The sequence below is a fragment of the Anguilla anguilla genome, chromosome 2 (assembly GCF_013347855.1).
Source record: "Anguilla anguilla isolate fAngAng1 chromosome 2, fAngAng1.pri, whole genome shotgun sequence".
Taxonomy (NCBI): domain Eukaryota; kingdom Metazoa; phylum Chordata; class Actinopteri; order Anguilliformes; family Anguillidae; genus Anguilla; species Anguilla anguilla.
Window position 1 is genome coordinate 3,676,201 of NC_049202.1, and position 65,636 is coordinate 3,741,836.

Consider the following 65,636-nt stretch of genomic DNA (forward strand, 5'->3'; position numbering starts at 1 on the left):
TTCCTTTCCGTTTGTCCCAGTGAGCACTGTAACGCTCATTATATTGCATGTGTTGAGACAGCCTAGTTATTACTTATATGAAATACCAAACAATGGTGGCATATCCTTAAGACACTTGGCATATCACAATAAGGCATTTTGCAAAGATATTCTGACGTTTTTCTCAGCACAGGTTGTTTCACACAAATTAAATTAATCTTCCCGCGATTGTCCAATTATATAAGACTGACAAATGTATGACTTGTTACACTGCACTTCACGGTTATATTGCTGTGTCACAGGGTAACCAAAGGTATGACACGTGACACGGTCATATGCCATCAACACTGACAGTCATGAGGTCCAGGCTCTAACCAGTCAAGCAAGAAACTTAAGAATAGCAATACACACGCATGTCTGCGCTTAAAGAGCAAGCTAGTAATAAACACAGGTACATTCTGCTGATAACAGTAAGAATTAAATGCAGTCTTCTGAGTTCCCCCCAAAAAGCACAACCTGTCAGTTTCACGTCCTGTCAGCTGATCTGTGCAAGCGAAGGGTTTTAACATTTTTTGGTTCTAACATTAATGCTGATTCGGCACTGATCCATACAGCTTAATACCTCATATGTGAATGGACACAGGCGACTCACTGCTTTGTCTTGTATATGATACAAACACTTCAACTTTTCAGGAGAAAACTTCACACAGTCTGATCCACGGCGGCGAAACAGAAACACAACAAGCGCAAACAAATACCACACAATCAAGGTATTAGCTAATGCAGTCATTAGCCATCCAACGAGCTGAACTGTTTTCAAGAAAATCATACTCAGATCAATGTCTTATGGAATGTCTTAGGTTTCGGACGGATAATTGCCGAAGAAACATTGCTGACAAACAAACAGGGTAGCAATAATCTTTTGCACACTAACGAGCTCACCTTTTTCAACTTTGGTGCTATCCTGCTGGTTCAACAAAGGGTGTTGATAATCGTCAGTCTCGGTATCCGATGCCGAAAAATCAGCCATTTCGCACAAGCAGAGTCTCTCTAAAACTGATATAAAGTATACTATGTCAATCCATTTATAATGGCAACAGCTAGCTCTTTATTAGTCAGTTACCCAGTGGGCAACATTAACTACAGAGACAAACTCGCTCAACTTCTGTCGGCACAAGCGACGCCCGCTAGAAATGTTTGTCAAATCTTAAACCGGAAGTAGGCGCGCAGGCGCAGTGACCGTGCGGCCGCCACAAGACAAATCCAGGTTTAATGAACGAACTGCTCCCTGATTTGGTAACCCGTGTATTTTGGGGCTGTTTGGGCCTATCGTAGTTGAATGCGTTGAGTCAGTTTGGATGCAAGCTGTCTTTTCTGCCTTTGGCGGTAAGTTGGCAGTTTGTTTGTTAGCGTAACAGATAGTTTTGTTGAAACTGTTATTTCATAGAAAACTAAGTCTAACAATTCTATTTTGTTAAAATAATCAGAATAATTTAACTTTGGTTATTAAGGCAAATGCTTTAATAGAAGCGCCACACAATTATATTTAAAACAATATTTTAAAATATTATGTATGTTCTCTGTAGGACAGTAGGCCTGTACACAAAAAAAGTCTCCGGGTTTAAATGAGATCATTTTGAATTTCGCCCCTGGGAAACGCGTGAGAGTGTGAATATTTGCAGTTTCAATCACAGATGACCACTGACAATGTATATGTATTCCTTGCAGTGATATAGCTTCTGCGTGTTCGAGCATCAAACTGCATTTTTCATCAATAATGAACGAAAGTATTTCCCCAGGTTTTTTAGTCTTTCATATGAATGCATAAATCGTATTTATTATATATGTCAGTTCCTACTGTTTTCTAATATTTTGCCATTGTCAACAGAAGACCTCAGCTGAGATAAATCTTAATGCTTGATTACAATATTATTGGAAAATCATTCAAATAAGGTGTTTTAAACCTACTCACCACCCACTCTGGCTATTGTTTCAAGGACATGTTCCATTGAGGTTTGCTTGTTCTGGATAAAACTGTTCTGAATGCAGGTAGGCACATGTGTTAAGTAAATAAATTCAAACAGAAATTGAATTGTCTCGCATGTAGGCGTACAGTAGGCCTAAACCAGGGTGAGCATACCATTTACAAGTTCTAAAATATATAATGGAAAATGTTCTGTAATAATTCACTAAGACATATATTTGTCACGTAATTTATACAAAAGTGTATCAAACTATCTATTATCTCTCAATTTCTTAAACGTAAAAAGCATCGTCATGGTGGTTACTCCATGCAGACTGAAATACAAAAGTTATCCACAAGATGACACTGTAGTATACATTTTGTTTTTGCTCAGTAAAACACAGTCCAGTCCTGAGTAGAAGTCGTACCACATACACAGTATTACCCAGGACTCGCATTGAACAATGAGCAAAGTTATCCTGGAGCTCAGTGATATTAATTCATTTTAACGCAAATACTGAATTCGAGAATGTACTGACCATACTGACCTCTGGCATATGCATTCAAACTCAGTGCATTGAAGGATCTCGGGTGGACGCACGTTCTGTCAAGACCAGCTCCTGCAGCAGGGATGGGATCCCCACTTTGGAACCATCTTCACGGTGGCGTCTCAGGCCAGTAAATTTTCTCCACGGTTTCCGCGGTGATTGTTAGCGTCTCTCTTACGTCCTTCGCACGCGGGAGGCTCCCGGCTCATCCTCGAAGCTGATGCGAAGCTGATGAACGGCCGCAGCAGCGCGTGCAGCCTCCTGAGATTGGCAGGGCTCCACTTGATCGTCAAACTCGCGCGCGGGGGGGGGGGGGGGGGGGGGGGCGGGGGGAGGATGTGGCGTTCGTCACGGCGCCCCGTGACTAACTGACTCTGCCATTGCGACCCAGGCGTAGCTAAGCTATTCAAACAGAAGCCCTGCCATATAATCTCTGGGATGAGAAGCTCTGTTGGCACTGCTCCGATGACTAACCCTCCAGTCTGGTCTCTTGTGTACACTGCAGATGGTGGACCATTGTAAACGATGATCATAATGCAAACAGTACAAAGGTCTCTGAATCATCAGGCTCTCTAATCAGTCTCTGAAAAGGCACGGGGAAGCTCCTGGATTCGTGTGTGAAATCTATTGGGTCAAAATAATTGCGTGCGGAAGTTCTGATTCTTCATGCGTGAGTTTTAATATTGGATTACCGGTGATGGATGCTGCTTGGACGAGGAAGGAAATTGCTTGGATGGCACATCCACCACTGATGAATAAATAAAGCACTCCCCCTTTATGCACACAGTCACGCAAACACACTCACGCGCACATGTACACGCATGTAGCCCACACGCAGGCAGACAGACAAACAAACGCACTTTACCCCACACTTGACTAGGAGCCAAAGGCTTCTTAGGGTCAGACATTGTTAAGGGAGGGTTCAAAACTACCTCAGATGAGCTCCTCCGTAAGTCCCGGGCATTGACAGGAAGTTCCTGCGAGCGTCCAGGCCTCACAGCTCCACAGTCTGATCCAGTGATTGTTGTGGCGTGGCGGGGGGGGGGGGGGGGGGGGGGCACGGCTCTCCTTATGGCTATTGTTGCACGCAACCGTTTTCAATGATTACACACTTGGCTGTGTGGTGTGGTGTGACGGTTAGGGAAATGGACATGTGACTTGAAGGTCGTAGGCACGAATCGCAGTTAGGGCGCTGCCATTGCGCCCTTGAGTGAGGTGCTTAACCTGAACTGCTTCAGTGAAAATTTCCCGCTGTGTAAACGGATACGATGTACAAAATAGAAAGTTGTGTAAGTCTCCCTGGTAGGAGCGTCTGCTAAATGCATGTACTGAAAATAAGCTTGTATATGGTGTAGATAGATAGACAGACAGACAGACAGACAGATATAGATAGATAAGCCGCGTTTCCACCGCAGGAACTATACCCCGGAACTAGGAACCTTTTGAGGAACTCAGTGCGTTTCCACCGCAGGAACTAGGGTCTAAATTTAGTTCTGGGGGCTTTGTTTTACCCCCCAAAACGTTCCTGCTCGGGGGGTAGTACTTTCCGAAAGTACAGGAACCTTTTGGGTGGAGCTTGCAGCGCTGAACATTTCTGATTGGTCGAGTACTCGTAGCGTTTGTGTTGTATTTATTTTCCGCCATTACCCGCCATGTTTGAAAATATGCAGCGGCAAACCAATTTATTTTCATAATAACTTCAAATCAAACTTGTATGTTATGCGGCCCAGTAGCCTACTTTTGGTTATAACCTGTCAACGTCTTGGAATTATAACGTGTGCTCTTCTGTTCTTTTCTTGCTTTAGTATTCGTTTTATAAAATGCTAAGCATTCGTGCTGGGACAGCATATTACGTAGGCTACCAAAACATTCAAACGGATTAATTCGGTTGCTGAATATTTTCTTCCGGATTTTCTTTGTTAGCCCGTTGTAATTGACTCAAAACGTTTGATACAGTTATGTGAGGTATGCGGTAGTTCTGCATAATTAACATTGGTGATACAGTACAAGCAAACTGGAAATCACCTTCCGCACTTTTTATCCGGGTAAAATAACAGGTTAATTCTAGTAATCTTCGCTTTAGCTTTTTCAGACTGCCGTAATTTTACTCAATTTTACTGCCATTTTTCAATTCCACGAAAAGACCAGGAAGACTATGGACTCATTTATCGTGCATGGTTCGCATCTGGAGGGCACACTTCGCTGCTCGGCTAGCAGTAACTTCGAAGGAAAGCAAACGGTGGCTGTACCACTACTAATTTACATTTTCACGCAAGTCCGAGTTTTCGTTCTATTCTTGTCATTTTGCGATTAGCCTATATGGAATTGACAACGAGAAAGTAATAAAACAGCAAATTGTTTACAACGTGTGCATGTTTTCTGCTGTTAATGAATGTGTTTGAGAGGATATATGAAAATCAATAAACACAAAAGTAACCATATATAGTCATTGTTGGTAACCCGTTGTGTATAAGTAGAATAAACCCCTCCGGGCTGTCCCGGTTATTAGAAAATAATGTAGGCTACTTCGGTGGTATTATAGGGTTACAGAAGAAATCATATGACAGATGGACCGACGACAACGTCAGTGGGCTAATTTGCCTAATCTTCGCGGTACTTTAGACCCCGGTGGAAACACAGACAACCATTGGCTGAAGGAACCTTTTAGTTCCTGGTAAAGTAGTTCCTGGGACTGAAAGTTCCGGGTAATTTTGGTGGAAACGCGGCTATAGACAGACTTGAGTGTCTGGGGTTTAAAAGGCAAATTATATTTTTTTTAAAAACACACCTGGGGAGAATGAGGGAGAAGGAAAATACAAAGCAGTTTACTACACAGGTGTGGCTCTTCCATTAATGCACAGATAACATCCCAGCATGCATAGGGTTGTGCATAAAAGGAGACCTCGGTGGCTTCTGAAAGAGGAGAGATTACTGGGGCATGTTTGGCAGGAGCTTCGGCGATCCTAGACATCGCAACTCGCCGACGTTTCGCAGGCACCTGTGTCCAAGGTGGGATATTTGCTCGTGAAGTGCTGAGACGGCGTTTTTTCCGTGCAAATACCGAGAAGACGGTTTCCACAGCTCGCGCCCAAGTGAGAGCTGGAAAGAGCTTCTCGAGGCAGAGTAAGCCGTCATCTTCCCGCAGAATTCCCGACTTTTCCGTGGCACATACACTATAAGACCAAAAGTATCTTGGACATCCCTTGGTCTGGGGCTGTTTTTTTATGGTTTGGGCTAGGCCCCTTAGTACGGTGGCCCTGAGGGTCAAAACATAACAACATTTCAGAAAACACAACAACATTGTGCCCACACTCAGTTAATTGCTCAATGCCCTTCGAAGGTGAAAGGAATCAGTTTTGTTTCGTGTTTCTTCACTGAGGAAATATGCAGCAGTGATTCACTTCATTGGAGTGCCCCCCCCCCGCGAAAGCAAACCGCACTGAGAAGAACGCCTAATATCACAAAACACAAGGAGGACCTGTCATGGGAAAGAGTAGCGAAATGGTTTGTGTTTACTACGGTTCAGCAAGGTGTCATAAACCAATTACAGACAGGAAGTCAGATACGTCGCCACAATTTATTTATTGTGTGCAAAATGAAATCATTGAAGGATTACACAATAACACAGGAGATGATCTACGTAGTAAAAACAAGTACATGGCTTGTGATTTTGGAAATCAAAATTTTTTAAAAAGTATACTACACTCAGGTGTAAAAAGTAAAACAATTACAAAGTGATCTGTGAAAATCCCTGCACAGACTACATAAATACATTTCTTTTTTAACAGATATAATTTCATTTTATTAAAATGACAGTTACATACAGTACTAAAAATCTAAATAATAATAATAATAATGCATTCAAAATGTTGACATATTTTTGATATTTATATCAAAACTTAACGGGTGCCCCAACACTGCAAAAACCAAAAAAAAAAGACAATGTTAACAAGTATTTTAGTCATATTTCGACTAAAAAATTGCATTTCTATTCTTGTATTTTTTTCTCTAAATAAGATGAAAACATGAGGTGAGACAGTTTGACTCCTATCTGAATTTGCCAATGGGGTACGACAATTTCACTTGACAAGCAAATAGTAATATTTCTATTTGAGAGAGAAAGAAAAATATATTTTCAGTCTCACTACAAGACTAAAACACTTGTTAAGACGGACGTTTCTGCAGTGAACACAATTAAAATAAAAATAAGGGTAGTGCCCCCTGTTGTGGCTCTCATTGTGTTTCCCTTTGTCTCTCCGTTTCAAACATTCATCTCAAAACGCGTTTTCCGTATCTTTCCTCTCCGTCACGATCAGCAAGCTTTCCAGGACCAAACGTACATTTAACCAGTGCCTGCAGCTAAAATACAGATTTGGCTTTATTTTAGTGTTTTAAATCATTGTTCCACAGAGCTATACACCAGACTTTTTGTCTCACACGAACAATATTATTATTGCTATAAAATGAATATTTAAGTGCTGTCTAAATTGGCAGCCCTGCGCTACTCGTTTTAATGAAGACGTTCCACCAACACGTAAAACTTCAACCAGGAAATGGAGGTAAGTTGTACAACGCTTTTGGCAGACAAAACAGTGGAGCAACTTCGGTAGCTGAGCCGTTATTACAGTCTGTGACAAACGTATGGCTGCGTTTAAAATACATTGCTAAATACTGCACTTCACGCGTCAAAATTCCCTTCTCTTCCACCAGACACTTGACGGAACCTTCTCGCACTTGGCAACGCCATAATGGAATTCCAGAACCTTTCGGAAATTCCATCACATGGCCCAGGGCTACAGTCACAGAATTCATACAAACGTACTGGAAAAAAAACATGGTCATATCAATTTAATTTCGCTATGCAATCTTTCTACAGTTTCCCCATTGACAAACAATTCGTTTTGATTTCAGGATAGAAAAAAAAGATGATTTTATGGCCTCTTGGACTGTTCTAGTATTTCTATATCTTAGTGTAAAACATCCTGAGGATGAGAATGAATGTGTGCCCTTCTGGAGAGTGAATGTGTCAACCTGTCCATTTTAAGACCAGCAAAAAAGTGGACCATAACCCTACAGAAGCCAGGTCTGCCGGTTAAAGAAGCACTTGTGTTTTCTCAGTAGTTTAATTCCATTTCTCGGCTTTGATTGGCTAAACACACTATGAAACCTCTGACCACCAAGTCATTTTTTAACACATGCTTTTCCTCCCTATAAACATGTGAGGACTGATCGAGATTGTCCGGATTAAGGAACCAGAATATGACGTAAGTGTGACTTCTCAGTTCAATAGTAATTCTGAAGAACATAACCCTGGGATAGAGTAACTGGCATGAAGTCACACGCCAAGGACTTCTGAATAAGAGTCAGCAGCGCCTGGCTCCTTAGGGGTTTTCCAAACAAAGAATTTATAGAAATATTGAACTTACTCATATATAATAATATAAAAAAAAGACTTTACACCATCAACAACCCGCAGTTAGCCAGCAACTGCAACACAGGAAATATTATTTTTAAAAATCGGCTAGATAAAAATATTTACTGTTAATATGTACAGCATATATATTTGACATGTCTGTAAGCCTGTGGGTGCGTATTGAGGGGAAGACTACGTCAGTCTGATGAGCATGGAGTGAGACGTGGACAGGAGGGGCGGGGGGGGGGGGGGGCAGGGGTCTAAACCAAGTCCCATCATGCTCCTTGATCTGTGCTCTTAGCGTAGCGGAACATTCCGGAATTCCTGCTTCTGTCAGGTCAGCAGTCGTTTAAGAGTCCAGTCGTCTGGGAAACAGGAGGCAGAATTTATGAAGGGAGAGCAGAGGCCAGTTCAAGAGGGACAGACCCCCCCTTCACTGCACACACAAACGCATGCACACACACATACAAACACACACACACACACACACATGCACGCACACACCCACACACACGCAAACACACAAGCCCTACATGGTTCCCATTTAACACCTGAGATCGGTAAGGTAAACCTATGGCTGGAGATAGCTGTGGAGGGCTGGTCTTTCTCTTTCTGCTCTGTAATGGAAAAGCCTTTATCCGCCATATGGCATAATGTGCCCAAGCTCACTTCCTCCTACAGCGACCTCCTGTGCAACATCCGAGGAGTCAAAAATGAAGACACGCTCAAAAAAAAAAAAGAAAAAAAAAGAGGGGTCAGTTCCTGGATGCTTCCTTCCTCCTCCTCGTCATCGTCTTGACAACCAAACGTACTTTTCAGTTTCTGGATGAAGCTCACAGAAATAAAAAACAATGCAAAATATGGCAAGTGTAATTATGGAAAGGAGTGACTTGGCCAAGTGTGGTTCTGTGAGCATGGGGGGGGGGGAATGGGACCAGCCCTCAGAGTCCCCCCCCCCCGCCCCCGGTTTAGGGACCGCAGCCCCCCCCCCCCCCCCCCACCCCCCCGCGGAGCTTCAGTTGGGCAGCAGGTTTCCGTTCTGCTGGTCGGCGGACGCCTGCAGGTTGAGGTTGGGCACGCGACGGTACACGAAGTGGAAGGGCTGGGTGTGCGGCCGGCTGTGGATCTCCGCCTTGATCTTCTGCGGGTGCGTGTCCGGCGCCAGCTGCTGGCCGGTCTCCTCCGTCAGGAGGAACAGGGCGTGGTTCTCGGGGTCGGGCACCTTGAACTTGTGGGCGCAGAGCAGGCACACCTCCTCGGTGGTGGAGTAGGGCTGCACCAGCAGCGTCTTAGCTGTGCAGCCGCTGTCCACTTCCTGTAGGGCCACGCGCAGGTAGTTCTGTGCGCACACGCACACACACACACACAGGCACACACACACACACACAGGCACACACACACGCACGCACACACAGACACACACGCGCATGCACGCAAACACACACACACACACGCATGCACAGACACACATGCAAACAAAACACACGCATGCAGAAGAAGAGGAAGACCAAAGCTGTGTTGAGTGTCATATATGAGCACACAAACACATTTACATCCTCATCATTAGGCACTGTATACATTGCCAGTTATCTTTTATCTTTACACACTGTGACTGTGACTCTGTATCTGTGCCTCTGTATCTGTGACTCTGTATCTGTGACTCTGTGCCTCTGTATCTGTGACTCTGTACCTGTGTGACTCATCTGTGACTCTGTATCTGTGACTCTGTGCCTCTGTATCTGTGACTCAGTGACTCTGTATCTGTGACTCTGTGCCTCTGTATCTGTGACTCTGTGCCTCTGTATCTGTGACTCAGTGACTCAGTGACTCTGTATCTGTGACTCTGTGCCTCTGTGACTCAGAGGGGTTGTGTATCGTGACTGTGCCTCTGTATCAGTGACTCAGTATCTGTGACTCAGTGACTCTGTATCTGTGACTCTGTGACTCTGTGCCTCTGTGACTCAGAGGGGTTGTGTATCGTGACTCTGTGCCTCTGTATCTGTGACTCTGTATCTGTGACTCAGTGACTCTGTATCTGTGACTCTGTGACTCAGTGACTCAGTGACTCTGTATCTGTGACTCTGTGACTCAGTGACTCTGTATCTGTGACTCTGTGACTCAGTGACTGTGTATCTGTGACTCTGTGACTCTGTATCTGTGACTCAGTGACTCTGTGCCTCTGTATCTGTGACTCAGTGACGCAGTGACTCTGTGACTCTGTGCCTCTGTATCTGTGACTCAGTGCCTCTGTATCTGTGACTCAGTGACTCTGTGCCTCTGTATCTGTGACTCAGTGACTCTGTGACTCAGAGGGGTCGTGACCCCGGCGGGCGGGCGGGTACCTGGAAGTCGTCCACGGAGGGGATGGTGCGCTGCGCGGTGCGGCGGCGGTGCCACTGGTGCAGCGTGTCCCGGGTCTCTGAGCTCAGCACGCGGGCCGCCTGCTCCTCCTGGAAGTTCCGGATCAGCGACATGGCGCCGTATGCGCTGGTCAGGTAGTACCCGCCTGGGGAGGAGAGGGAGGGGAGCGCACGCTTAGGCCAGAGAGCTTCCCAACGCACCGCCATTACGGGTCAACTGCGCCTGCTCTTTCACATAAGCCTGACTGGACCCCTGTCTAGGAATGGCTCACGGTGTCCATGTGTACGGTTGTGTGCGTGCGTGTGTGGGTGTGCATCCGTGTGTGTGTATATACAGTATAGGTGTGTGTGTGCGTGCATGTGTGTGTGTGTGTGGGTGGGTGTGTGTGTGTGCGTGCGTGCGTGTGTGTGCATCCGTGTGTGTGTATATACAGTATAGGTGTGTGTGTGTGTGTGTGTGTGTGTGGTGTGTGGGCGTGCCTGTGTGTGTGTGTGTGTGTGTGTGTGTGTGTGTGCTCAGCAGCACTTCCCCTCTGGAATACAGGCCTGTTTGTGCAGAACCTGGCAGTGCCCACCCACCAACATCCTGGTGACCCCTTGTGACCCTGAAAACAAGACATCACACACCCCAGAGGAAATGCTTCCGTGGGATTATGGGAAGGCCCGTCTGTCGGGACAATGGGCTGCACGGCTCCTCTGAGCCAAGGACCTCTCTGTTCCTTGACAAAATTCCAATCAAATCAAATTGATCCGCTTCCTCGAGGAACAAACCAGCCAGTTTCCTGTCGGGCCTCCTGCTAGGCTGCAGACTGGAGGGTTTTTTCCCAGTAATATGAGGTCTGTGATCCTCAGCAGCATATAACAAATCCCCTTCACTGAAACGAAGAGCTATTTTCCCTGCAGTGAGGTCACTTCAGAGATAAGAGGCTATTGGCTGACAGCTGTGATGAACTGCACATTATGACATCACAGAGCTGTCTCACTGAAAAGCTCCATGGTGCCTGCACAGGATAGGGTGGAGAGGGAGAGAGGGTGGAGGAGAGAGAGAGAAATAGAAAGAGGAAAAGGAGTAGAGAGAGGGAGGGAGATAAAGAGATGGAGAGAAAAGGAGTGAGGGGTGGAGAGAGGGAGGGAGATAAAGAGATGGATAGACAGAGAGACAGGGTTTGAGGGAGAGAGAGATAAAGAGATAGAAAGAAAAGAAGAGAAGTGGAGAGGGATGGAGAGAGGGATGGAGAGAAAAGGAGAGAGGTGGAGAGGGATGGAGAGGGATGGAGAGAAAAGGAGAGAGGTGGAGAGGGATGGAGAGAGGGATGGAGAGAGCGGGATGGAGAGAGAGGGAGAGACTCGCCTTCTCCGTGCAGCAGAGACGGATCCAGCAGCTCCATCATGTACTGGATCTCAGCGTCCAGCTGGGGCATGTCGCACTGCGCCAGGACGTAGGTCAGCATGGGCAGGAAGTCATCCGCCCCGTACATCCTCCCTGCCGCACGCACAGACACAGACACACACACACACACGCACACACACACACACACACACACACACGACACACACACACACAGACACACACACACACACACACACACGCACGCACGCACACAGAGGAAAAACCATGTCAAGCATGTGCACTCTATTAGGGTGGACTTAGGACAACTCTCCGCATGATTTGTAGAAGAGCTTATGGATATTCTGGCTTTTCTAGGACCTGCCCTCTTTTAATCCAAGTAAAAAAGATCCTCCACCGAGGTCAAGATGGACAGGAAGCCAGATCCCCCGCACATCCTCCCTGGTAGAGGGAGAGCGGACGCCTCGCTTCTGGGGTCGTCTTCGTGCGCTAGCGTGCGTTTACGCTCGCAGGTCTTTCCAGGAATTTCAATCAGCGCACACTGACCTGCGCCAGACACACCCTCTCCATCACAACACAATGGAAGCTTCCCTGCCAAAGGAACTCCACTCCAAAAAATCCGCCTGAAGTTCTCATCGTACACACTCATTAAAAATAGCCCCAATTCTTTCTGAGCCCCCCCCCACCAAAAAAAACATCTGTCTCTGAAGAGCCTCAGCCACCACAGTCCCCCCTTGCCCCAGCGCGCTGAGGTACCTGAGTTGTCCTCCATGATGGTGTAGATGAGCTTGCAGACCCGGAGCAGCAGCGTGACCTTCTTCTCGGGCGAGTACATCTTGCACATGTTGTGGAACTTGTGGCGGATCTTCTCGATGGCGACGGGGTCGGGCGGGAGGGCGCCGTCCACGCCCAGCTCCTGCGGCCGCTTGGCCTTGGCCAGCGCCAGGTTCTCCCGCAGCTGCTGCCACGCCCCGCTGCTCACCTGGAAGTCCCGCAGAGCCGCGTCCACCACGCCCTTCAGCGGCTTCAGCACGCACTTGTGCATGGCCTTCTCCAGCACCTGGTCTGGGGGGAGGAGGGAGGGAGAGAGGAAGAGGAATGTTAGTCTTCCTCTACAGGACCTGACCTCTACATGAGATAGAGCAAAGAACACCAGCCATCTCCAGGACCTGGTCTGGGGGGGGGGGAGGGAGGGAGAGAGGAAGAGGAATGTTAGTCTTCCTCTACAAGACCTGACCTTTATATCAGACAGGGTGAGGAACACCAGCCTTCTCCAGCACCTGGTCTGGGGGGGGGGGGGGGGGTAAGAAGGGGGTGGAGAGGAATGTTAGTCTTCCTCTCCAGGACCTGACCTTTAGATCAAACAAGGTGAAGAATTCCAGCCTTATCCAGGATGTGGTCTGGGGAGGAGGAAGAGAGGGAGGGAGGGAGGGAGGGAGGGGGAGAGAGAGGATGGAAAAACTCTGCCTCTGACAGAAGACTGGGTTGTGGATTGGGGAGGGGCTTGGAAAAAAATGGCCAATAAGCAATAAGCTTTACTTGCTGTATGCCCGCGGCCATTGTCAAGCTGGAACATTAACGGGCCTTCCTCAAACTGTTGGGGAAGCACAGAATCATCTAGAATGTCACTGTAGGCTGTAGCATTAAGATTTACCTTCACTGAAACTAAGGGGCCAAGCCCAAACCATGAAAAACAGCCCCAGACCAAAGTGTGTCCAGATACTTTTGGTCGTACAGTGCATCTGTGCGCGCTTCTCTCATCGCACCTGCTCACCAAGCAGCACATTTTCCCTTAGCTGAGTGCAACCAGAGGTCTGTTTGCAATGACGACCGCACACTTGTCTCTCTCTCTCTTTCTCTGAACACCAACGTCCCAGTATGTCCTATCCAACAATCACACTCTTCCTCACGGCTAATCGTTTTCCTCTAAGGCTGTTGTTTTTTTTCAATGTCATTCTTGATAGTGAGTGCCGTTGTTAGCCATTTGAACAACCACAGTTCCTTATCTGTGTACGCTCTATTGCTCCGCCTGAATACACAGATACACTTCAGGTTACGGTTCGTTCGCGGACAAAAATAACTAACCTTTACCCAGCGCTCAGTTTAGCAAAGCACAGCAGACGAATATAAACAATGACACACCGCGATCGAATATTTTTAGCTCACCAGACATCATTTCTGCACTATTTGGATCATGAGTACCACTTGACTTATACCTGAACATCGTACCACAGTTAATTCGCACCGATGGTCTTACTAGTTAACCTTGAGGAGGGTTTAACGTACGAGCAGGGGACAAAACGCGTCACATTTTCCAGGAAGACGTCTGGGCCTAACCTGAGCAACAAGCACCCAGCTGAATATTAACCATCCGCTGTGCCTCTCTGGGCCAAACCCTGTGGGCATTCCCCCCTGCATAAATCTGACGGATGCTCGGTACTGCAGCTGCCCTGGCCTGAAGCCGTGCCAGGCCTTTGTTCATAACCTCATGAACAGGTGGGTACAGAGCAAGGCTACCACACATCAGCTTAATTTACTCACACCAGACAGGGCGTGAAACGCAAAGACCCTGCCCTCCGTCTGAGCGGTGCAGAAAATGCAAAGAGTGCGTTTGCGGACTCAGATTTCCAAACGAGTGTAAATAACAGAGCCGTGTCGTAAAAGGAGGCCAAACACACGAGGAAATTATGCGAGTCTGACTGGGAGTTTCTGACTCATACTCAAGGACACGAGAAAATGGCGGATTAAAGGGCGCGGCCTACACAGCGGCGGTCAGAATGTACGTCGAATATCACACCGTAAAACGCACTTTAAATGCCCTTGCGCACAAATGTGCCCAGCGCCTCATTCCAAAGTCTTTTTGCAGCGCACACACAACTTCCTCACTGAAGCGCACAGAGGAAGTCAGTGAAGGGCATCCAGACCTTTATTTTCTTTTCCTGCTGAAGTGAAGGAGCGCCAGTGTCACATGTCTGGTTCGCTGGTGTCAGCAGTCTGCGTTTAGCTGGCCGGGCCTCGCTCGGCCGTGATTGGTCAGCCGCCGGCAGAGCGGTCGCTCTTCCTCTCTGAATCAGCCGCGCGCGCGCGCAGTAAAACCCGTCCCCCTCTGCAAACACGCGAATGTGCGGCTGCTCACGCGACCGTAACCGCGGTGAGACGGCTGAGCCGGGATCGCACTCGCTGCCGCAATACGAGCCGCTCTTCAAGCGAAATTCAGCACTGAAATATTTCCAGCTACGGGTGAAATGCATCATCAGTAAAAACAGTAAGATGAGTTGTCACGTTTCCACGAAAACCTGGGTAGAGAGTCTCTCTTACTGGATCAGTGGCTTTAACCCCCCCCCCCCCGCACCTGCACCCCCCCCCCCCCCCCGCCCCCGCACCACCCCCCCAAGCACAAGCGGCCCCCGCATCACCTGACTGACACGATTCCTTGAGCAACACAAGAGCTCTTGAGGAAAACAAGGGGGTGAAAGAACCGGAAAAAACACACACACGCACAAGTCCTGACATATCGGAGTCTTCCCCCCAGCGGGGAGAGAGATGACGAAATCACGCCTGGTTTTAATGGAAAGGCCCCCCAGAGGAGCAAAAACACCCCCCACCCCCCGCCCCCCACCCCCCCTACGCAGATGCAGTCAGGCCTTTAGCGGGAGCACAGCCAGTGCGCTTTCTGAGGCCTTTCCAGGAATCCCGTCCTGGGGAGGGTGGGGTGGGGTGGGGTGGGACGGGCGGGGGGGGGGCGCATAAGTTTCCACTCAGACGGGTTGGGCGGTGTTCGCTCGGCTCCTTGCCGCCGTGTATTTACGCATTCCTGGCCTGGCGAGTGCGCTAGCCTCCACGCAGCGGGGTCAGCCCAGGAGAAGCATCCACTGTTTATCAGGGGAGGGGCAGCATAAACACTGTCTCCTGAAGCCACCGGGACATCCGCAAACATGGAAGTTTTAATAAACACCACCATCCCCTCGCACCCCTCCTCACCCACCCCACCCCCAGACGCCTACCGTCCACTTCCTGTCTTTATTGGCGGGGGGGGGGGGGGGCATGCCCTTGTCTGTTCATCGGCGATCACTTGTCACGCAGGCCTGGCCTTATCGTGAACCGCTTCAGTGTCACCGCACACGTGACTATGGTTTACTCAGAGCAATGCAAACCTTTACAGATACTCCCCCCTCCCCCCCCCCTACTTAACCCTTTGAACACTAGATTTTTTGGTATGTTTTCTTTCAAAATTCCAAGTGTTCTAGAACTCCATTTTGCTTTCAGTCACCAGCAGTGATTGTGACATCAGCATTAGAATGTTCAATTAAGAGCGTTCTAATCGCACGTTTGTGACCTCACACCTTTAAAGGGTTCATCTGCAGGGAATGGTGACGGCTGACAGTGGATCTGGGACAGAGACAAGTAAGGGCCACAGGACCCTCCTTGTTATTTCTGGGCACGGTATGGTACACATTGTGACTTGGATGAGGACAGAGGCACTTCCTCATTTTCACATAAAAGAATGATTTCATTTCCTCTTTCCCCGACCACAGTTCTACAGGAAACTAACGCTGAACGTCAATCAGACGGGAGCGCATGGTGAAACCGCTCCCAGTGCAGATTCTTCTTCGCTTCTAACGCGCTTTTTTTGCCAAGGTTTCTGTAAAAACCCACACATACGCACAGAGACCAGTCCGGCCTGCTGGCCACAGAGCACGCTGCGCACACCGCCTGGCGTTGGGATGTGCTTGAGGAGCGGGAGGTCAGCGCTGTTCAGTTTATAACCCGCAATCACAAAACGGCTGAAAGTCCACTTTTAACGACTTTTTACAAAGGGTGACACCAAGATCACATTCTGCGGTATCCAGCCCTCCCTTTCAGGGAAAAACAGCTCATAAAACAAGGTGGACATGCAGACAGGACAAAAAGAGCCCCCAGTAAACCTGAGCTGTCAGCCAGACATGATTTACCCGTCCCTTCCCGTCCCTTTTCTCTCTCTCTCTCTCTCCCTCCCCCCTTCTCTCTCTCTCTCTCTCTCTCTCATATCCCCCATTACCTCTCTTTCTCTCCCTGAGCTCGGCCCCCTCCACGTCCACAGATTTTGCTGACGGTCACACTTTTCCGCCTGCGTGCCCTCCCTGAGTAAACCCTCTCAGACATCGGCACCTAAAATGACCTCCTTCTGCGTCTCTTCCAGTCCAGTGCTCTCATTGGCTAGCAAAGGCGCCGCAATCCTTAACCCTTTAACGTGTGACATCACAAGTGTGCGATTAGAACACTGTTCTCAACTGAACATTCTAATGCTGATGTAACAGTCGCTATCGGAGTTCTAGAACACGTACATTTCATTACATCATATTACAGGTATTTAGCAGACTTACAGAACATTTTCTACATAGCATTTACATCACATCCATTTATACAGCTGGATATATACTGAAGCACTGCAGGTTAGGTACCTTGCTCAAAGGGCACAACGGCAGTGTCTCACCCGGGAATCGAACCTGTGACCTTTAGGACCAGTTTTGTTTCTTTCCACATTATACTACACAGCCGCCTCCAACCAAACACTGACTTAGAATTTTAAAGAAACAAAATCATTCCTGCCCTTCAAAAGGGTTAAGCAGCGTCAGAAGCAGCGTTTCTCCCAGCCTGCCCCCCTGCTGTCCACAAACAGTGCTGTCGCCGTGTGCTACGGCCTGCCCCCCCCACCCCCCCGCCTGCCGTAGGAACGCACAAACAGCGACAGAGAACAGCCAGGGCCTGAGCCAATCGGACGTGACCGCACAGCGGCGGCCGAAAACACAGCGGCCAGCTGGCCAAACTCGGCACAAAGGAGTTCATTCTGTTCTCGCGTATTTTTTTTCGCCCATTCCACCCACGCGGGGGAGAAATCAACATCAGCCAATTATCCGGCCTGACGCCAGGAGTCCGCAGCAGAGTAAACCGTTTGGAGAACGCTCACGCGCGGTTTGTTTGGTGAAATGGCAAGATGGACCTCAGCCATTGCGCCTGGGTTAGTACCCCTCAAAATGCACCTGAATTGCTTCAATAAACTTCAAGTCAAAAAAAGAAACTTTTTTGAAAAGCCAGATTAAGCCAGATTAACTGACAGTGTATTCTTGAGAGCATGTAGACTCTCCTGAACGTCTGAGAGGGGTAAACCGATTCCATATTTCCATCGATAACTTTAACCACATGCCGTGGGAGAGAGGAATCTTGACTCAGGTTGCTCAAATCGTCATAAGTGAGATACCTGTGGCAAGTGGCTTTGACCAAATACTCAGAGAACTCGCAGAGATAAACAGAAAGACAGGTGCGTTCGAATAATGCCCCTTATCTACAAGCTCGATTGACCAACCACGCTTTCACATTTGAGCCACTTAGCGGACGTTCGCTTATCCCAGACAGATTTCAACAGCTTGCGTTCTTTTTATAGAAATTCACTGAAGAAATTCCGGCTAGGTATCTTTGTCAATGGCACAACGGCAGTGCCCACGACCCTGGACTCACAAGCGCAGTTCCCTAAACCGTATGCTACGCTGTCGCCCTTTCAGAACCAAAAATGTCGACTGCAGCCCTGCGTACAATTGCACGGCAAACCTTCACAAAAGCTCAGCTTGTTAGCCGGGAAGAAAAGATCTCAGAATATGTCACATCACAATGGAGCACCTTGTTGTCCGAATGGCAACCTTACACACCCCAGGGTTTGCATTATGGTGATATGGGGACACCTCCGGACTGCAGTGCAATAACTCACTACAAGCAGGAGGCCGCTGCCGTCTGAAACGGAGCTTTGTTGACGTTTACAAAGAACAAGAGGCAAGCGACGGACGCACGCACGTTAACGCGCATACCTACATGTGCTTATGCTAACGGCGCGCCAACAAAAGCCGGTCTTGGTGTTGGTGTTGTGGATCTCACCGAGCTCCACTGCCACAGCTTGTTAGCGCTAAAATATGGCCCATGTGCGGGGCGCTTTCAAACAGTTACCGCGCGCGAGTCCGTTAGGCTGCGGTGCGAAAACAATCGCAGACAGACACAGTTACAACAACGCTATTTTTGACTTCACTCAGAGCTGCTCCTCTTCCTCTCTGCCGAAACCCACATGGGTTGGGAAAATGATGCTACGTGCTAGATGCTAACAACAATGGCCTGAGGAAAAATCAATGGGCGAAAGAAGTCCCCCCTCTTTGGCCGAAAAAACCTCTCGCTGGCAGCTCCCTGAAGCACGTGAGATTTAGGGACACGTGATGTGGGGACCCAGGGACCCACTGTAGAGACCCACCATAGGGACCCACCGTAGGGACCCACCTTAGGGACCCAGGAAGTTACTCAGCTGGGATCCCTGAGGGAGAGATTCTGCCAAACGACTGAGTCCAAGAATAACACATCTGCACAGAACAGCCCTGTGTGCATGAGTGTGTGTGCGTGTGTGTGCGTGTGAGAGAGAGTGTGAGTGAGTGTGTGTGCGTGTGTGTGTGTGAGATAGAGTGTGTGTGTGTGTGTGTGTGCTACTTACTAGGCAGTGCTGTAACCAAACACTCCCCTCACCCCATCACACCACCCCCCCCCCCCAAAAAAAAAACAGTCGGAGGCGAATTCCAAACATCAGCCCTGTTTGTGGACGGCCCCCCCGCTCTAGCAGGGCTCGTTTTCAGGGTGAGCGAGTGACCCCCACCTGTGCCTCTACCCTGCTCCGGCCAGGATGACTTTAAAATATCAGCCTCTGGGTTCGCGAGGAACCACCCCTCCCGTCCACGGCTGCCAGGAGGAACCACCCCTCCACCCCTCCACCGCTCCACCCCTCCACCCCTCCCGCCCACAGCTGCCAGGAGGCCAGACTCTCTCTCAGAAACAGAGCGCGCTCGCCAGGAAAGTTTCCACACGCTAATTGCAAAAGAATGTATTAATAAGACCTTTTGCATGTGCAAACAAATCCCTGTGCTCCTGATATGCACTGCTGACTACTCTGTGACTGGCGCTACTCAGGCGCTTGGGCACTCTGAAGATGCAGGTTTTATTTGTGAAAACACATGGACAGCGGGCCGCCAGCTGGAAAACACAACTCTGAAGAGTTTTTTTTATTTTTAAAAAAGACGGGGGGCGCTCCTACCGATCTGGTCCTCGGGGATGAGGGACTCGATGGGCGGGTCCAGCTCGGAGCTCTGGCACAGGTAGGCCTTCATCTGCGTGACGAACTGGCGCAGCGTCTGCAGCAGGTCCAGGCCGGAGGTGTGGCAGCCCGCGTTCTCCTGCAGGAAGCCCACGTAGTCCCGCACCAGGCAGCCGAAGTAGGAGCCCTTGTCCCGGGACAGCTCGGCGATGCGGCGCACCGCCCGCCTCTCCGGCGTCATGAAGGAGTTGAAGACGCCGCTCATCTTGCGCAGGTGGCCCTTCAGCGCCTGGGGCAGGATGAAGGCGGGGCTGCCGCCGACTCCGCCCCCACCGCCGCCGCCGCCGCCGCCGCGCCGCTTCCTGAAGGACTTGTTGAAGGGGGGGTGGGGGTGGAGCCCCTCCTGGTCGCTCTCCACGCTCACGCCGTAGTCCTCCTCCTCTTCCTCGTCCTCTTCCTCGCTGCTGTCGCGGCGGCCGGCCGGGTCGGGTTCCGGCAGGGAGAAGCCGTGGGTGAAGTCCAGCGAGTCGGAGGAGGAGGTGGAGATGCTCATGTCGCTCAGCCTCTGGCCCCGGCCCCCGCCCCGGCCCTCCTCCTCCTCCTCCCCCTCCCCCTCCCCGCCCGCTCTCCGCAGCTCCGTCCCGCCCCCCCCGGGGGGGCTGGGGCTGCCGTGGTCCACGGCGGGGACCCTGAGGAGCACCTTGGCCCGGCTGCGGGACAGGGCCTGCTCGATGGTCTGGTCCTCCAGGGCGATCTGGCAGCGGTGCCCGTCCAGGTCGGGGGCGCTCACCTGCTTCTTCATGCGGGGCGGGGGCACCGGGATGGGCGCGCTGACCTTTTTGGGCGGGGAGGACGAGGCGGAGGATGAGGAAGAGGAGCGGCCGCTGAGCTTGGAGCCCATGAAGCTTCGGCGTGTTTGTAGGGGCTGCTGCTGCTGCTCCTGATTTTGTGGCTGTTGCTGCTGCTGCTGATTTTGTGGCTGCTGCTCTTGTTGCTGGTGATTTTCGGGCTGGTGCCTGGCCCAGCCGGTCGCTTCAGGCATGCTCCTCTGCTTGGGCGGGGGGGGCGGCCGGCGGGGTAGCGTGCGGGGGGGCGGCGGGCGGGGTGGAGGGGGGCGCAGCTTCCTGACGGTTTGGCTCCCGCCGCTGCTGGCGCTGCTGTTGCCGGGGGTGACGGCGACTGCGCCGGGCGGCCCCGCCGGTCTGGGGTCCCCCTCGCCGCGGTGGGCCTGCAGGAAGAGGGGGTTGACGAAGCAGAGAGCCCCGCTGGACTGGGACGGGGTGCGGGGCCGCGGGGCCGTGGGGGGGGGATGGGGGGGCGTCTGTCCCTCCGGCGGGCGTCTCAGCTGTACGTTGCCCTGGACCGCCGTGCGGGGCAGGGACCCTGAGCTCCTCCTCCGGCTGCACAGGGGGGAGTCCCAAAACACTGTCAGAGACAAGGGGGGGGGGGAAGAGTCAGCCAAACGCCAGAACTAACACCAGCACAGACTGCAGCACAAACTCTAGCACAGACACCAACACAGACATCAGCACTAACGCCAGCACAGACACCAGCACAGACTGCAGCACAAACTCTAGCACAGACACCAACACAGACATCAGCACTAACGCCAGCACAGACTGCAGCACAAACTCTAGCACAGACACCAACACAGACACCAGCACTAATGCCAACACAGACTCCAGCACAGATACAACCTAGCCACAGCCAGCATCTCAAACACATCTATTCACATTCCATTCACCTCTTAAAGACACACATCTGTCTGCACTGCAGGCATTACAAAATGTTAAACAGGTTGCTCAGTTCATTTCTGTATAGTTTATAACTCTGTGCCACCTGTAAAACAAGCTACTCTCACACCAGAATAGCTTGTTTATCTATAAAATGCCTTAAAATTGCTTCCAAAAAAGGCAAGTCACCACAAAATGCACTCTGGTGTATTTTTTCCAGTCCCTCCCTAATATAGCACATCTAGCACAACCGCGTCAGGAACTTCACCAACACTGCACGAGGCGCTCTGAGCTGAACTGCCCATCCAGCAGCGTGCGGTTGGTGGACAGTGTATAGAATAAAACGCAATTGTGTGTATGAGTACAAGTTGAATTCAAGATATTGAAATTGATCGTCTGCAAAGCAAATAAGTAATGTAACGTTAAAATAACGTGAAATAACAGGTGTTCTACTCACGTTAGCCTCCCACAGATCAGAAATGATCGGGCGGGGACGAGGAAGCTTCTTTTTTTAATTCTTTTTTTTTTTTTTAAAGCTTTTTGTGCTACCCGAGCCGTTCTGAAGCAGAGTGGCCAGCGCGAGAGAGGAGAGAGAGCGGAGCAGTGCTTTCCCCTGGACTGAGTCACACGAATGTCGACACACACCCATACACTCCAGAGTGAGTCACGCACGCAAATGCGGAGGGGCGGGGGGCGGACTTTAAACACTGGACACCTCCCCCTCTGCCCACTCCCTCCCTCCCGCTCACTCTCTCTCCTTCAGAAACAGTTCATTATTTCCCCTCTTCTTAACAGTCCTTCTCCTCCCATCATTGAGTTCTTCTACAGCGACTCATTGGCTCGACCCAACAAAAAGCTGACCCCCCCCCCCCCCCCCCCAACAGAAACAGCGACTGCCACAGAGCCGCTGACTGAATCATTCACAGAGACGCTTAAAAAAAACCCGTATGAATCAGTGCAGATGATCTATTTCAGGCTCAGAGAAGTAGCTGCACTGTTGTCAAAGAGGTATCGGAAACAAAAACAAAAAACCCCCCAAAACCTTCCTCTTCTGACTACACAATGGCCTCAAATAAAGGTGTGTCTCAGTAGCTTAGTGAGACAGTGTAAAAGCACAGACGCTGCACTTTAACGCACCTGAGGCTGGGTAAGGGGAGGGGCTGGGGGGGGGGGGATTTCCAGCTTTAGATCTTCCCAGTGACAGCAGCCCTGGGAGAACTCGGCTCCCGCGGGAAAGGGAGGGGGGGGTGAAACCTGGCAGCACTCGCGGCAGACCCCCCCCCCCCCCCAGGACAGGGTGTGAAGGGGAGGCATTCCCTGTGTAGTGCAGGTTTAGGCTGGATTTAGTACCAGGGTGGGAGGGGGGGGGGGGGGGCTAGGCTCTCAGGAGCTCTTCTGCTGTCTGAACCACACCCCCCCCCCCACACTGAAACACTTTCTTTTGGGCTCAGTTAAGTTTAGCTGGGACTTCGTTCCATGTCTCACAGGTTTGTGCGAAACACCGTTTAAGTGCACATTTCTGTCGTGTATCTCTGCCCACCACTAGGGGGTGATACCCACGCGTCCAGATCAGAGTGGTTCTGCGGTTCTGCGGTACTCCTCCAGTCTCGTCTGTACTGGCTGCGCGGACGAAGCCCTGCTTCCTCCTGACCGCTCCTCGGCAGGAACAGAGGACGCGCCAGGCCGCGCACGCGTACGTCAGGCTCTCTCTCTCTCTCTCTCTCTCTCTCTCTCTCTCTCTCTGGCCCGGGCCCCGTTCTGGCAGAGGGAGAGAAACGCTGCGCACGGCTGCGGACGTTAGTGGAGGAAGACCACACCCGGCTGCTCCTCCTCCTCCTCCACTTCCTCCTCCTCCATGAGAACCCGCGATATTTCCGTCCGCCTCGCCCTGCTGGTGCGATAAGACCCGCCTCCGACCTCCCTGACTCACCCAAATTCAGGCTGAACTCGTTTTATCCTGGGACGTTAGGAAACCGTGACCCCGGCCTGGACGTTCACCAAGAGAAAACCCCCCGCTCCAGTCGAGTGCCTAAATCGTGCCGCCTCGTCCTCCCAAAAGCGAAATCTGACTGCGGAAAGGCCTTGTGAAACCACTGTGGACGCACTGTAAGAATGTGTAATGTGTTGCCGTGGACGCACTGTAAGACTAAACCCAGTGACTGCAGTGCAGAGGCGTGGCTCACCTGCGCCCAGCTGGGCCACCTCCTCCAGGTCCGCCTGGGTCTTGGCCGCAGCGATGGCTTCCGGAATCCTCAAGGTGAAAGGCAGGACGTCCCTGGGGGGGGGGGAGGCGGAGGTTACCATGGTTACTGTGGACCACGGCCAGACACAGAGTTCCGGCCTACAACCTCGGTCCCGGAGAGACACAGGGTCTGCTGGTCTTCCTCATTACTCAGGATTAATTCATACGTTTCACCAGGTTATTACACAGCTCAGCCACTCCACCACCTTTATTTGATCGGAACTGGTTCCCAAATTGTAAAACAAAAAAAAATCAGGAACTTGTGACTCTCCAGAGCCAGATCCCTGGCCTGTGTTGAGTGGGAGGGGACAAGCATCTGTGACTGACATGTGGGGGGGGTGACCCACACAGTTTGGTGTGTGACAGAGGTGGACACACAGGGCAAACTGCATCGACCTCAGCCGGGGTTCACAAACTAGACCAGTGAACCCCATTACTCCATAACCAGCTGTTCCGAATCCGTTCTGGTTTGGGCTCAGTGGAGTTCAGCTAATTCAGCAGTGATGCTCGTTTGCCAAAAAAAAAGAAAACATCTTCTGCACTATTAATAATAACTACTGCTAAGACCGCTTTACCACAAGCGTGTAAGCATATTCATTTCACTCAGCTCCATGTTGCATGTACACACCAGGAAGACATGGTTTCGAGGGAAGTTGGTCATCATTATTATTATTTTTTTTAAACGAGAGATCATTAAGAATCTTGTTTCATTTTTCGGCTCCCACGGACACACATTTTGTTGTATCTATGGCAGTCACTTTTATAAACCCGCTTGACAAGCGATGGGCTTTTGCAATATCAGGAGTGGGTGGTCTCTGGCAAGTGCTGGTGATGAATGAAAAGGACGAAAAACAGCAAGAGCAAGAGCACCGGTCCCAGCTGTAACCAGCGCTGGCACGATCGGGATTTGGGACGGGTCCGGGGGACGGAACACCGCGCCGAGAGCCAGCCTTAGTCATGGCGCTGGAAGCCCTTCGCCGCGGATCTTCCCCCCCACCCCCGAGCGTAACCCAATACAGACGGGTTCGTTTAAGTTTACACGCGCGGCTCACGCAGCAGAGAGACAGAAGAGGCTTTCATCGTTCCCGAGTCTTTTCCCGTTCGACCCGGTTTCTCCTGTTTCTCCCGCGCCCTTCGGGTCTGGCGCCGAACGCAGGAGCGAGTGTTTTCAATCAGACCCCCCCCCCCACCTCCCCCCCCCTTGCATCACAGACCCCTCAATTTCTGCCCGCACGCCTGCACTGATTTACATCAGGACGCACTTTAAATACGGCTACGCTACCAAAGCAGCACAGGCTATGAGAGCGTGTACTGACTCACCGAGCCTGAAGCTGTTCAGAGACAGAATGAGAACGTCTGTTGTGCAGTCACTCAGTGGCCAGCACTCGCTGTGCTCCGCATACCGTCATATTCATTTTAAAATGAAATACGTTTCGATTTATCTCTATCCGAGTCGGGAACAAACAGAAGTATAAACCTGCTCCCTGTTTCCGTTATTAAATCCCCAGCAGGTTCGTCCTCAACCTGCCTGATCGCTGCACATAACAGCTATGACAACGGCAAGCGTGGAACCCACAAGATCAGCGCAAGAGAGACAACATGTGTAAGGTAAGTATATGAAGGTGAAGGTGTGACCATTTATACTGTGACTCACAAACGAGTGACACCATCGTGAGCCAATCCCGTGCACCCCAGGGGTTCAGCGATCGCACCCATCGGCTCCGATGAGAGGGGAAGGGGAGGGGATTTTACCTGCTGATGCAGTAGAAGGCCACCAGGCGAAAGAGGTCCGCGAAGCTGATGCCAGAACCCTCCAGAGAAAATGCTGGAAGACAAAAAGCAAACGAAAACGTCAGCGTTACGAAAAGAGAAGAACGTCGAATGCGCGCGTCCAACGGGCGTGGCCAGGTGCGGTAGAAAAGAGTGAGGCTTCGGGAAAGTGAAGATTACCTGCACACACCAGCTCCCTAGCGCTTTATTCACAGTGAAACGATTCGACCCGAGGATGCCTGATGAAGACCTCTCAGGCCCTAACGCTGCACTGCGACTGAACCACAAGGGGGCGCTCGCTGTGCTCTGTGTGGGTATTTCTTATTTCTCAATGTTATGAAAGAGAGCGTGAAGTGAGAAACGTAACAGCTCTTTTCATTCAGTCTGAACCTGCGTGAAAGCTCTTAGAAACACACACCTAGGGTGGACCGGTGAGAAAAAAGAAAAACCCCAGGGAATATGCTTGTTTGGACATACCAAAAGCAGCCACGTGAGAGTCATTTCACACAGACGACTGAACTGTAGTTTTCAAACAGTCAGATTTAAAACATTACAGGTGTGAGAACCAGCACGTTCTGATTAATCGTGAAGTTTCAGGAAAGGTTACGGTTTAAGAACTAAAAGCCCAAAATCTGAATTCCCCCACAGCCAGGCCCCCCCCCCACCCGCCCCACCGCTGTGTCCTGTCCCACTGGCAGGGCAGATGTGACCCAGTTTCGGGAGCAGACGGTTGGCTGTGTGTTGATATTCGAGGAGCGAGGGGGCCTAGAACTGGGCTAACCCCCCCCCCATAGGGGCCGGTCGCTGGCCGGGCGGGACCGCAGGAGGAGGCGACGTCACCGTTCTGCAAACATCGGCGCCGCGTAACTCAAGCCTCCGCGGACACGACCGCAAGCGTGACTAAATAAGACAGCGAGTGCTCAGCAGCGCACTCCCCCGGCACCAGCGCCAGATACGCTGGCCCGCGTCCCGTCCACATCTGCACCCACATCTGTCCTCAACCATGACTCACAAGAAAACACAAGTGTGACAGAGGTTAGTTTTTATTTTAATTTTTTTCTCTCTTTTTTTTTTACAAACTGAGTTCAGCGAGTTCTTCCTTTGAGGAATGTGATTTGGGCTGCTGTTCTTATTGTGCCTGGCCAACTCTGCATCGCCCTGAGGGGGGGTTGCTGGCCACAGTCAGCACTGGCATGCCGTGATGTGCACCAGTGAAGTAATCGGAGCAAATGCCCCCCCCCCCCCACCCCCAGCGCTGTGACAGCAAAGTTCAGGCATTAACCTTTTGAAGAGTAGGTCTTTTTCTTTTTTTGCTTATAATTCTTGGAAAGAAAAAAAAACCTTCTAAGGCAGCGTTCTAGAACTCCACTGCCTTCAGTCACCAGCAGCGATTGTGACATCAGCATTAGCATGTTCAGTTAAGAACATTCCAATCACGCATTTGTGACCTCACACGTTAGAAGGCGAGTGAGTGGCAGTGGATGTGAGCTCTGAACAGCTCACAGAGTAAGCAGGCTGGGGAACTGGGCCCATTCCAAAGAGCTGGAGGCTATAGCTAAAGTCAAACATTGACACAGAACATTGACATTTTACATTTGGCAGACGCTTCTATCCAAAGCAACATAAAATATGTGCATATGTGAAGGTCACTGGAACCACTACAGAAGACAGGTCCGATAAGATGCAATTCTCACTAGGTATCAGTTATCCATAGCCATGAACAGTGTCTAATTCACGCAGTAAACATAGTCAGTGAAGTTATGACAAGAGATACGATAAACAGCTACAACATCAAGATGACAGTACAAGTGGACGAAACACACTCTACAGAGCTCAAGGCTATACTGTAGCTACAGGCTATAGCTGGAGGCTATAGAACACTGAGGAAACGGAGGGGTAAACTGAAGCCGCCACAACAGGGGCACTGTGTGACGGCTAGCAAGGAGGGGGAAGGAGGGGGGGAGGGGGCAGTACGCATGCGGGCTCAATCTCACTCTTTGTGAGGGATCTTCAGCACCGTCACAGTTTAGTTAAGGACAGAAGTAAAGTGCAGCTGCGGTGGGCATTACAGGAGGTGGGAGGGGAATTCAGTGCCAACAGGGCAACCTGCCCCCCCGAGATCAGGGTCAGCTGCTACCGGATGGTTCCATTGGTGGGATTCTACTGGTTGATTCCAAATCCAGTCAATTTCAAGACATTAAATTAATTTTTTTATTAACTTACTGAAAATGTTTTTTACAGAATATTACGGCCAATTTCTCGGCTTACGAACTGAAAAATCAATTCTTGAACTGAACTGAAACTGAGCTGACACCAGTTCCTGGTCCTGACAGAGATGATGAGCCTTGACGGGCAGCCAGGAATCAGTGCGCCAACACGTGACTGAGCGGTGACCCAAAAATAGCAACGAAACTCAACCCCCGAGCATCGCCAGGATTCGGTAAGACGTGAAAGAAAGAGAGAGAGAGAGATGACGTACTGTACTGGCTCTCCTTCATGGGGAAGTCGCAGACTGGAGGCCCAGACGCATCGTCGACGCGCAGGGAAAGCACCTTCCTCTGAAGCGTGGACGACTTCCTCACCAAAAACATCTAAAAAAAATTAAAATTTTAAAAAGAGTTCAGTCAGTTCAGTTTTCACATGCTCTTCATCAATGTTACCTTTTGCCTGGGGCAAAGATGGGACAAACACAGCAAAAAAACAAGAAATAAGTCAATCTTAAGTGTTTTTTTTAGTCTTACATTTAGACTTAAAATCTTATTTTTTAATTTTTTAAAACAAGCTAATATTTTCTACTTGGAAAAATAAGATATTCTATAAAATATATACTAATATCTTATAAAATAAGATCGAAGTCTCATTGCAAGACAAACACTTTTTGGAGTGTAAATATTGTACATAAACATTCAGAAATGCGAGTCTTTCCATGAAGTACTGACGAAGGTGTTTTGAAGGTAATCTCTCGTCTCAACAAAGTCTGTGCACCTGGAACAGGCGAATAAGATCAGACTGTACGTACGCAGAAAGATCGTCTACGCTAGCAGCCCAAACGATCGCGTGTTTGCACCGAATCAAACCCGAGAACTTTACGCCTCGGGCAGTGACTACGCGAGCGTGAGGAGGACCGGAGCGGAACACTACTGACTGTGTAACCGACACCCCAATCGCCATGACGACACCGTTTCCCACGGTGACGTGGGACACTCGACCAGCGGCATCCCCAAAAGTGCGTCGCCGCCCCCCCTTTCATGGCCGACGGGATGGAAAGGGACACCGGAGCGGCGCGGCGCGGGCGCCCCCCTGTCCCATGAGACAGGCGGAGCTCAGTTTAGTCACCTTAAAGCGACAACTAATCAGCCCAATAAACTCTCAGCCGGCAGAGACCTGTTACCATGGGAACACTCCCAAAGACATTGACTCCAAGTCAGACTAGGATCTTTTATAAATCACTTTTAGAGATCTGACAGGTCTGCACTCCACAATTTTAGATTCGTAATCAAACTATTCTCATGTGGTTAAAGTGCCGATTCTCAGCTTTTATTTAAGGGTATTTTTTATACATTTTGGTTTCACCGTGTAGTAACTGCTGCACTTTCTATGCATAGCTACCCCCTATTTCTTCGGCAGTGCAAATCTAAAATTGTAGAGTACAGGGCTAAATCAGGGGAAAAAAAAAACATGCCATTGTCTGAAACCTTATGGAGCTCATTATGTATCATTATGATTATGACATCATCATCATCGTCACAACGGCTCCAGTGTTGGGCGTGGCGGGCTCACCCCCGGCGGCTGCCGCAGCAGTATCCGGGCAGCCTCCTCGTCGCTTAGCGACAGCAGCAGCCAGACGGGGTGCGTCTGCGTCAGTCGGTCCAGCACGCTCATGCGTCTGCGCAGGGAGTCGTACCCGGAGTCCCGCACCCCCACCGAGCCGGTGCAGGGGGGGGGACTGCAGGTACACCCCGCTCACCTCCCCCTCCAACCTGCAGAGAGAGAGAGAGGGGGGGAGAGGAGGGTGGGAACAGGGGACAGAGAGAGGGAAAGAGGGAGAGGGGAGAAGAGGGACAGAGAGGGGGAAGAAAGGGAGGGGGAGAAAGGGAGGGAGAGGTAGAGATGGGGGAGAGAGGGAGAGAGGGAGGGAGAGGTAGAGATGGGGGAGAGAGGGAGAGAGGGAGGGAGAGGTAGAGATGGGGGAGAGAGGGGGAGGAGGAGAGAGAGGGAGGGAGAGGTAGAGATGGGGGAGAGAGGGGGAGAAGGAGAGAGATGGGGTGAGAAGGAGAGAGAGAGAGAATGAGAGAGGACAGACAGAGAAAGTTAGGGATACTCACATCATGGTCTCCACAGCGGGGATATGAAGGGATTTCAGATTACAGCTGTGAGGCACTAAACAGGCTGATCTGAGAAATCCTCAGTCTGAGAATTTGTACAAATGTACAATGGCTCCCTCTGCTGGCCCAAAAAGGAGGTGCGGTCATGAGGAAGCAAAAACCAGCATGTAAGCATGAATTTCAGAATCTCGCTGAGCTATGTCGGTGGTATGGACAACGTGTTCGACAGTGAAATGCTGCGGTTTACCAAGGAATTCAACAATAACATCAATAAAAAATGAATTAAGTTCATAGCTCTGAATAGAGAAAACAAGCATCACTTTTTTTTTTTCTTTGTTGGGAAAGGCTCTCTTATTTCCTGGATGGGGGGGGGGGGTTTCCATCCACACAGCCCACAAGCAAGTTACTGTAAATTATCATGCATGCCATCAATTCCTGTGAATAGTGAACGCTAAGGTACATATTCGGAAAATGTCGTTTTGAAAAAATCGCGTCACATCGCTTAGTGGGTATAGGAACAGGCTCAGCAGCCGTTTTGGGGGGCGGCCCTGTAGGCCAGTCTTCAGCAGAACGGACAGAACGGACTTTGGCTCTGAGCCATCAGCTGCGTCTCTCACCCTCTCAGCTCTGAGCTGACAGAACCAGCGCTGGGAAGTGTGACCAACCGCCATTTTTACACCTCATCAACTCCCAGTCCCAACTAGTAGAGTTAGAACTTGAATACGTATGTTCGTACGCACACGCACGCACGCACACGTGCACACATACGCGCACGCTCACAAGCGCGCACACATGCGCACACACACACACACACAAACAAGCACGAGGGCGCACATGGGCACACGCACACACACACACACGCACACATACGTGCACACACACACAAGCGCGCACACATACGCACACACACACACACACACAAACAAGCACGGGGGCGCACACGGGCACACGCACACACACACTTTCCACATTTTTGCAGAAAAGGGGAAGCGCATGAGATTTAATTTCAAGACACTCAGCATGACATTCCACACAGAACGGGTTTCTGGACCGATGCAGTTCTGCAGTTCTAGTTCAGTCGCATTCTGTCATCGGTCAGTAAGCAGAAGAAAGAGGCGGAGCTTCCCAAGCCTCAGCCAGTAAGAGGCGGAGCCACTCTAGTCTGTTTGGAGATCTGCAATGTGGCTCCCTGGGGGAATACGTCCGAGCGCCAGACGGTACAAAACCACTGACCTCAAAGAAACGTCTCCACTGACTCTCTGGACGATAACAGGAAGTAGCCTCTGTTAACAGATAAATGAAACTAAAACAGAAAGATAAACTTTGTCTACTAACTCTGTACTCTTGTCTGGGTCACTCCAGATGTTGATGCTGCTTTATTTTAAAGTACCTACGGTATAAACGGCAGTCAAAATGAAGAACCATATAGTGCAGAAGAAACACAGACCTTATATATACACACAATACACATCTTATTTCTGTACTGTCCCGATTTGGCAGTTTTACAGCAGAATGTGCTTTCACAGGGCCAAAACTGCCAAAATGGCTCATCCTCTCTAAGTAAACACGCTGCAATTTACAGCTCTACCTATGTCAGACGACATGTTAGCAGAGTTATTTAGCCCAGAAGACCGAGGAGAAACGACATAAAAAATCAGTTAAGAAATCCGTTATCCATTCCAAGGCTCACTGAGGACCAAAAATAACACGTTAATATGAGAATTAACCCAACAATATAGGGGAAAAACACTATATAAAGCCCATATTCTTAAAAAAAAAAATTCTATAATCAATGAGTTACTCTGGTTAAATTATCCCAGTAATACGACTGATACGTATTACCTTCTCTGACTATGACGTGTACTTAAACGACCGGACTGTAAAACTAACCGGTCACACTGAAAGAACCCGCTGCAGCTCTGCGCGTGTTCCAGCATCTGAGTGTTTAGGAAACGTTGGGAACGTAACGTCCCTCGAGGGGAAGCTCTCAAAACAAACAGAACCCCCCCCCCCCCCACAAAGAGGAAGACGCCCTGACTCAGGGGCACCAAAACACAGTTTACAAACTGCTGCCGTCTCCACCCCCCCAGACATCCTGGCTGTGCACAGGGACGGGAGGACTGGAGGATGGGGGGACTTGGGGGATGGGGTGACGGGGGGTGCCTTTTTAAATGCACAGGATAGCCACGAGGACACAAATCTAAAATATAAATCTGGGCCACTGTTCAAACAGTGCCCACAAAACACCTCCAAAAGGCATCTTTCGGAAGGAAAGCTTTTGTAAACACCATACAAAATGAAATGTCCGTCTTTCAGTGCGATTCCTGTTTATGTCTACGTGAGTGCCTTGCGCATATCTGACCTTTCTGAGTGTTTCCAAGAAATGCAGAAATACAGATTCCAAACATAACAGACCTTTCGCACGGTTTCCCCCCTTGTTGTTTACGGAGGATGGAGGAAGAGGGTGAGTTCCAGTATCAGAGGAAAGAGGAAAGAGAAAGAGAGAGAAACAGAAAGGACGATCCCATGCGTACCATTCAACATCGCAGTAGCCGTGTCGAAAGAAGTTCCTCCAGCGCTGATACACAACCACGTCACTAATGAGTTCCACGAAAGTGACGAAACTCACTTATGACTTCTCAGTTTCAGCGTAGGTGCAAAGCCTGGGTACCCGTGGAAATGAGTCACTCTGACCTTCTTCTCTCTGTGGGTAACCGTGACGATGGACACGCATCGGGGCTGAAACTTCGCTCAAAAGGCTGCGTGACCGTTTGCGCGTTTGTGAGTCTCACCTCAGCTCACCAACTGGCAGCCATTACAGACCCTTCAGTTCAGTCTGTAAATCTGTTTGCTTTAGCTGCTCCACACCGCAGAAACACTTCAGTTTTTACTGTCCCTCTATAAAAAACAAATACTGCCAAGCAAACTGCAAATTGGCATCAATTAGCACCCGGCGCTAACCGCAAGAAGCAGGCCGTGTGGTGACTTCGGCTTTGAAGGCAAGGAAAGAGTCTCAGTGCCAAGAAAAAAGTAGCTGTAGTAGCAGGGTTAGCCATCACTTTCACTCAGCGCTAAATCTGTGAGGGCTGGGCAGGGTACAGGGCCGCCATTTTGTCTGCCTCAGACGCACCTCTCAAGGTTTTAGGAGAGGAGGGCACTGGGCGCGGAACGGGTCGGGGGGGCCGAAGACTTACCCCTGCAGGACCTCGGCGTCCGGGCCCCGGTCCGAGGGCGCGGCCGTCTGCACCATCTCCTGCTTCAGCTCCCCGATCTCCAAGGCGAACGAGTCGATCAGCTTCAGGACGAGAGAAACGACGGGGACAGACAGGGAGGGAGAGAGAGAAAATAACGACAGGCGTGAATACCAGGCACACAGAAAACAAAAGTGGAGGGGAGGGAGGGAGGGAGCGAGGGAGGGAAACAAACCCGGACGCGCTTCGATGCATCCGTTGAGACTCAGGGAGCCAGGGGGGGGGGGGGGGGGGGGGGGGGGGAGGAAACCGTTTGTCACCCTCCTGTTCTCTCTCCCTCCGTCACCCACAGGAACGACTTCCCGTTTCCAGGAAAAGAAAAGAAAAGAGAAGAGAAGAGAAGAAAAGGAAAGAGGAGGCAGAGAAACGGAAAGAATCGCGGGCGGCGACGTTCACGCACACACGGGCCCTAGTTCCTCGCTTTCCGAAACGAAGATGGCGGCCTAAAAAACCCGCCCGCTTAATCGCAGATAGCACCATGATCACCCCCCACCCCACCCCACCCCACCCCCCGCCAGCGTAAACATCCTCTGTGGCGAAGCTGAGGCTGATACCAGGCCTGATCCAGCTTTGATCTCCCCACCGCGAGGCTTCGGTCTGGACATTCCTCAGCATCATTATAAGATCATTAACTGCCCCCCACATCCCCCTACCCCCCCCCCCACAAAAATATGATGTCCTGGATAAAGTCCTGCAGTTTACAGACTAAGAAGTCGCTCCCATTAACAGAAGCATGAGCGAACACACACTCTTTGTCTTAAACACTGCTTTTAAAAATGGGAGTGACTGTTATTAGCTGACTCTACGCAGGCACGCCACAGAAAATTGGCGTTTGTGAAGCTCAGGGTTAGTCGCCAAGGCATTGCATTTAGTCAGCGATCAGACACATCCCAATGCCTTTTTCAAAGAAAAATGCAAAGATTCAAAAACAGAAACTAAGAAAGAGAGCAGAACGTCCGTCTCTGTGGGTTAAACGTAGCGCTCTGTACATAAATCTCTCTAACTCTAAACACAAGCAGACGCACGCGAGAGCAGACTTCAGGCTAACGCGGAGAAGCTCCAAACTTCTGAGCTCCGTCTGCCCAGCAGCCCTGCATGCCGGTTCAGTTTGCATAATTTGCATGCAAAGGGAGAATTTAACAAATGACTCTGGCCTGGTGGGTCACGCATTCTTTGGAAACTTCACGAAAAGCGTGACAGAGTAGATCACAGGGGACCCCAAACAAGTCGACACAAACACGCACGCACGCACACACACACAAACACGCACGCACGCACGCACACACACACAAACACGCACACAATGCACACACGCACACACGCACACACACGCACGCACGCACACACACATGCACACACACATGCGCACACACGCACGCACACACACGCACACACGCGCACACACGCGCACACACACACACACACACACGCACACACCCGGCCTGCGGCAGGATCTCTCGGCCCGACGGCCGTTATCTGCAATGACCGCAGCAGCCAGCAGAGGGCGACCATTCACACACCGAAAACAGGCTCCCGTCCGGCCGAGTTCCACCGCAGTGTTTACTACGGGAGTTTGGTGTGGACACCCAGCCCGTTCCACAAAATGAAAACAACAGAAAGAGGAGCGCCCCAAAATCAGCACTTAGCCCCGCCCAACATCCTTTAAAAGGGGGGGGAACATATTTACACACAATGGAGACCCTCTTCTGTCCAGTCCAGCAAGAAAGCTCCTCGCAGTACTGAATGGCTTGGAACAGCACAGGAGCTCAGGGAGTCATTCAGACGGTCCTGTAACGTGTTTTCAAGTGATAAAAACACTAAAGCGGCCCCTGTCAGCCGTGCAAACCCTGAGCAGCTGCAGTCAGTAAAGACACTGTTCCTGTTAAGGCCCAAATATTTTAATGAACAGCTGATTAAACCTGATTATTTGGCTAGTCTCTGTGAAGTATCCGGGTAAGGAGTGCCTACTCTGGCTGACTGAACCTGCGTGAACTGCTTTCCCCTCATAAAACCACTAGACTTATGATGATGAAACAGTTGCAACGCTCAGCCTGACACCGTCTGAAGCCCAAGTGGACTGTGGGTCTAATTACGAAGGCAGCGCCCCAAAGTTCTGCAGCAGCTACGCGCTTGTTGTACGTCGCTTTGGGTAAACGCGTGCGCCAAATAGCTGCGATGTGACGGAAGGAAAGAAGGAAGGGAAATGGAACCCTGCTGTGTTTCTCCTGAGTCAGGGCTTTTCCCAAGCCAGCCTCCGAGGGCCGCTTATTTACCTAACCCCCGTCCCAACGAGCCCCAACGAACCCAAACGACCCCGCAGACCCCCCTGAGCCCCCCTGCACCCCCCGCCGCCCCCCTCCCCCTCCCGCTCACCGCCAGATACACCATCCAGTGCAAAAAAGGCAGGGAAACCGCGCGGATACCGCGACGCAGCGCCCCCTAAAGGCCTATCGAGACATTGCGTCTCTATGGGGCTACCACAACACAGCGTCCCCTACAGGCCTATCGAGACATTGCGTCTCTATGAGGCTACTGAGATGCAGAAAAAGAAAGGAAGGGAAGGAGGGAGGGAAATGGAGAGAGAGAGAGAGAGAGAGATAAAATGACAGGAAATGAACACATTTAATTTGGAGTGAGGGACGGGTATCACAGACCACTGTAGGCGGTCAGCCCGGAACCCAAATTTCAGACGGGGAAATAAACGACGGGCCCCTTTTCCACACGAATGATCTCAACCCGGAGAGCCGGACGCTCGCTAGGCTGGCAGGCCCCAAAAACACGTCCCATCTGAAGGCCCCTTTTCCTGAGGTGGGACGGTTCCAAAACAAGCGGCGTCGCCGACGGGTGTAACGAGAGGAGAGGTGAGGCGAGGCTTTTGGGCCACGGAGGGACGGCAGAGGCTGTGGTCAGCAGGAAAGTATGCGTGCTGTCACAGAGAACGCTTTCACTGCACTACGGAGGAGAGGAAGAGGGGGAGAGGGAGAGGGAGAGAGAGAGAGAGAGGGAGAGAGGGGGAGGGGGGAGAGAGGGGGAGAGGGAGTGAGGGGGTGAGGGGGAGAGGGGGAGAGAGGGAGAGAGGGGGAGAGGGGGAGAGAGGGAGAGGGAGAGAGAGGGAGAGGGAGAGAGGAGGAGAGTGGGAGAGAAAGATGGAGAGAGAGTGAGAGAGAGAGACAGGGAGAGAGAGTGAGAGAGATGGACAGGGGAGACACAGATGGGGAGAGAGAGAGTGAGAGAGAGACAGGGAGAGAAAGGCAGAGAGACACACAAACCCACACTGGCACTGTTCACACCAACAGAGGAGGTGCCCAGAGTGCCTGAGTGCTGTGCTCTCAATCGCTGCCTTTGTCCTCCAGTGAAGCGCTAAACATCACATCCCACAGTCATGTGCGTGTGTACAGTATGTGTGTGTGTGTGTCTGTGCATGTGTGTGTGTATACAGTATGAGTGAGCAGGAAGTCTGAGTTAACTATCCAAATAGCAAACACAGACTGTGACTGACTTTTGTGCAAACATGGAGGATGCGCTTTAGATTGAAGGTGGCGGCCATGTTTGATCTATTGTTCAAGACTACAGATCCCAGACTTGGCACAATAGATGGGCATGCAACCGCTTCCTTTTGTAACTCACTACCACCAGAGATATGCCTTAACAGCGTTTGAGCTCTGGTTAGTTCCAATGGGCCAGAGGGACGTCTGAACAGACTCATTATGTTCAGCGTGTTCGCTGTGTAAATATAGCTCATGAGTCTGTGAAAGAGCTAGACTCTAGTCACAGACCATCACACTGAATATCTTTAACACTTTAAAGTGTGAGATCACAAACGTGCGATCAGAAGGTTCTCAATGGAACATTCTGATGCTGACGTCACAGTCACTACTGGAAATTGAAGGCAGTGGAGTTCTAGAACACCAGTTTAGAATTTCTGAAAAAAAAAAAAAAAGAAATTCCAAAACACCCACTCTTCAGACGGTTGAAGGGGTTAATCTGGAGCTTCAGCTGCCAGCCCACGGTCCTAGCACTGAGTCACGTTTCTTGTGCTGAGTTAGACTGGCACATTTCAGGGCCAGATCAGTAATTACACGCCACTCTCCCAGCGAGCAGCAATTTAACGGCTTTAATTTACGCCTGGGCGAACAGACCCAGGCGCTCAGTGTTTTAACTCCTGACTCACAGCCAATCACAGCAGCGCCAGTGAGAGGCTCTGCCTGCAGCCCGCGCTGTGTGAACAGTAACCGATGGTTTTGAGAGCGTGTTAAAAGCGAGCGGCTCTGCCTGCAGCCCGCACTGTGCGAACAGTAACCGATGGTTCTGAGAGTGTGTTGAAACCGTGCGGCTCTGCCTGCAGCCCTCGCTGTGCGAACAGTAATGTTCTGAGAGCGTGTTAAAAGCGAGCGGCTCTTTTGGGCGAGCGGTCACGTGATTAGCCAGCTCGGTGCGGGTTCGGTGGGGTTCCCTCGGTGGTTTCGACCCGGTGCGAGCAGGAACCCCTCCGGCAGAATCGCGGACGAAACCCACACACCCGGGGCTCTCTGTCCCGTGTGAGAGCAGTGTGTGTGTGAAGAGTGCAGCCAGAGCAGAGCAGCAGCTGCAGGCCAACGCTGCTTTGTGACAAAGTCTGGAGTCTACACCTGGTACAGCCAGGCTCCCCACAGCCCATAATCCCTGCTACTCTCACCACACACACAACCACTAGATACACACACACACACATACACACAATCTCTCTTTCTCACCACACACACACACGTATGCAAGCACACACACACACACACACACACACGCGCATACACATAATCTCTCACACGTACACACACACACACACACACACACACACACGCGTGATCTCAGCTGTGGTAGGACAGGAAGTCTCCAGCCCTCTGACTGAGCGTGACGTCAGGGCACTTAAACAGCACCTGGCCTCGATTTGGACAGCTCAGCTGTGACACGGATTTTAAAAGAAAAAAACAAACAAACCAGGATGCACTAAATGTGACGGAGGCAATGCTTTCAGAATGGGACACACAGCAGGGGGGGAGAGACTGGGGGGGGGGGGAGAGTGAGTGAGCGAGCTGAAATCAGTCGGTCACTGTAACCCTGACTGACAGAGAATCCTGACACCAACTGTTAGCCTAGCCCCGGGGGTTAGCCTAGCCTTGCTCACTCTTGTCCCCAGAAGAAAAGGGAGCTTGTCTTTTGACTTTTTTTTCCCCCTATGAATACATAAGGACAGAGAAAATGACCCTCTAACTGAGGATACCGGTAACTTAGACAAAAAGGAGGGAAATTATTGTGCTTGCTCCACCTCTGTAAATAGATCAGCTCTCCCTGTAATTAAAACGTTTCGCTCTGAACGAAGGAGAGGAGGAGCAGGCGGGCGACATCCGATAGCCTCGAAGGGCTGAGAAAGTGCTGACCCAAACCGTGGCTCACTTTTTCCCTCCATCTGGCGCTGTGTGTGTGCGTGTGTGTGTGTGTGTGTGTGTGTGTTGTGTGTGTGTGCGTGTGTGTGTGTGTGTGTGTGTGTGTGTGCGTGCGTGTGTGTGTGTGTGGTGTGCGTGTGTGTGTGTGTGTGTATGTGCGTGCGTGCGTGCGTCGCGTGCTGTAGCCTGTGCGTGCGTGTGTGATGTGCGTGTGCGTGTGCGTGTGCGGTGTGCGTGCGCGTGGCCGCTGTGCGCGCGCGTGCGCGTAGCGTGCGCGTGCGTGTGCGTGTGTGTGTGTGTGTTTATGTGTGTGCGTGTGTGTTTGGTCAAAGCTGCACTTTCTGCACTGCAGGACAACAGAGTGAGAGACAGCTGTGCATGTTCAGAGCAACAAGAGCAGGGAGCGGACAGACAGACAGACAGACAGATGGACAGACAGACAGACACCCCCCCCACCCCACCCCCCACCCCCCCCACCCCCCACCTTAAAGAAGCTGCCGCTCCTGTCCAGTCTGCCGGGCTCGGTCAGTGCGTCGGCAGCCATTCTCCTGTCCTCCTGTCTGCGACTGCGTCTGCGTCTGTGTGGGCCGCCGCGTCTGCTTGGGCGTCTGCGGCTGCGTCTGCGTCTGCGTGGGCAGCCGGAGTCCTGCGAGACCCAGACAGGCACTTCAGCTGCAGCCCGGCGACAGGAAATTCCATCACCCGCCACAGAGACCGGAGAGAGAGGAGCTACACTGACCACTCCGCCACCGCGCTCTCTCTCTCTGTCTGTCTCTCTCCTGCCCTCCCTCTCTCTCTCCTATTCCTCTCTCTCTATCTCTCCTGCCCTCTCTCTCTCCCTCTCACGCCTCTCTCTCCCTTGCCCTCCCTCTCTCTCTCTCTTTCCTCTCCCTGTCTCTCTCTCTGCCCTCCCTCTCTCTCTTCCCCCTCCTCTGTCCTCTCTCTCTCTCCTTCCTCTCTCTCTCTCCTGCCCTCTCTCCCTCCCTCTCCCTCCCTCTCCCTCTTGCTTTCTTGCAGGCCACTCCCACGTCATCTTGTGTTGCTGTTTTTTTTTCCGGCAACAAAGTCCATGCTTCCAGACCGTTTAGCTCCTCCCCCCTCTCCCCCTCTCCGCCCCTCCCCTCCCCTCCCCTCCCCGCCCACCCCCCCCCCCCCCCCCCCCCCGCCCCACTGAGAGCTTTAACACTCCGCTGGTCTCTCCAGAGCGTGCGAGGCTCGGTGTGCGCCGCGAGCCAACGGAACACGGCCGCCTTCATAACAAACACTCACCATTCCAATGAACAGGGAACGCTGTTTTTATTCCTCCACACACACACCAGCACACACACACACACACGCACATACTAACACATACACGCACGCACACACACACACACACACACACACACACACTCACACACACGCACGCACACACACGCACGCACACACACACACACACACTCACATACTAACACATACACACACACACATACACTCACATACATACAAACACACACACACACACACACACGCACGCGTACGCACGCACGCACACACACACACACACACAAACACATACATTCACATGTATAAACACACACACACACACACACACACGCACGCACATGCGCACGGTACGCACGCACACACACACACTCACATACATAAACACACACACACACACCACACACACACACACATTCACATGTATAAACACACACACACACACACGCGGAAGAACACACACACGCACGCACATACATTATGTACACATGCACGAATGCACACACACACACGCTCAGCCACACAGAGATGGACGTTATCTCCAGGGCTCAGTCCCGTGAGGGGAGGGATGAAAGGGGTGTCCTAGTGCTCGCCGTTGTACCCCCCTCGCCCGCCCCGTCTCTAGCCCCCCCCCTGCATCTCTCACCCATGCTGAAGCCATTAGGAGCCGCCCCGCTCTGGCCCGCACTCAAAGCGCAGGAGAACCGAGATGCTCTCCGCGCCGGCGTCCAAGAGGGGCAGGAAGTGGAGCAAAAGGCACGAAAACACACGCTCGGGAGAGACCGGCGGAGAGACCGGCGAACCTCATAACAACGAACCCTCAGAAACACGCGTCCTGGCGAGACCGGCAGGCTCCGTCCTGTTATGTTCCACAACAGCGGCCCCGAAAAACACTCAGTGTTAGCATTCCTCTGGCACCGCAGGCCAGGCGGGCTGGATCGCACGCTTCTCCAATAGAAACGTTTTTGTTTATAAACATCTGACCCTTCGGTCTGTTATTCCTGCCTGGAAATTCCCCCCACGGAGGGCTTTGAAAGAAAGGAGTTCACATCGCAAGGATTGCAAGACTACTCAGCCCGTGGAAATTCCACCGTGCTTAAGAAACACAGCTTCAGACCAGCCTCAGTCTCAGACCAGCCTCAGCTTCAGACCAGCCTCAGTCTCAGACCAGCCTCAGCTTCAGACCAGCCTCAGTCTCAGACCAGCCTCGGTCTCAGACCAGCCTCAGTCTCAGACCAGCCTCAGCTTCAGACCAGCCTCAGCTTCAGACCAGCCTCAGTCTCAGACCAGCCTCAGTCTCAGACCAGCCTCAGCTTCAGACCAGCCTCAGTCTCAGACCAGCCTCAGTCCAGCTCTGAGCTTCCTAGGAGAGGACAGTGACCTGCACGGGCAAAGTGAAAAAGCAAGTGAGGTAATATCTACCTTCTGACCCAAAGACCCGATCCTGGAACAGTTTCATCTGCTCTCACACAACGCTTAGGGCAGCGATCGTCATTCCTGGTCCTGGTGGGACACAGGGCCTGCTGGTCTTTCTCATTACTCGGCTCTTAATCACGCAACACAGCTAACTCACCTCACCTGGTTTCTTGGGTCAGAATCGGTTTCTGACGTTAGGGCAAAAACAAAAAACCAGGAACCAGGAATGAAGATCCTGGGGTAGGGTTGGATTAGGGCCAGCTAGGCTGACCTTGGATGGCAGAACACACCAGAGGGGTTCCTGGAGGGTCCTGTGAGTTTGGGTGTCACTCTGTGCTCCGTCAGGTTGTCCCCAGCTGTACGGGGCTGGCGAGAAGGCTCTCGTACAAAAGAGGGACATTTCCGGCACCGTCACACCGGAAACGGAGTTATCCGCACTGGCACAAACTCCGATAACAGAGACGAGGGCAGTGTAAGCTGTTCCTCATCTTCCCCAGCTCCTCCTCCACCCCAAAGCCTGCCATCCAGATGCTCACCCTATATATAGACACCAAGAAGAATGTGTGCAATGTTTTCTATTTGGCTTTAGGGGGGAAAAAAACAGGTTCTGTAAATAATGTCTGATTATTTACACGTTTAAAACATGCTTTAGTAGAGGGTGACCTGCATAGCTAGCCTAGTCAATCTGTGCAGCTGTTAGATACTTAATTAAAGCAACTCCTTCTGCATGGATACAAGGGAGTTAATCCACTGAGTTTTAGGTGATATTAGGCCCTGAGGTAGACCTCTGTGTTTAACACGGTAAAGGTAACAGGCCTCCACTGATAAAGCGAAGAACCCAACATGGTCGGCTGTGGAGGCAGATCAAAGGCTCCTGTGGGCCTCAGAGGGGTCGACCCGTCTCTGTACTGGGAGACTCGACCCATCTCTGTACTGGCACTAAAAACGGTACGACAGGGAGACTCGACCCATCTCTGTACTGGGAGACTCGACCCATCTCTGTACTGGGAGACTCGGCCCCTCTCTGTACTGGGAGACTCGGCCCATCTCTGTACTGGGAGACTCGACCCATCTCTGTGCTGGAGACTCAACCCATCTCTGTACTGGGAGACTCGGCCCCTCTCTGTACTGGGAGACTCGACCCATCTCTGTACTGGGAGACTCGACCCATCACTGTACTGGGAGACTCGACCCAGCTCTGTATTGGGAGACTCGACCCATCTCTGTACTGAGAGACTCGACCCATCTCTGTACCGGCACTACAAACGGTACGACTGGGAGACTCGACCTGGCTCTGTACTGAGAGACTCGACCCATCTCTTACCACTACCACTTGAACTGGACTAACGGACCTACGGGACTCTGGGAACTCGACCTGGCTCTGTACTGGCACTACAAACGGTACGAACCCCGCAGCATGGCCTCAGTCAAACCCCTCTTTCCTCTTCCCATCTGCTCCTCAGGAAGAAAAATCAAGAAAAATAAAGGATTGTATTTCAAATGCTCGCTGTGTTTTTCAGGAAATGGCCATGGAGAGCGTGGTGGTGGTGGTGGGGGGGGGGGGGGTTTAGCGGGGGAGAAGAAAAAAGAATAAAAAGAACATCGTCTGGTCATGCAGTACAGGAATTTCCTGAAAAGCACCAGTGTGATTTTTCTTTTGCACTCGTAAATACTTTTTTTTTTTCTTAGGGCAGATCAGCTTTGTGTTGTTCTTGCAAAATGGCAGACTCCCCTCAGAAGTCCCTCCCAGATGAGCTCTTGTGTCAATCCGAGCCCGTGCCTGATTACGTCAGCTGACCTGATGCGTTCTGAGATTCTGGGGTAAACAGGAAGTCCCATCCTCAAGCCCCTCCCCTTTCCCCTCCCCCTCCCCCTCCTTGACCAGCTCAAACCGAATACACTCTGGGAATGTTATTAGCCACACTCAAAAGCTAGAGTAATGCAGTTACACGCACACAGACAGCTGTTGTTTGCTTCAAAGCAGAATACCACAGTGAATGCAAACAAACTATGAAATCCACCAAATTATCCAAAGCAAACCATTCAAAACTTGGTTTCAAACATGAACGGGAATCACTGTTGAGAAAAATAACTCAAAGTAAATTCGAAATGACAACATAATTGCATTGAATAACCTCATTCAAAACAAAAAGAAAACAGACCTACTTATTGTTTGTTTCTGGAAGACCAACCTGACAGTTCTTCGAGTAAGATCATGGCAAAAGAAAAGAAGGGATCAGCCTGTCAGATCAGACATGTATGAAGATGACAGATGAGACCCAGACATTACTAATGCATTACAGAAAACTGCCAGAAATAGATCCCATACCCCAGGATCTAGAAGACGTGTATGACTGCAGTTGCAAGCACTATTATTGTCTTCTACTGTTTTAAAAACGTTGTTCTTTTAGCACAAAAAGACTATGGTGGCTATGGTGGCTATGGTGACACGAAATAAATCAGTGCTCTTCTGAGCATGCCTGAATTTAACTTTCTCTCATTGGTCGCCGTAGCCTGCTGATCTACTATGAGGCAAAAACTACTATCACATAGTGGATCAGCAGGCTATGGCAGCAGACGGGAGCAAGTTCCCGAGAGCACAGATTTATTTCCCGTCATCACAGACATACCCACAGCCATCAAATGCTTAAAGTCCCTAAAGTCCCCACTGTCTCAGACGTATCCACAGCCAAAGAATGCTTAAAGTCCCCGCTGTCTCAGACATACCCACAGCCATCGAGTCCCTAAAGTCCCCGCTGTCTCAGACGTACCCACAGCCATCGAGTGCTTAAAGTCCCCACTGTCTCAGACGTACCCACAGCCATCGAGTGCTTAAAGTCCCCGCTGTCTCAGACATACCCACAGCCATCGAGTCCCTAAAGTCCCCGCTGTCTCAGACATACCCACAGCCATCGAGTCCCTAAAGTCCCCGCTGTCTCAGACGTACCCACAGCCATCGAGTCCCTAAAGTCCCCGCTGTCTCAGACATACCCACAGCCATCGAGTCCCTAAAGTCCCCGCTGTCTCAGACATACCCACAGCCGTCGAGTGCTTAAAGTCCCTAAAGTCCCCGCTGACTCAGACGTACCCACAGCCAAAGAATGCTTAAAGTCCCCGCTGTCTCAGACGTAGCTGCCAGTCCGTCCCGGAATTCTGGAGACTCTGCCAGGACGTCGCGTGAGAAGGGCACCACTCTGCCAGGACGTCGCGTGAGAAGGGCACCACTCTGAGAGGACGTCGCGTGAGAAGGGCACCACTCTGCCAGGACGTCGCGTGAGAAGGGCACCACTCTGTGAGGACGTTGTTTCGGGGGCACGTCTCGGGGTTTTACGAGGACACCCCTCGCGTTTTTCGGGGGGAGGACGCCTCCGCGCGCATGCGAACGACTCAGCTGCTGGCGCACAAAGGCCTTCTCTGAGCGCGCTCAGACTGGCTGCTCACACTCGCGACACAGGGACTCTCTGTCCCCCCCGCCCCCCTTTCCCTACTCCCCCCCGCCCCCCCCAGGCACAGGTGCAGTGACACTATAGCACGGCTCTGCCATCCTCGACTCCACGGGCCAAACAGCCCAGGAAGTACCGGCCGTCAGGGAGAAACCGGGGTCTGATTAAGGGTGGGAGTGGGATGGGTCATTTCCGGGATCTGATTAAGGATGGGAGCGGGATGGGTCATTTCCGGGGTCTGATTAAGGGTGGGAGAGGGATGGGTCATTTCCGGGGTCTGATTAAGGATGGGAGCGGGATGGGTCATTTCCGGGACTGGTACCCCCCCAGCAACCTCGCAGCTCGTAAATAACACAGCATGCTGGGGAGAGGAAAAGCACGTTTCGCAACCAAACAAACCAAACCAAACGTTCTTCACCCTACAGGCCAACCGCGGTTAATTAAAGTCAGTCACCAGTTTCATTCCCATAGACATATGTACATCTGCAGTGCAGGTCATGAAAAACACAATCACTTCAGGTAAAAAAAAAATTCCTCCTTCCAGGTACATTCTGAGCTATGAATGACTTTTGATTTATGGATTACATCAACCCTGGACAACTTGCACTGATCACGTGTGTCTATAGCTCCTAGGCTGACCAGCAGAGAAGAAGTGCAAGTATTTAGATCAACACAGCACCTTTTAGACAACACACATCTGTCTGTCAGTCTGTTTGTCTGTCTGTCTGCCAAGAAAAAGTCCCAGAACAGCCAACACTGCCAGGGCTGACTGGGCCAGTTCTAAGCGTAAGTTCAGCAGATGGCTTCTGCGGTAGAAGGGGCTAACGGTTAGCTTCTTGCGGTCCAAGTTAGGCCAACGGGAAGCTTACTGTGGCCTAAGGTTGGCCAATGGGAAGCTTACTGTGGCCTAAGGTTGGCCAATGGGCAGCTCACTGTGGCCTAAGGTTGGCCAATGGGCAGCTCACTGTGGCCTAAGGTTGGCCAATGGGCAGCTCACTGTGGCCTAAGGTTGGCCAATGGGAAGCTTACTGTGGCCTAAGGTTGGCCAATGGGAAGCTTACTGTGGCCTAAGTTTGGCCAATGGGCAGCTTACTGTGGCCTAAGGTTGGCCAATGGGCAGCTTACTGTGGCCTAAGGTTGGCCAATGGGCAGCTTACTGTGGCCTAAGGTTGGCCAATGGGCAGCTTACTGTGGCCTATGGTTGGCCAATGGGGCGAGAAAACGAGGCAGAGGATTCGTCAAGAAAGAGCGCCAGAGGCAACAACATTCATGGTCTTTAACTGGCTTTCAGAATCATAAAAAGCCACTCATTAGCAAAAACAAACTAAATTAAAAAAGCTTAAATCTGCCTCCAGTGCTGAATGTTCTTTCTTTTTTTTTTTTTGCTGGCAACATATAAAAACATGAGCTAAGCCACAGTAAACTTTCCACTTTAATGCAGACCCACAGACAACGGCTCAGCCGCCATCTACCCACAAATCCACCTTTCCATTCCTCACCACACCAAACTGTGCCACTTTAACCAGGCCACTGTGCCCGTGCGTGCAGCCGGACCCTTGCCTTTTTCGCGAAAGGAACACATCGGCACCCAAAAAAAACGCATCCCTGCTCTCCATTAAAAACGTTTCATTTTCACAGCCTTTCGCTTTCCGCAGAAAGGGCAAGGCCAGACGCGAGGTTCAAAGCAGACCGAGCGCTAATTCTTCAAAGCCCGGGACACCAAGGAAACGTTCTCGATGTGTTTCACATTAACTGCCATGACTGAATGAGTTTGGCCGTATAAGCAGCTATTTGTTGAGCCCCTCCAGCGTGCATGAGCATTTTTTATTAAGAACAGCTCACATCGAAAGATATGAACCCAACGCCTTTCTCTTACAAGCTGGATAAAACTGTCAACACAGCAAGTAATTACCATGACAACATGCAAGTTTGGGAGTCGTTCCAAGAAGTGCCGTATCTCGTATCTTACTGAACCAGTGTTTTGCAGTTGTCCATGACCATGAAATGCACTTTTGTACGTCGCTTTGGATAAAAGAGTCCGCCAAATAAATGTAATGTAATGTAATGTGCCAACAAGCAGACAATAGCCTGTTTGTAGCGGTGGCCATTTGATAACAACAGAGAATGCTAGTAAAAACCGTAAATTCATTTAAGAGGGGAGGGGGCTGGGGAAAGGGGGGGGGGGGCGGCCTGTTTCTGAAGAGTGACTTCCAACCTTCCAATCTCACAAGTGTTTCCTGATCATTGTTTGCACTGTAAGAAAAGGCTAGACACACGCTCTGTTACAGATACTCATCATTCCCAATGTTGAAAGTTCAACAGAAAAAAAACTGGGGCTGCACTGACAGAAGGGATTCCCTCACTGTGTCTCTATCCACGGACAATTCCGCAGCATTAAATAATAAACCGCGCACGTTTTTGTGTCAAGCTCGCAAACAATTCCAGCGCTGGACGGATGACAGCCAATGGAGCTGCAGGAAGACTGCGGTCGGCCCGTCGGGTACACACCGTGAACGCGACTTGAAGACGGAGGACCCTGATTGGCCGAGGAGGACGCGCGCACGGGAAGACGGACGGCGGGTCAGCAGCTGTGAAAACACGCGGTTCATCGCGGCTCTGACACGCCTGTGAGACCCGGGAGAGATTCCTCAGGCCCGCGGTCCGTGGCGGGACGCTGTGCGTTCACGCCGCGCGATTTTCACACGACCCCGCCCCTCCGGAAGGGCGCGGGCGAGCCAACCACATCAGCAGCACGCTGCGAAAAGCGTTTTCATCTTAAGTGTCTTAGTCCTACAATGAGACTTAAAATCTTAATTTTTTTCTCTCAAGTCGAAAATATTACCTTGTTTTAAGTTACTTTTTGCTTGATAAGCAAAACTATCTTACCCTATTGATAAATACTGAAATGAGTTAAAGTAAAACTCTCTCATCTCATGGGCAAACTTTTTTGTCTTATTTAACAAGGGAAAAAAAAGTAATAAAAATGAGATTTTAGACTAAAATGCATGACTTATTTTTTTGTTTTTTGCAGTGCAACCCATGCTTGGTTCACCCTGCTGCAAGTGCAGGGCGAACATGTCTAAACTAGGTCACGGGGTCAGTTCTAGGTCATGGGGTCAGATCGAGGTCAGCCACACCGAGGACCCTGGGGCTGAGAGCAGAGACTCCTGCAGCTGGTGGGGAGAAGCGGTGTCGCCCCGAAACACACGGATCTCTCTCTCCCCCTAAACTCCGTCCCAAAACTGCGCACATCAGCACAATTTGGGCCCAGCTCCCTTCAGTCGAACAGTAACTCATCATTACACCGCGTGCCGGCGGGGGCGTAGTCACGCTGCATCGAGGAGATGAACTCAAATGACACAAAGTCTGTTGAATTACCCAGCAGCACAGACTGAGACTGAAACTGAAAAGCCCAACAAATAGCAAATAAAAACACATTTTACAGTTCAGTTTATAACTTTTTTTTTTTTTTTTAAAGTCCAGAATCCTGATTATTGTGTGGACGTGTGTCTTGGGACAAACGGCCTGGTTTACATCAGCCCTCTGGAAGCCTTTCAGCCGGAGAGCTTTACTGAGAGTTAATGAGAAGCACTGGGGTGCCAGGGAGATGACCAGCTGGGACGCCACCCATTTTCTTTAAACACCTGGGACAAACTGACCATTTGCTAGAACTGCAGGGTGCTTCCTCAACATCGACCAAGAGGTGTGGAGGTGACCTGTGACACCTGTGACACATGCGCACACACACACACACACACACACAGATACACACACAAACACACACACGCACACACACACACCTTTCTTTCTTTCGAGGTCAAAGACAAACAGAGGGCAGAAAGTGACTCTGTAAAAACAAGGCTATTCATCTGGAAACTTCAAATGGCCACACCAGGCATTCTTGCGAGGAACACAGAGAGCAAAAACATGTGTTTGGGAGGGGGGGGGGGGGGGGGGGGGGGGAAGGGGGGGGTGGCACGATGGAGAAAAACAACCAGAAAACACTGTTTAAAAAAAAAAACAACAAACAAAAACACTGTCCTCACAGAGAAGAGAGGACGTGGGAGGAGATGACACACACACAGTTCAGTTCAATGACCCGTCAACTCACTAACACACACTGCCGGGATATTATCGCTGCTGACACTGTAGAACCAGGAGAAACTGAAAATATTCTTTTCTTTTTCATAATTATGGAAAAACAGGCATTTCTGGGTCATGGTTTGTGGTTCTGAATCAACCTGGCTCTGGGGTTTCGCTTGTGGAGGAGAGAGACCACAAGACCCTGAACACTGAAACAGTAACGGACTAATCTGGCACAATTAAAACAACATACAGTTATGTATAAAAGAATTAACAGAAAAAAATACATGGTAAATTTCCTGTACATACGTTTCCTTCAAAAAAAAAAGAAAAAAAAAAGAAAAGTCACTGCTTTGCAGCAATAAGTAGCCTAATACAGGCTATTGTGTAGGCCTGAATCCAATGTGTCCTTTTTGGCCTGAATAAATGCAGAATTTGTTTTTCTTTCTTCTCAAGCATAGCTTAGCAAGTTCAGTTTCGTTAACCTCAGCTGTTTCTGTGGAAAAATCCAGCCTTCAGGCAACACACAGCATATTCTCAGATAAAAGCTGTCATTTTACAGTAAATTACTGTAGAGTGATCTCAGATAAAAGCTGTCATTTTACAGTAAATTACTGTAGAGTGATCACACGTACATCATCATTGGCCTAATATGTCATTACTGAAGCACTTCAGCACCTTGCATATAGGTAAAACAGTGACACCTACCTGGATATCTAACCTGAAGTTTAAAAGGCCCAGTTCTCTACCCACTACACTGCACTTCCCCTTCATGGGCTGCTTAAAGTCACAGTACAGGTAGGCACCCAGATTTGGACTAAAGCACAAGCTTTCTGAGTGACAGGAACCCAGAACCGGGGCCAAACTAAGAGCTTTAAGGCCAAAGAGAGACCCACAGTTACTCAGATACACTCAGAAGTGAGATTTAAGAAGAGAAAATATGTAATTTCACAGAGCAGGTATTGTATTGGTAAGTTCGTTAATAGTGGGGAAAGCTTGTAATTTGCCCCAAGTTAAAATGGCTGCAAACCTACTCCCTTCTTACTGTTCTGTTACAGCACTTATAAAAAAAATAAAAAATAAAGTTGCCGTGCACATCTGGTTTAAGAACAACTGGTGGCATCTATACGAGATCTTAGAATTCAGTTGGCATCGTAAACAAATAGCGATTTAAAAAACTGAGGCAGTTAAAATGTGGATCATAACACAGACGCTGATGTAATACGTCTAGGGGCCACCATGTTAAACTGTTAGACTGTTGTTTTATGCCAAAAAAGTGAGTTCCAAGGCAATGGCACCAGCTCAGAGACCATCTGTGTCAGGTCCTTTCTGGAACAGAGCAAGTGCTCGCAATGTGACACCACCACCAAGCACAACACGAGACACAGATATTAACTATTCCAGGCATTCATAAAATGGCCCACGCCCTCCACAGAAATGCTTTGCGTGTGTCTCTACGGGCATGCGGCACAGCAGGGAGCATTTAATCGCACCGAAAAAAGGCAAGGCTGAAATAACACAGGCTAAGAAAACGAATTCAAAATAGATTTCATTTCCTCAACAAAATCTGCAGAGACGGGTGCCACCGCCCTTACAGAATATTCCGTCCACCCCCCCACCCTCTGCCCCCCCCCCCCCAACCTCCACCCCCACCCCTACAATGGAAGCACTCAGGTGGTTTAGGTGGCTCGTCCCTCAACATCTAATTAAAAAAATTTTTAAAAGCCGTTAAAATTGGTTCTTTCACAAAAAAAAAAAAAAAACGTAAGAGAAATAAAAAATAAGAGAAGAAGAATGAGAAGCAGACCGAAAGCAGAAAGCCCTTTATTAAGTCTGATTTAAAAGGAGGGGTGTGTGTCTTCCCCCCCCCCCCCTCGTTGGGAGGGTGAAGCCACAGAGGCGGCGATGGTGGGGTCAGTGGCGGGAGCGCGGAGGCGAGGCTGGTGGGGAGAGGCAGGATGTGGTCAGCTCCACCCATGGGCCCCTTGAGCGCGGAGCAGCGTCCGCCACGACTGTGGAACAGTTCAGATCCCGCACACCGCCAGGCTTGCAGTCCACACTGAGCTCGGATGCGTTACAGCGATCGTGCCTCAGCCCCAGATGCACTCGGCCTAATTAAATTAAACACGACTTCTCTCAGATGACATACTGAAGAACAAAGGAATGAACCAAAACAGCACAGAGTCGTGCACAGACCTCTTTAGGACCCAAACCCAAACAGCACAGACATCTTTAGGACGCAAACCCAAACAGCACAGAGTCGTGCACAGACCTCTTTAGGACCCAAACCCAACCAGCACAGACCTCTTTAGGACCCAAACCCAAACAGCACAGAGTTGTGCACAGACCTCTTTAGGACGCAAGCCCAACCAGCACAGAGTCGTGCACAGAGCTCCTGAAGACGCAGACTCATTGTAACAGGCACCAGGATGACCGCAGCCCTGCCGGTAGCGCCTGGTGAACAGCCAGTTCGGACGCAGGAAACCAGAGCGACCACTTCCTGGCAGACGCGGCGATAACGTTTACGAGTCGGTCTGGCGGCGGCGCGACCTCGGCCTCTCGCTGAACCCCGCTCACCGACGGCCCGCGATCCAGAGCTAACCCCGATCCTAAAATACCGCCAACCGCCCGCCACTTCACCCCGCTACTCAGCTGTCCCGAACGGCTCGGCTAATCTCAGCAGCAGGTCCGCTCGGAAACGGCCAAAGCCACGTTGACAGAACCGTCCGAATCGTTTACAGAAGAACGGGTCCCGCTCCACATAGACCGACGTTCCCCTGCACGGTGCAGGTGAGGGTGGTGCGGACGCTAGCTGACGGGTGCAGACCAGCCAGAGGGGGGGCCCAGGTGTGAAGAAGTATCCGGTTGCAACGGAAGCCCAGTTTGATGTGACTGACAGGAAACAGCGCCGCATGGTGCTACGCTAATGGGCTACACTGACCTCAGCGCCGTGACCAGCTGGTACTACACAGCATGTTTGTTCGCGGCTGACTCTCTGACACCACGCCATTTTACTGCACTGTTAATCGCCACAATCTCCAGTCAAGCTCAGGCTGATATTTGATAATGCGGGGTTGTTTTGCATCTACTTGTCCCGTGCAATATAGACGGAACAAGGAAATTCAGCCAATTCAAATGGCAAGACAATCTGGCCAAAAACCCAGAATTCCCCCCACACCAGGAAGCTCAAACCTCACCATGTATCTGTGAAAGAAAAAAAAATGACCATCTATTTATATCAGGAAAGGCATACTATATCCATTGCTGGAATTGCAGACCTTGAACACAGAACTACCAGAGCAGAACCTTAAGTTTAACATTCAATCATTATTTACTCTACAGCATGCGAAATGCGAACCAACCAGATCCTTAAAAAAACAGTGGATTCCTGCACGATTATACCATTTAGCAGGTGGCTGCAGAACACATTTAGAGAAGCAGACCGTTCCCGGTCTAAAGCAGAGTATTTTTGCCAAGCTCAACTCCAGGGGGAAAAACTGGCAAAACTGCACCGGGGGGGTGGGGGGTGGGGGGGGGAGGAGAGACGAAATTCCAAGACAGCTACGTTTTCACAAAGCTGTGTTCCTGGGCCATCTGTCCAGGGTTTCAGCTAAAGCGCTTTCAAATGGTGCTACCGGCTGGCCAAGAGCATGAGAAACTCCATTGCTGCAAGTTTACAGCAGCAAAAAAAAAACAAAAATAAAAAACCTGTTCAATAGGGGTCGGTTTTCAAAAGCTCCAAAAAATGTGACTGCTCCGATAAGGCCGAAGCTTCAGGGTAACCCTCTTCCAGCTCGCAGCCGTGGGGAAATACCCTCAGCAAGCACCCGCTGCGGTCCGGGCATTCTTCTCCGCATTCTCTGTGATTGTCAAAGTTTTGAGGTAATCTTCTAAATGATATGAATTACAGGAGCTCTGCACGCTATTTAAACAGGGAGGGAGGGAGGGAGGGAGGGAGGAGAGAGGTGCACAGACCAGACGCTGGGTTAAGTGACACAAAAAGACTGTTTGGGGCTGGGAAAAGCAATTGACTGCTGACCGTGTCCACAGGGAAGTACAGCTCTATCTTTGGAAGGCTGTAGCTGACCACAAAACCATTACCCCCCCCCCCCCCCCCACAACCCCCTTCTAACTGTTCTACTTCACCCAGACCGCCCAACCCGCCCCACTCCCTTCCACTGTTATACTTACCCATAACCCCCCCCACTCCCTTCCACAGTTCTCCTTTACCCATAACCCCCCCCCCACTCCCTTCCACAGTATCTCCTTTACCCATAACCCCCCCCACTCCCTTCCACTGTTATACTTTAACCATAACCCCCCCCACTCACCTCCCCTTTAACTTTACCCAGACACCCCCCCCCCCCCCCCTCCCCGCCATCCCCCCCCCCCCCCCCCCCCCCAACCCCCGAACTCCCGACCTCACGGAGGGTCTGGCGCCACACAGTGCCACTTTAAAACACGCTGGGGTCCTGCCGAGGCTCTCCGAGCTGTCTTCACCACTGCCCGACGGGGACACAGACAGAGACGGTAAGAGCTGCTATCAGGCAGCCGTAGTGGCGCTCCGTTTCCAGAGAGCTGACAGGAAGGCTGGAAGACGGCATGCTCAACAGGCCGGGCTCCAGGTTCCCATGGCAAAGTTCCTGCCTTCCATGGTTCCCACAGACCTGTGCTCCTGTGTCTGCCCAAATAAAAGCCTCCTCTCTCCCCTCAACTGAAACATTCTGCTATCAAAGCAACCTTGCCTCCATAATAGCCTTCAGGCCGCATCCGTACAACAACCTTTGTTCAGTTCCCTTTCAGTACTTCACCCTTCCAGTAAAACAGACGGCTTAGGGAGCCCTGAAAGAGAGGAGTGTGGCTCAAAGGTTGATTAGGGGTTGTTTTTTCACCTGGCACTCCTCAATGAAAGATCCAGAAATGCTCGATATCACACTGAATGCTTACCTTCCGGTACGGGTGGGGCACCGAGCCGGTAGAAACAATGCCACCGCCGGAGATTACCCGCCTGCGGCGACTGATGTCATCGCCTTTCAAACACATCAAAGGTTCAGAACAGCTCACTTTGAGGCGATACTCCTTCGCCGCAAATTTCAGATTTCAATTACCTCCCACAACAAATCAACCTTTTGTGTCTTTCCTCAAAACCTGATTTACCGATGACCTGCTTGGCATCAGCACGGTATCAATATACAAGCGTGCGAGAATGCCTCCGTGACTCATTCGTCATACACGCCCAGTGCGTTTTGAGGCTTGCGGTGGAACAGACAGCTGTCTCGGTATTCTGCAGCTGACACAGACAAGCCTGTGGGATCTGAAAATGCTAAATTAATGTGTGCAGTTCACTGGACGTTTACTATGAGAGAGCGTAAAAAGCACGCTTTCCAGACCTTTTGAAAAAGTAATACGTAATAAACAATCCCATTTTTCTCTTTATGGATTGGCCTATTTTATTTCTTTTTTTTTTTTTCCCAGAGGGGCCGTCGTCTAACAGTGTGATGGAGTGGTCTGCCAATGATAAGAGGGTGTGTGGATTCAAAGGGACACAGATGTTACAGTAAAGCACCTCACCTGAAGTGGCCAAGAAAGTATACAAGGGCTGCACATAATGACGTATCATATAGCCTAAATGAATCTGCCAACCCAGTTTCACACATAAGAGCCACTCGTGTCCCAATTTAATCCCAATTTAACCACTTCTCACCTGTATGCTCATCCACTTAATTTCATTTGAAATTATAGGCCTACCACTTCCTGGGAAAATATTATCCGAAACAAAGAAGTCTGCATGCAGAAGGACTGACAGTACGCATACGGAATGACAGATAGCAGGCCGTCAGCGTGTTCGGTGTGTGGACTGACCCGGCTTAAAACCAAATAAGGGAGAGGAATTCAGACAGTGCCCTCGCCAGTGCTCTTTACAAGTTCTCAGTGTAAGTGACTATGACAGCGATCTCCATTTCTGGTCTTGGCAGATCCGCAGGGTCAGTTGGTTTTTGATTCCGCCTTAATATCAGCAACCAATTCAGACCCAAGAAAACAGGTCAGGTGACCAGGCCGACCGCCTCAACTGATCAATTAAATGCAGAGTAACAACAAAAAAGCAGAAGACTCTCCGGCCCACCAGGACCAGGAATGAAGATCAGCGCATTATGAGAGACACCGGTACATTCACCCACCTGACCCTGCCTTGCTGTCTTGCTAGCATCATTGAGAGATTAAGCCTCAGATGGTCCACAGCAATAAGCAGAGTATTCCCCACAATTCTCTCTGTGAGAGCAGTCTTCACCCTGCCAGACCAGAGGGGTCATCTGGCTTCAATGCCAAACATGAAACAAATAACTATCGGTAGTCCCTTCCTGCTCTGTAAACAGACCTTTGCTTTTATTACATTGCTGTTTCCTTCATAAAATACCATTTGGGTGACTCGTCTGGTTTCGTAAACAATGTGAAGCTATGCTGGAGGCACCAGCAATCACTGTGGCTCCACGGTGAACCTTCTCCTTCAATGAAAACAACGCTGTTGCTTCAGCCAAGTAGACCATAAAAAATATCTTACTTCAGCAGTTTCTAAAGAAGAGTCTGCAGGAACTGACTCTCAGTCCTTCTCTTCAATTGAAGGGAATAAACACAAAGAGGATAAGGAAATGTAAATGTGGGGCTGAGTCATATAAGCTCACAGATGACCTGGAAGACGGAGACATCGGCTTTGTTCTATACAGTTTCATCCCAAGAAAACAAAGCAGGAACTATAATTCCTTCAGCGAGGCCTCTGGCCCAACTTGAGAAAACAACGCCTATATTTGGCAGTGCTCGCCACAATCCAGGCCAACTGCCCTAGTTTCTCAACACGAGCCCTCAAAGAAACACTGTGAAGAGCCCTTAATCCCCAGAACGTCGGCAACGACTGGCAGATTTTGTGCAGCAGTCTCCGAATTCTTTCGCCAACATTTTGCCAAAACATATGGCCCTACTTCCGCATTGCTCGGTACAGCAAAATCTTCATCTCAATCATGCGTGCGCACAACCCAGATTCAGTTTGGGTCACAGAAAAAAAAGAAAAAAAAAAAAAAAAAGAAAAACACAACTCCAGGCCAAAAAAAAATGCAACGGAGCAGCCGTCCCATTACAAACCGAAGGGAGGGACTCCTCTTCCGTCCCAATTTATCAGCTAGCATCCTCCAACCAGCCAGGAAACACTCTGGGATCTCTCACACAAAACTTCGTCCAAACTACATGAACCAGGAACCGCGCGCACGTTACCGCCACAGTCTGCCGTTACAAGTCCCGCGAATCGTCGAATGTCCTCCTCTACGACCGGTTTCAATAACGAAAGCAGCTTCGTTCGCTGGCAGACGCGCGTAGGCACAGAGATAGTTGAGTAAGGAAGAGCTGTGAGGTGAAGAGACCGCGGGCTTCCTCGACCGCTCAGACAAACAGGTCGTCCCGACAGGGAAGACATTAACCGAAACGGAGGGGGAAAACACGACAGGAATGTGCAGCCGTTGCCGTTAAGACGCGTGCCAGAGACGGACCGTCACTCAGCGCCGCCGCGCGAGAAACAATTTTGGAAAGATTCCCACGGTGGGACGTCCCACAGAAAAATGAGGTCGGACATCGCCCACAGTTCTGGACAGGATGGGGGCCACTGGCCAAGAGTCCGGGAATCCAACGTCGATAGGCTACATCCTGTCCATTTCATTTGGAGAGGGGCACACTCTGTCTCAAGGTCAAGGTCAAAGGTGAGACCAAAAGGGCACCAGTGGCACTGGAGTTCTTTGCCCCGGGTCCAGGTTTTTAACAACACCTCACAGTGCTCCTCCTCCACTGGATGGCAACTGGCAGAGCTTTAAAAACAAAACAGCTGGTAGCATTTTCCAGCCGAGGACACAGCCTGGCTTTGAATAAAAAAATTAAAAAAAACTCCATTACTCCCAATAATGACCCGCCAGCTTTTGTCCACTTCTGAAATTCCTATCCTCTGACTGCACTGCTTTGCAAGAGGATAATTCTGAGGCTTTTTTCTACTTAACCTGTCTCCTTGGCCGAGACTAATCTCTTTCACAGATTCCTGAGCTTTCCTGGAAAACTGGCCAGGGAACTGTTGACAAACATTTAGTGAGATCCTTCTGATATCAGGCACAGGGACCCGTCCGAAAGAATATGATGGTGTGCTGGAGTGGATTCGAACACGTCTGTTTTGTCCATTCTTCTGTTTCAGTGATTTGGAAAGAGTGCCCGAAACTGGCTTTGAAAAACAGAGTGCGTTTGAGCAGTAGAAAAGGAAAATACAGCAATGGGACAAGAGAAAATATACAACTACTTGGGACATGGAGCATGTAAAATGCAAGAAATGTCTGTAGAAATATTTATGGTACAGAATAACAATCTAGCAAATGCGGTTGGCAGTTACGAATGAATGCCAATTGATACAAATTTGTGTATGTAGGCTACAACTTAACTCGGTACAATCAATAATGTGTACATAAGCAGAAATGAGCAACACGAGAAATCATTGAGCCCTCTTCAGCTATGTGCTTCGCAGAGAAGGTTTTAAACGTTATAAGGTCCATATGGACACTTCGGGACTCGCCTTTCAGAAATAAAGACCATATGGAGGATTCCGGACTCGCCTTGTAAAACGGGCGAGCGGCGGCGGCGGCGGAGAGCTTGCGAGAAAGAGCGCGAGCGCTGGCGACGCGGCGAGCTCCCGGGCGCACTCCCCGTTCCCCGAGCTCCGCCCACAAAGCGCGCGGAACGACGACGGTGGCGGCTCGCTCTCGAGAAAAAAAACGGTTCGCGCCGCGGAAGAAGTAGTCACGCCAAGACGCGTGCGCCACAGGCCGTGCAAAAGGCACGCGAGCGCGCGACGGAAAAGTCCGCTTCGCTGATGAGCAGCGGCGAAGAGTCCATCGCAGGCCAATCCCCCCCCCGACACCTCCCACCCACCAGGGGGCGACGTGTTCTGTCATCGTTGCTAACCGCACACGGGACAGTCTGACCTTCAAACCGTCAAACGCAGTCCAAGTAGCAACGACTGTTTTGACAAATGTGCTCTTCCTCACCATCAACATTAAATGGACAGTTAGTAAAAACTTGGAAACTTTTTCCAAAATATTTGGTTGCGACAAAAGAGAAACAAAGCCAGACGCAGTCAAACACTTGGGCCAATGGGAACCATAAAAACGCTCATCAACAGGCTGTTTAGGTACCACCTCTGCCAGAAACCAAATGCCAAAAAAGTAGTCCTGTGCTTTATCACTGCAATTACAAATCTTCATCCCTTTCACTATTCAAGATAAAATCTGACTTAAGAATGCTACGGCTGGCAAGTCAAACTGATATAAACTGCAAACGGCTCATTTGTTCCCTCCTGATATTCTTCATAGCCTGATAGGAAGAGAGACAGCCACTAGTACGCACTGGCCACTGTAGAGGTCGGGGCATTAAGAAAACATCTGGTGTTTTGCAATTCGGCCAAAGCCTGTAGCTGTAAATCAAGGGAGGATGCCGACCGCTCTTCACACTACCACATCTACGTTGATCCCGTCTTCTCGTGACGACTGTAATTAGAGCGGACTGTGGATTCCGTTGGCTGAGTCACCACCCCGACCAAGGCGAGCCAGAGGCACAGAATCAGGGATTGGACAAGAGCCAACTGACTTCAGAGGAAGCCCCAGCTTCAATTTAATTAAACTTATGAACGAGGCGCTCTCTAATTGCCTCATTTTATAGGTCCCGGCTTAATTTCAAGTCTTCTTTCGGAGCCAAGCCCAATGTGGGGGATTGTGACGATTTCACCAGCACACTTAAGCTACTTCACATCACTGCCCTTTAAGTCAACCACATAAGTCTCGTATTTGATCCAAAAGACACTTGCTGACTTGGTTTGGCTGCGCAAACCACAGGCTTTCGTTGCTTAAATTAGGTTTTATTGTTTGAATTTGGCGGTGGTTGGTCATATCAGGTGGATCATTCCTTTAGTATAAAGTGCTGTAGTGTTTTGTAAGTTTAGCTTAATACTGCAATTCCCCATATGTGTCCCCTTTTCTGCAATATTAAAATCAAATTCTCTCAATATTGCTGTTGACAGACAGCCCATACCTAAAATAACATGTCCTATTATTTGCCTTTTCTGCCTGCCAACTTGAGTGGATACGGTGACACGATACGCCCTGCGGGTGTACAGAAAGCAAAAGCATATACGATTTCTTGAGTAGTTGTATTTTAAAACGAAATGCGCCCAAAAAAGAAGTAAAAAGCTACAGTCACATATCACGTTCCAAAACAATTGTCAGAATTGTAGCTAAACGTATACAACAGCTTATAATCAGTCAACTAATAATTTATGGCAAACAGATAAACAAATAAATAATCTGAACAGTTGACCTACTGGCTAAATGTATTTTGTTTGTCCTCTATAAACTGACTACTTTAAGCCATGTTGACACATTCTCGTCCCGATAGAAGATGGTATCACAAGCAACTTGGCACAGATGTTCGCGCAAGTTAGTAAACTATCTGAGCTCGTAGGCACTTTTCATAATTAAAGTTTATAAATCAGATCTCCGTTTGAGCAAAACACAGTTAGCTAACTGCATGCTGCGAACAAAGCTCAGCAGCCAGAAAACAACGTTAACCACTGCTGAATAAAACAAACATCGGAATAATCGTTGTGATCAACGTATAATTAACAGCGGTGTTCCACTAAATCACTGATAACTTAACGTTTGCTACATCTGGCTCCTGTAAAAGCTGACAAACGTTAAAATTCCCGATCACACTATTATTATCATTGTTACCTTTCTCTATAGCCTGGTTAGCGGAATAACTAGTGGAAGCCAGCTATCTCATTTTCTTTTCGGACAGCTGTTTCCTGTTGTTGGAGAACTAGTCTAAACCTACATTTCCAGACAAAGCTTTGCTAAGTTTCCTAACACTGTATCGATAACGTCGACACACGGCGCTATTCAGGAGCAAGAATTAGTGAAACTCCTATGCACGATTAACTAGTCTATGTAATCGCTGACAATTTGCTAACTAGCTAGCTACCAATGATAGCTTTCTAGTTCTGTATGCAGGTCAGGTCGCTGAGTTCTCGAGAAAAAAGATAGATCCACGGTCAGTAGGCTAGTCGAACTACAAAGCCAAAAAAATGAACACATCCAGATAGCAAATTTAAAGTCCAATGGAGTTGTATCTAGGCAACGATCTAGCCGTACACTTTAAAATTTAAGCTAAACTGTAATAAAGAAAACTAACCTGATGGTGTTCTGTTCCAATGTGATGGGACCCCCTCGTTATGGCAACAAAACTTCGAAGGATCCCGTTCCCAACACTTGTATGTGCAGATCGCGACCTCGCCGTTTCAAAAATAACACTTACTGTTGCTAGCTATAGTTTTCTATTACTGAGCTCCGTAGTCGCATTCTTGATGGAAGAAAGTACTTCCACCACCGGAATGCCTCCCGCTACACATGCGACCTCCACCGGCTAAAGCAGACTGCTTGGAGAACAAAAGTAAACTGTTCGTACCCGTCACGTGTTTACTCCTGGAATGCGTCTACAGCAGGAGAACTTGATCATCCTCATATTTAATGTTACCTGTAACATCTCGTCCTCCAGAATATTAGATCGCATTTCCTTAGCAAATATTTTCTTCTCCACTTGCAAATAATATAAGGGTTCGCTGTAGCTACACTTAAAAAACCATTTCACATGTAATTTTTCAACGTTATCAACTCGTCGTCCCGCGTCAGTAATGGACAATAGCCTATTCAAATTTGCAAGTAGGTCAAACAAGGACAGGAAATATATTTTATATATATTAAATGCCTTTAACTATACTGAACTCCTACACAATTCATGGGTTTCTAGATTTTGGGCGATTACTGTTGCAGTGAATAACTTTTTTTTTATTTTTTAAATGATACATATCACATAGGACTTCCAAAATGGGGTTTAAAACAGGAAATTGCAGCATTTTGTTTTAAAACCATGGAGGCTGGCTGGTTTTTTTTTTTTCAATTTTATTTAGTGGTCAGATGGAGACAGAAAAAAAGACAATAGAATAAAACAATAGGCCTACATAGTATTTATAAGTAAACCCTGATGTCACATCAGCCTTGCTGTTTAGATAACCATCTTCACTCACTCATACCATTCACAGATTTAAATGTGTTAAAATGATCTATTCAAGCAATATAGTATTTAAACGGCTGGTTTTATTATTATTTTATTTATTTATTTTTTTAACTACTATGGGTGAGCAATCATTATTTATTTTCCAGTCCATGCTGATGTGTGCCCTTCAGTCTTCGGTCACCGATTTTAGGGATATCAGTTATTCTGAGGGTTTGGCGTCAGATTTCTACCTCTCTGCCTGCCAGCCGCACATCACCGCCATTTCTTTATCACATCTGCAAGCCGTTTGTGTGTGGTGTCCTTTCCAACCAGATTATTCTTCCTCAAAGCCCCTGGAAATAGACGCAGTTCCATAAATATCACTTCCCCCCCTTAACATTTCCTCTGCCCCGTCATTTTCTTTCCAAAGTCATGCTTCACTCTCCGCCAAAAAAGTACATATACTGTTCATACCTCGAGCTTAATCTGAACTGAACTGCTCTGTGTTTTTGCATAACACATTGCAATAGGTGAGGTTTATAAAATATGCACTTATTTTTATTCTAGGTTACTGTGAACTATGCTCTGGCCATAGCGGACTCATATGAACTCTGCTAAATGAACTCTGTGTTTTGATTTAACAATGTACATTTTATGGTGCAGTCAGTCTGGTGAACATTCTGGTCGTTTACCCACTTCGCCCTTGTTGCTGATGCTGCGTGGTTTGATTCGTCCTGCAAAGTCCAGACTCTGGTTCACTCATCCGAGTCATGGAGGTCCTGCGATACAGCGGCCCTGGTCTCCTGCGTGACTCTACCTGAGTTGATTTTGTACTGAACGTGTTGCTGTGCATAACCCTTCGATCAAAATCGCAGAGCCACAGGTTGCTTTGCAGGTGGGCACAGGTGGGTAGATCACACGAACAAGACCAGGTAAAAACCTACCGTATGGCTGGACCTGACACACGTGATCCGGCTGACCGATGGTGTGACTTCATAACTCGGCCGAACCAATGGCATAACTTCATCACTCACTCAGTCACTCACTCAGTCAGTCACAGACATTCGCCGTTTGTAGGGCTGGTCCCGCTGTTGCGGTCCAGCCAAAAACAAGCGCAGATGTCACGCTGCATGTGGAATGCACGTGGGCAAACACACATCGCCCATGTATGCATTTGAAATACCGCACATTCTTCTACAGTCCCCTCTCGCCGCCTGCCACCAGGCTTCAGACAGTCTCCAGCTCAAACGTGTATATATTTTTTTATCACTTACCATGGAAATGTGTGCTGAATGTGGAGAGCATCTTTCTGATTGGCTACTTTACCCCAAGCCCACGTGCCCCCTACCTGCCTATATAAGGCTTCTTCGCATCTTCAACGTGCCTGGCTGATCCTGAGTTGATGCCACTCTAAGCAGATGCATTATTCAGCTTTTTTACTCCTAAGAGCTGTTAACTGCACAGCATATATATGCATATTGTTAATTTATATATTGTACGTAGCATAGCATTTAGAAAAAGCCATGGTTGTCAATGTCTTGTCTTTAATGATGTGCACCATTCCAATTCACTCATTTGTCCTTGCCTGAATGAGCTTCACCAGGACACAGCGAGTCGGTATGTAAATCAGTTTATTGCCAGAAGACCTCTGAGAATGCATTGTGTCATCCCCCTCTCCCCAACAGCACTGAGAGACAAAAAAAAACATCAGGAGTCTTCAAGAAAATGAACATTCACAAACGATTAGTATTTTAACAATATAATATTTTTCACAGTTGCAAGGAAACATATTAGTAAAATGACCTTCTCCAAATGATATATATATATCAAACCTTCTTATGTCCATCTACTCCTCTATTGCACTATATATCTCTACAATATACATCATACAAACTCTGTATGCTGTCCTGAAGTTCTTCAACTATATAGTACACACAAAGATCTTAAAATGATCATTGCTTCTACCAGAGCAATATATGCGCTTTTTTCTGTTCAATTTTTTCTGAGGGGCCATAAAAATTCAAAAATTGTTTGTTAAACCCAAGTCCCCAAAAGAGTGTTTTCTTGAAGGTATTCTATTGCGCACCTTCTACTGTAGTGTAGTATGTTTATATAACCTCAATATAAAAGAATAAATTCCTTAATGGAAAAAACAACTTCTTTAATTCATGTAAACTGGTCACTGTTTGTATGTAAGTAAATTGGTAGATGCTAACAGTATTGCTTGAACTCCATTCTAAAGATACCATTCAAGGTCACTGTTGGAGTGGAGTTAAGTCTTTTTTTCGAGGTGTTTTTTCTTTTCTTCTTTCTTCAGTATAGTTTTGACATCTTTGCTTGTCACTGTTTTTGAAAGGTGAACTGTCTATGACTATTCTAAGACCTCTGGAGAAATTGTTCACACACTGATGTTCTTCACAATGTACTTTTTGTCAGTTTTGTATTAGAACCTGGATTGCCCCTTGGCAGAAATGCTTTACCTTCTCCTCCACAATAAATAACTTCATGGCAAAAATAGGAACCAACCTGAACTGTGCTGTTTTATTCTCCCCCCCCCCCCCCCCCCCCCCCCCCCCACCCCCAAACCAAATGATATCACTCTTTCATATTAATACTTAAATTCTAATCCTAAAACCTAAAAAAAAATAGCAATAAAAAACAAGAACATCATCACATATTTTATCCATGTGACATACAGAACAATTTTCAATGAACCAAAACATATTTACAAGTTAATAAATGTATTAACAATACATGCTTGATCACATAAAAAAAAAGTTAAAACACACAATACTGTGCATTGTACTAATAGAAGACAATTCTCAATCCATGTTGCTATTTGGCTAAGGCCAAAGCTTTTAGGAAAAAAAAAACAACAACATATTACAGGCGCCCTAGGTTTTTACCTTTTCAGTTTTCTCTTTCCTTCCTAAAGAAGAATAGATTATTTACACATTTTCAGTGAAGTCTGACCAGAAAACATGCTTCTGCATTCTGTTCATTATAAATTAACAGTACTTTCCACTTGGCATTTGAATAACCCATAATGCCATACCAGAGGGACGCCATGGCAACTTATTTCAAGGACTATCTGATTGGATAATTGGATAGACGAATCAACAATATCGGTGCTGCTATGAGAAATGTAGCTACCCGAAGATGAGCATTTATTATGTGTGTACGTGTGTGTGTGAGCGCGCGTGTGCGTTTGTGTGTGAATACACACTTGAGAATCAAAGACCTAAGAAAATGTATGGTGGCCATGAACTCACAGCACAGAATGTCGGGAAAACAATTTTATCGTTACGTTTAAATTAATTGTGATGCAACTGGTTGACTGGAAATAATACGAACAGTTATGTACACAAAGTTAATTACTCCAGATCTGTTAACAAAGTATCCTATGTCTCAGTAATTTTTATGCAAGTATTATAGTATTCTGACATGGTTGCAGTTCCAATGGGTTTCACAGTAAAATATCCAGTATTCAACTCTAGCAGTGTCAATTCAACTCTAATAGTGTTGGGGCAAGTGCTATCTGTTAAGAGTTGAATTAACACTGTTAGAGTTGAACGCACTAAAGTGCATTTTACGCATTACTGCACAGTAGGCAACGGTTCACCTCTATCTGACCTTAAGTAAGGTTGTTTTTATTTATTCTTATTGTGGCAAAGTTCAGATTTATAAATGGGAGACCTGAAGAAATCTATTCGGCACATAAGACAAAAAATGCAACAAAAAATGGTTTCAGACTCTTTTTTTCAGGTTTCAGTACTGTGCTACAGATCAGGAACTCTCTGAAATTACTACACGCCTATGGTATGTCAGCAAAAATATGAAAATAAACAAACAAACAAAAAAGCAATTGAAAGCATGCTTGATATTATGTCCTGAGGCCACAAGCCATCATCTCTATCAAGTGCTGTTTGACAAAAAATAAATACGTTTTCATGTTAAAGTTTCACTCTGTGAGTGAACTGAGGGGTGACCTACCACAACAGACAAACGCAAATGAACTGCATATCTACACAAATAACCAATACTTTTTGTCTATATATTTATAGACACACATACAGACAACATGTCAACTGTTAACATTACAAATTATTCAAAATTTTTTTACTAGAACGTGTTTTGCTTTTGTCATAAATCAACAGGGGAAAGCTGGTTGCATTAGTAGTAAGGGCCTTGCAACCCTGCAGCCCTTTCCCAGAATCTGTAAAAGCTGTAATACGCAGACACGGAGGATCATGCAAACTGCTGCAAAAAACAGTATTAAAGCCACCAAGTGCAAATGTATAGTCTAATTATCACTAGGATCAGGGGCCATGATACTCTTCTCAAATATAATCTAAGGAAAAGGCATAGTATTTAAAGTTGGCATCTGTAAAAATTTTTTTTACTTTTTACACCTTGTAACTAGTTAGTATAAATAACAATATTAAGAGCAGACATACGTAAATAGAAATAGCCAAAAATGAGATATGCCTGCAGCTGCTGCAAATGTACAGTACTGCAAGTAGGTAAGATCAATCAGAAATGCAGTTTTAGAGGCCTTAGACATTTATCAGAAAAATGGTAGAAATATGGGCACTGATACATGCCTTTGAGTTATTGATTAAAGTTTTGGCTTTGGTATGGTGTGACAATGCTCTGGACAGAAAGAGTATGAATCACACGGTCGAACCTAAAAATTGCTGTATTCAGTGGTTCAAGAACATCGTGTTTGTGTACCATTACCGTAGTGCACGTCTTACTGTACAAAGAATCAGAGGTCTAACCTGTATCAAAATGGCATTATCCAAACCTGTGATTTTGAGCATCAATAATAATCCCATCCACCTCGTACATTTCGATT

General features: G+C 49.2%; 2 protein-coding genes across 2 annotated transcripts in view; both read right to left on the reverse strand.

Moving 5' to 3' along the window:
• LOC118221630 (sialin-like) overlaps positions 1–1,197 on the reverse strand; it is a 9,074-nt gene extending 7,877 nt beyond the window's left edge. The window contains exon 1 of the mRNA XM_035406866.1: positions 922–1,197. Coding sequence (XP_035262757.1) covers positions 922–1,009 — 88 coding nt within the window. The 5' untranslated portion in view covers positions 1,010–1,197. The remainder of the gene's footprint in view (positions 1–921) is intronic.
• Positions 1,198–8,894: 7,697 nt separating this feature from the next.
• Positions 8,895–60,176, reverse strand: LOC118221211 (ras and Rab interactor 2-like). The gene is given in 13 exon segments (XM_035406059.1): positions 8,895–9,242; positions 10,246–10,409; positions 11,615–11,746; positions 12,368–12,676; positions 19,710–21,134; positions 23,626–23,717; positions 25,437–25,509; positions 27,934–28,045; positions 29,235–29,396; positions 29,398–29,434; positions 32,974–33,074; positions 38,935–39,096; positions 59,918–60,176. Coding segments are annotated over 12 exon segments (2,991 nt in total). The 5' UTR covers positions 38,995–39,096; positions 59,918–60,176; the 3' UTR covers positions 8,895–8,918.
• Between the last annotated feature and the right edge of the window lie 5,460 nt (positions 60,177–65,636).